This window comes from Xenopus tropicalis, chromosome 8 (genome assembly GCF_000004195.4).
Source record: "Xenopus tropicalis strain Nigerian chromosome 8, UCB_Xtro_10.0, whole genome shotgun sequence".
NCBI classification, from domain to species: Eukaryota; Metazoa; Chordata; class Amphibia; order Anura; family Pipidae; genus Xenopus; species Xenopus tropicalis.
Window position 1 is genome coordinate 87,756,994 of NC_030684.2, and position 52,378 is coordinate 87,809,371.

The 52,378-nt window shown below is 38.5% G+C and overlaps 6 protein-coding genes across 12 annotated transcripts; 3 read left to right on the top strand and 3 right to left on the bottom strand.

Moving 5' to 3' along the window:
* The first annotated feature begins 388 nt into the window (after positions 1-388).
* On the top strand, positions 389-5,971 carry tmem251 (transmembrane protein 251). 2 transcript variants are annotated; one of them, NM_001037266.1, is given in 2 exon segments: positions 389-460; positions 4,522-5,961. In NM_001037266.1, a coding segment is annotated over 1 exon segment (393 nt). In that variant the 5' UTR covers positions 389-460; positions 4,522-4,538; the 3' UTR covers positions 4,932-5,961.
* A 10,601-nt stretch (positions 5,972-16,572) lies between these two features.
* gon7 (GON7 subunit of KEOPS complex) lies at positions 16,573-18,796 on the bottom strand. The gene is made up of 2 exons (XM_012968991.3): positions 18,458-18,796; positions 16,573-17,030 (listed from the first exon to the last, which is right to left on the bottom strand). The coding sequence occupies exons 1-2, from the start codon at positions 18,651-18,653 to the stop codon at positions 16,933-16,935; spliced, it is 294 nt and encodes a 97-aa protein (XP_012824445.1). The 5' UTR covers positions 18,654-18,796; the 3' UTR covers positions 16,573-16,932.
* Positions 18,797-18,915: 119 nt separating this feature from the next.
* Positions 18,916-30,744, top strand: taf6l (TATA-box binding protein associated factor 6 like). 2 transcript variants are annotated; one of them, XM_002933209.5, is made up of 11 exons: positions 18,916-19,072; positions 20,180-20,333; positions 22,913-22,999; positions 25,650-25,800; positions 25,877-25,927; positions 26,005-26,099; positions 26,745-26,819; positions 26,943-27,160; positions 27,582-27,714; positions 28,461-28,589; positions 28,699-29,386. In XM_002933209.5, the coding sequence occupies exons 2-11, from the start codon at positions 20,187-20,189 to the stop codon at positions 29,335-29,337; spliced, it is 1,725 nt and encodes a 574-aa protein (XP_002933255.1). In that variant the 5' UTR covers positions 18,916-19,072; positions 20,180-20,186; the 3' UTR covers positions 29,338-29,386. The 2 variants fall into 2 exon arrangements, with proteins under 2 accessions (XP_002933255.1, XP_004917127.1); XM_004917070.4 differs by lacking the exon at positions 18,916-19,072 and adding an exon at positions 19,090-19,220 and having other exon boundaries at positions 28,699-30,744.
* tmem223 (transmembrane protein 223) lies at positions 29,617-32,318 on the bottom strand. The gene is made up of 2 exons (XM_002933227.5): positions 31,971-32,318; positions 29,617-29,993 (listed from the first exon to the last, which is right to left on the bottom strand). The coding sequence occupies exons 1-2, from the start codon at positions 32,290-32,292 to the stop codon at positions 29,701-29,703; spliced, it is 615 nt and encodes a 204-aa protein (XP_002933273.3). The 5' UTR covers positions 32,293-32,318; the 3' UTR covers positions 29,617-29,700.
* Positions 32,319-32,467: 149 nt separating this feature from the next.
* ubr7 (ubiquitin protein ligase E3 component n-recognin 7) lies at positions 32,468-43,428 on the top strand. Its single transcript, XM_002933207.5, has 11 exons — positions 32,468-32,676; positions 34,783-34,916; positions 34,999-35,059; positions 35,523-35,618; positions 35,893-35,946; positions 36,108-36,213; positions 36,674-36,882; positions 37,558-37,722; positions 39,390-39,552; positions 40,531-40,592; positions 41,295-43,428. Exons 1-11 carry the CDS (start codon positions 32,521-32,523, stop codon positions 41,385-41,387), a joined length of 1,299 nt encoding a protein of 432 aa, XP_002933253.3. The 5' UTR covers positions 32,468-32,520; the 3' UTR covers positions 41,388-43,428.
* Positions 43,429-44,511: 1,083 nt separating this feature from the next.
* Positions 44,512-51,212, bottom strand: spc25 (SPC25, NDC80 kinetochore complex component). 5 transcript variants are annotated; one of them, XM_012968241.3, is made up of 7 exons: positions 51,132-51,212; positions 50,449-50,616; positions 49,699-49,764; positions 47,082-47,228; positions 46,179-46,283; positions 45,543-45,641; positions 44,512-45,426 (listed from the first exon to the last, which is right to left on the bottom strand). In XM_012968241.3, the coding sequence occupies exons 1-7, from the start codon at positions 51,163-51,165 to the stop codon at positions 45,296-45,298; spliced, it is 750 nt and encodes a 249-aa protein (XP_012823695.1). In that variant the 5' UTR covers positions 51,166-51,212; the 3' UTR covers positions 44,512-45,295.
* Between the last annotated feature and the right edge of the window lie 1,166 nt (positions 51,213-52,378).

The following is a 52,378-nucleotide window of genomic DNA, read 5'->3' on the forward strand; positions in this document are numbered from 1 at the left end:
CTGGCATTGCCGGCAAATAGTATTTCTCCGTTGCTGTTCCCCGATAATAGAAAATATAAGCACACAAACATATCGCGAACACACATCCGCAGCCAGCCCCGCCCAACGCACATTGTCACGCCTTCCTAGAATTTATGAAAACCCCCCGTCCTTCCTTGTCACACCCCCATTGAGGCTACGTGACGCGTCACTGCGCATTTATACGTCTAGCGGCACTCCATAGTCTCGCGAGATGAGACTTGTGACGCCGGGATTAGCTGTCAGGGAACCAACGAGCTGCACATTAAGGGGGAAGTAATCCGGGGCTGCGGGCTCTATATTTAAAACCGGCATTGTACCGCGAAAAGCGGGACGGCTGGGCGGTATGTGACCGTATGTACATTGGACAAAGTAACTGGCAGACGATATCCCAAAATGTACACTTTACGTCTAAACCGTGAATAGTATTGTGGTGGCACAGGTAAGGCTGCCCTGCCTAACTTATAGGTTCGCTTCTTATGTATTGCATTTTTTTTGTCATAGGGGCTGTCCCACTTACAGTTTACAAACTGCACTGAAGTATTTCTGTATAACAAAGCCCGGGATACAGTTCCAAGGAGTGACATTTCTATTATATGATATTTGTGCGATAAAGTTGTGCCACTTTGAGATATTTATGACAAACAAAGATTAAAAGTTTTATCAACCATACAATAAATACAGATTTGTGGATTACAGAACATTTTTGTTTTAAAGGACTGATAAAATCCGTAAATGAATTGGCTATGTGTGTATTGAAATATTTTTTCCTATAAAATAGTTGCAAATAAAATTTTGATATGTAGGTGGATTAACAGATACTGACTGAAAATGTAAGCAGACATTATAAGTTGGTGGTCCTTTTAATTGTTGTATTCACCTGTCTAGCCTGACCATAGAGGGAAACCATCATTTCTTAGGTGAAAAATACCAGTTTATAATTATGAGTGTAAGAATCTGTTATAGGAATAAATATTTAAAAGAGAGGGAAAGTCCTTTTACTGCCAATCGCTTTACCAAATTAGTGCCACCTAGAACACTATATTTATTCTGCAGAAACCATTACCATGCCTGAGTAAACAGCCCTAGAAGCTTTCTTTGTTTTTTAAGATAGCAGCTGCCATTTTAAGTAGCTTCCTGCCTGCAGTCTAGCCGTTATAGCTGAGATCACACATTCCTAAGGGAGGGGGGAGGGGGTTCTTTGCATTCTGGTAGGAAGGGGGAGCAGGAGAGGGGAGAGAACTGCGCAGACTCTGGCCACTGGAATTAAGGATGTTTCTGAGAGAGGAAGTCATAAACTGGAACAACATGTTTATAAAACAAGAGACAAGAAATCCTGTGTTTCTTTTGATGGAGGACTCAGTGCAGCGTTTCTGTGAGTGCTTATGGCTGTATTTACATAGACCTTTATGATAAAGCTTACTTAGTTTTTACTTTTCCTTCTCTTTTAAGATTTAAATTAAACTGGCCATAGACATATTAAGATCCACTCATTTGGCATGCTTCCAGATGAGTGTACATGCATCAAAGGTATGGGATCCCTTACCCAGAAAGCTCTGAATTACGGAAAGCCCGTCTCCCATAGATTCAGATTTTAAAAATTGATTTCCTTTTTCTCTGTAATAATAATACAGTACCTTGTACTTGATCCCAGCTAAGATACAATTAATCCTTATTGGATGCAAAACAATCCTAATGGGTTTAATTAGTGTTTTATTGATTTTTTTTTAGTAGACTTAAGGTATGGAGATCCAAATTACTGAAAGACCCCTTATCTGGAATAACCTTGGCCCCAAGTATTCTGGATAATGGGTCCTATACCTGTATCTCTCCCAATTTGGCCACCTACATGCAGTGCCAAATCTGGATGATCTCCTCATAGGGCCCCTTGGTCATTAATTAAGCAAAGGATAGCTTACAAAATCCTTCTGCTAACATTCAAAGCCCTTCACTCCTCTGCTCCTCACTACATTTCTTCACTGGTCTCCCTGCATGTTCCTGGTCGTCTCCTCCCTTCCTCTCAGAGACTCCGTCTTTTTACATCATCCACTGCGCTCTCTCGTCTTTACCTCCTTACCTCTGGAACTCTATCCCTGAATCCCTCCGTAGGGAACACTCACTAACTCTCTTTAAGAAAAAGCTCAGCTGTTACCTTATGGGGCACTAAAACATTATTATCATTACCTTCCAATTTGTGCCTGTGTGTTACCCAACCACTTAGATTGTAAGCTCTACGGGGCAGGGACCTCCTTCCTACTGTGTCTCATACTACATGGCATTTATTCTCTGTGCATTTATATATATTTATTGTATTTATTTATTATAACACTTGTCCTCCCTGTGTGTAATTTTGTAAGATTGTACAACTCGGCGCACTCTTGTGGCACTTTATAAATAAAGTTAAACATACTGCAAAAATCCAAAAAGTAGGAAAAAAAAGCTTCAGCAGATTTACTGCAAACCATTTATTGTGGGTAGTGGTAACACGACATGTTTCGGGTCCATACCCTTTATCACGTGTACAGCTTTTTTGGATTTTTGCAGTTGTATTTGGTTGCAGCACAGAGCAACAACTAGGAGCTAAAGCTTTTTTCGTAAGTACTTTATACAAAGTTCACCAATAATTTTTTATTTTATAAAGTTAAACATACATACATACATTAATCGGATTATCTCTGAATAATTTTCATTAGGTGCCCCTGGTAGCCTGAGGCAAAGTTTTCACCTTAGCTCATAGTGGTGGTGATACACGAACAGTAATACCAAAAAATGAAAGTGAAGTGTATAAAAGTAATTATGATATAATGGACTGTTGCTCTGCTCTGGTGCAACTGCTGTGTTTGCCCTACTATAGTTTATATAAGCAAAACTGCTGTGTAGCCACAGGGGCAGCCATTGAAAAGAGAAAAGGTCCAGGTTACTTGGCAGATAACAGATAAAGCCCCGTTATATTCTACAGAGCATATCTGTTATCTTCTATGTAACCTGTGCCTTTTCTCCTTTTTTTTTTTTCCAGCTTGAATGGCTGCCCCCATAGCTACATGACAGCTTAATTATATAAACTACAATAGCGTTTCTGTAGCAAACAGACCAGTTTTACTGGTGCAGGACAATAGTACATTATATTTTAATTACTTTAAAACACTATTTTTTAATTGTTACTGTTTGTTTAAATAACTTCCAAAGAAGGCCATAGAGTGGATGCATATAGCTCAGACATAGTGATGGGGAGAAGCAATAAATACATAGCGAATGTAATTGCATATATTATATATGTTTTCTCTTGTTGTATTGCTTCTATTCATTTACATATTGTTGAAATGTATAGCAGGGCTGGAACTGGGGTTAGACAACGTAGGTTGCTCCCTAGGGCACAATGGGGTGAGGGGAGTCAGCGGAGAAGGAGGTGAGTGACCAGCAGTGGCTGCAACACAGGGGTGGATTTGGCGTGGAAGTGACCAGTGGGGGGAGGAAGTAAGCACACTAGTGGGAGGCAGGATGGCAGGGCCCTGTGCCTTGGTTGGCAATAAAGCGTGGCCTGGCAGTAATGTACAGTTCTGTGTATATGAGTAGCACTACAAAAATAAAAACAAATATAACATTGCATGCATGGCATTATGCAAGTAAAAATGCTTTAGGTTTGATTAGCCTTGACTTGCAGCAAATGTTAGGAATGGCAGGGAGCATTAACAATATTAGTTTATTTGTTTTGAAGGAGATGGTAATAGCAGGACATGTCCCCATAGTTCTCTTCTGCTTTTCCTTCTACATTAGCCAGTATGTCATAAGACAGAACGGATCACAAGATTTCTGTTACGATATGAACACATCCTGTTTAGCTTGCCCTGGGTTATTTGCTGTAGAAAGGAGAGGCGCTAAACCCACATCTATCTCTGTCACTCTGAATCTCGGGCAAGATTTTGTGCTCTAATGTGGAGAGTGGAATTTGTAGCTTGCCTGCGGCCGTCCTGCCAATTCTGTACTGCAATGTGCAGCATCCTTAGTGCTGGTATGTTTTAGTTCTGTGGGAAATACTGAGCATGTTGGCTGCTTTTCATCTAAAATGTTCCATGTAGTTCATTGGTATAGTATAGATTAGTGTCACTTTTTTTCCCTAATTTTACTTCAAACTACTATTCAAAACAATTGTTTTCTTTAGGGGAGTTGTAATGCTATATGCCTGGATAACAGCAGCAATTAAATGTCTGTAGTAGCCTGGGTATTCTGTCTTAAAAAAATAAATTAAAAAAAAATAAAAAAAAAAATATATATATATATATATATATATATATATATTTTTTTTTTTTTTTCTTTCTAATGGTTGAAAAAATAAAAGTACATGGATCGGGTTAAGTGAAATAATAATATAGGCTGGATAGTAGTACTGGGAGTTGTAGTGCAACACTTGCACTCTACACAAACAGGAAAATTGTGCTTTCCAGAAGTTTTATTTATCCTGTGTATAAATATATATTAAGCTTCACCCATTCACTTTATATGCAGGCAGAGCATGGAGAATGATGAATTTTCGCCAGAGGATGGGATGGATTGGCGTCAGCCTCTACCTCTTTGTGAGCGCTGCTGCCTTTTACTATGTATTTGAAATAAATGAGACTTATAACAGGCTTGCCTTGGAACATGTACAGCTGAAACCACAGGAGCCACACAGAGGGACCACATGGACACACTCCTTAAAAGCACGTCTGCTCTCCTTACCTTTTTGGCTGTGGGCTGCTCTTTTCCTGATTCCCTACTTTCAAGTATTTCTATTTCTATACTCATGTACAAGAGCTGATCCCAAAACCGTTGGGTATTGCATCATTCCTATATGCCTGGCAATTATCTGCAACCGTCACCAGTCGTTTGTCAAGGCATCAAATCAGATAAGCAGACTTCAGCTAATTGATACATAAACTGTAAAATAATTTCCTCAAAGGAAGAATAAACCAACCATGACAGGAAATCGAGACAATCTGCTTTCTTCTCTACCATTTTGCTGCAATAGAGGGCCTGTCTTGCTGCCTCTTGGGGAGACGTAATATCTAAGTAAAACCAAAGCCAATTTGTTTTTTGTAACAAATGGGATGTTAAATCTTACATTTTATTTCATTCAGACTTTGTATCAAAGGGCTACAAAGGTGTTCCCTTCATTCATATAATGTTAGTAAAGAAAATAGCTGGGTTTCGCAAATTTTAGACATGGCATTTATGCATTTGTCCTTGTCACTAAAGTTAGAGAGGATCAGCTAGCGGGAATAGAAGGATTTGGTAAGAATGAAGGGAAATACAACTGTCACAATATTATATTCTGTAAGTAGGCAAAATTAAATCTGTTCTTAAAACGTTAACAGGAGCATCAGGAGACCCATGTTCATTTTAGCAATCAATTGACTGCTATTCTGTGTGAATGGATAGGTACAGGTGCTCCACTTTGCAGTAAATGTGGTACATAATGTGAATCATAGAAATGGTCTGGGGTGGGCACTGTCATGTTTCTCTTTAAATAGTCTACTTGGAAATGTGTAAGTGCCATTTGTGGGATTACACAGCATTTCCCTTTAAGTGATTTTTATTCAGAAATTAAAGTCCATGGGTTTGATTCAGAGGTTTGGCACATGAGAAATTTTCAGTAGTACTATTGCACTTGCCTTGTGTACAGTCCTAGTTCTGCACTCATTCAGTACAAAATAAAAACACAATGCTACATCTCTTTTGTGTGTTAAAAGAAGTAGGAGCTTACAGGAAATTTTGAAATAATGTATTTTATATTGTTTTCCTGCCTTGACATTTTTTACTGAAATTGGATTAATATTTTGAGGAATAATGTTCACATGGTCACATTTTTATGTGTGCGTAGGAAACATTGGGTTTGGGCTTATTGCATACCTTGTAGATGTAATTTATGGGAAGCAATCAATAAAATAAACAGGAGGTTAACACTGATTAATGTGAATTATCTGATGTCACCATTCATTTTCTGAGCTATTCAAGTTACATTTTATTTATAAATGGCCAGCATGACTCCTAAATGAACTGAGTGAATTAGGTTATGAACACTATTATAAAATACACTGGGGAGCCCTCCTTGGCTCATTGAAATAAACTGATAATGATTGTGCATTCCCTGCACATTTTAAATGCCCATAAACATTAAAATCCACTCAATTGGCAAGGTTATGAAATGAACGGACCTTTGCCCCATTTCACCACTTACATGATGGTTTTATGCACACCCACACACGTCGGGAGAGTATTGCATCAACGACCTGATGTGGTTCTTGCCCAACAGGATTTTCAAACCTGCCAGATGTTTGGATGATTTTCAGTCAGATATTGGTCAGGGAGTGCCCATACACTGGCAAATAAGCTGCTAACTCAGTCTGAAGGGGCCAAAGCAACTACTTAAATCTGTCAGTATACAGCCAGGTTTATACCAAACAAGGGTGCCTTAATATGGGCTCGCTGACTAAACAATACATTATAAGACGCTATTGTGAATGTTTTACTATCTTTACCTTCATCCATTTTGACATAGATTTTTACATTCTGGCATGACCAATCTTAAGTTTGAATGTTAGTAATATAACTTTAGTAAAGCTGGCTATAGTTGGTCTAATAATACTAATATGACATGCATGTTGTGCCAATCATAATAATAATCATAAACTTTTCTTAGTGTATTAGACTGTGCAGTCAAAAACAAGAAAAAAATAGCCAGCAATTAGGTATGTAGGAACTTTATTTTGTTTTAATAGCTGACCAGTTAGTACAAAAAAATGATGAACACTTATAGAAGAAACTGCTGTCACTGTGCCAATATATATAAAACTTAACTGTAGTTTGTGTTACTAGTTTTGGTAACAAAGAATATCACAGATAACCTACCTGCCCAGGTTATCAAAAGGAATACCTTCTAGAAATGTTTCATTCTCACAGCATCAAAGTCATGACTTAGAGCTTGGCATATCATTTTATTGTCTGTGGTGTACTTCTTAAAAGGGTTGTTCATCTTTAAATTAACATTTAGTTTCATGTAGACAAACTAAGACAATTTGTGGGCTTAAATTTTTTCATTATTTGGTTTTCAGTTATTTAGATTTTGTTCAGCAGCTATCCTGTTGCCAGGGTCTTAGGGTATGAACAAGAGACAAAAATATGAATAGGAGAGGACCTGAAAAGAAACGTAAGTAATAGTGCATCACTTGTACTGCATATAACCCCTCCGCTTGCCAGCACGATCACATTTTCCTCTGATACATAATCAGTTACATTTAAATCTGCAAACAGCATACACACACCCTTATTCAGCATACATTTAATCAAGAATACAGGCTCACACTGTCTCTGATAAAAGTTCTGCTTTGTTTGAGCACTGTAATGGTAAAGCTGAGCAGGAGAAAAAAATTGAAGCAGACCGCTTGAGCTGAGTTTCTATGGGAACCAGCAATGCCATCTCTTCACTGGCTGCTAGACTGGAGGGCGTGTTTAGTTATCTAAGCATAGAACAACTGAGCATGCCCACAAGCCAGAAGTCAAAGCAAATTCCTGAGGGAGGGGGCCAAGTGGGTTACAAGAGGAGATGGAAATCTAAGTGATTGAGGAGATGTTGCAGCCTTACTATTAATCTCTGGACAACCAGTGTGGCAGGTATTGAAGAATTTCAAAGAGGCTGTTCACTAATTACATTTTTGTGTCCTTTAAGGAACTGACAATCTACATTTCCTGTTCGAACCATGATAGTTGGCACCAATGAAAATTTTGTTGCTACTGCCTTGTTGGATTCAAGTGTGTTGTACAAATCAAAGTGGTTACAGCAGGGGCGCTGCTACTATGAGGTAAGTTGAGAAACTCACCTCAGGTGGCAGCGCCCCCAAAGTTACCAGAGGCGGCAAAAAGCCTCTCCTTGTAACTTTAACCTTTTTACTACAGCAGAACTTGTATTGCCAGACAGTATTTTAACATTTTGCTCTGTTTCATTTTAGGGGCCTTTTAGTTTACCCAGGAAAACAATATATATTTTTTTTTTTCAGGACAACCTAAGCTTTCAAAATATGGTAGAATTTTGGTGTAATTCCAATTCTGTAACAAGATATAGGCTTCTAAATATCTAAAAATGAAAAAAAATAAATAATCACATTTACCATAATATAAACACACATACTAGAAACAAAAATTATTTTATTCACGAATATACAACTGATTTGGAAAGTCCCATGTCTCATGAACGTGCCAATAGCAAATATTATAGTTTTATGGAGATTTCTCATTTGTTACAGTCAAAAACTCCCAGCAGTACACTACTAAATTTCCAAAGCACTGCTTCAGAAAGCTGCATACTTTAGATTTCAAGGACAAAAATTCCACTAACAGAAGGTTTATCTCAGAAAATTGTACATTTTTGGAAAGAACGGCTTCTGGGGAATCCAGGCACAGTTGTCTGTCTACTCCAAACTATCAAGCTGCAATGCTTTCCTAAAGTTATTGGTTTTTATCAAAAAATGTGAAATTTTTAAAAATCACTTCAAAGTTCTAGTCTATAGTATCTTGTCTCCTACAGGTCATAAAGTAACCAAATAAAACACCCAAAATATGAACTCCAGGGGTCCACTGAACAGTTTGATGCCCCATTTGTATGGGTTTACCTAAGTATGTGGCATGTAGGGGCCCCAATGTGAACATACCCCCATATGATCAATCATTTCTGTCAGCAAAATCAACAGATTTACATCATTATATGTGGGATAAAGCTAGTATAAAGTACGCTCACCCCAGAAAGTCATATATTTTTGCAAAGTACACATTCCCCCCATTTTAAAATGGGTACCCATGTCTTTCTACTCCAAAGTACCAAGCCGCAAAGCTTTTCTAAAGTTAGCAATTTTGATGACATTTCCAAAAATCCCCTCAAAGCTTCCACTTTGCAGCATCGTATCTCCCACATAACATTAGGTACCAAGATAAAACACCCTGAATTTGAACGCCAGGGGTCCACTGAACAGTTTGATGCCAAATATGTATAGGTTTACCTAAGTATGTGGCATGTAGGGGCCCCAATGTGAACTATCATTATGATAATGTGAACTACCATATGATCTATCATTTCTGTCATTTCAGCTTCTGCAAAATCAACACATTTATATCATTATATGTGGGATAAAGCTAGTAAAAAGTACACTCACCCCAGAAAGTCATATATTTTTGAAAAGTACACATTCCCCCGAATCTAAAATTGATACCCGTGTCTTTCTACTCCAAAGTACCAAGCCGCAAAGCTTTTCTAAAATTAGCAATTTTGATGACATTTCCAAAAATCCCCTCAAAGCTTCTGCTTTGCAGCATCTTATCTCCCACATAGTGTTAGGTACCAAGATAAAAAGTTTGAACGCCAGGGGTCCACTGAACAGTTTGATGCCCAATATGTATAGGTTTACCTAAATATGTGGCATGTAGGGGCCCCAATAGGAACATACTCCCATATAATCTATCATTTCAGCTCCTGCAAAATCAACACATTTACATCCTTTATGTGGGATAATGCTTCAAAAAAAGTACACTCAACCCAGAAAGCCATATATTTTTTATATATTTTAAGTACACATTCCCCCGAATCTATAATGGGTAAACATTTCTTTTTGCTTCAAAGTACCTAGCTGTAAAGCTTCCCTAAGTTTTTTTATGACAGATTTTTATGACATTTCAGAAAATCGCATAAAAATGTATCTCTCACAATTTCTTAATAAAGATCAGATAAAGGCAAATCACCCCAAATAGGAACACCTAAGGTGTACTGAACAGTTTAATGCCCAATATGCATAGATATACCAAAGTCTGTGGTATATAGCGCATATGGATTTCTTGCCTGCCAACTGAGCTTTTGCATACAGAGCCCCTTGTCAAAGTATTATGTGCCATAACACCAGAAAACCATATAGTTTTGGAAAGTACACATTCTGACAAATCCAACAAGGGTAAAGAGTCCTTTCTACACCAAAGTACCAATATGCAAAGCTTTCCTAAAGTTATTGGTTTCTATGACATTTCAGAAAATCACCTAAAAATGTTGCAATTTGCTGCATTTATCTCACACAATTTCTTGTGTACAAAGGCAAATCACCCCAAATAGGAACATTTATGGTCTACTGAACAGTTTGATGCCCAATATGCATAGATATACCAAAGTCTGTCTTATGTACTGAACCCAAAATTAAAATAGCGCATATGGATTTTTTGCCTGCCAGCTCAGCTTTTGCACACAGAGCCCCCTGTCAGTGTATTATGTGTTGTAACCCCCCTAACTATACAGAGACCCCCAGAAAACCATATATTTTTGGAAAGTACACATTCTGATGAATTCAAAATAGGTAAAGTTATTTTTGTACACCACATGGCAAAGCTGTGCTAAAAACAGATTAGGAACACTTATACAGGGATAAAAATGCGATAAAACCACAAAAATTGTGCAAATTAGTGAAACAACAAAATTAGTGGTCAGAATATCTGATCCAATAGTCACGCTGTGGGAAAAGAAACTAAAAACAAAGGTAAAATGAAAAAAAAAAACAGTGTTTGTGTATACATGTGTGTACATGTGTAAAAGTTGTGTGACAGTGTGTAAGAGTGTATATTAGTGTATACAAGTGTGAAAAATGAAAAAAAAAAAAAAAATGCTAAATTGTGTGCTGTAAATGTGTCTAAATGTATGTAAGTGTGTGTGTGAGTGTGTAAGTGCAAAAAAAAAATCAGCCTTACCTGTCCTGTAGATCAGATCACTGCTCTGTCCTCCATGCTGTAGTCCTGGACCAGGAAGTGAGTGGGCCGGCGCTGGGGGGGGAAGGAGGAAGCAGGAACAAGCAGCAGACGCGATGCGATTGCGTCTGCTGCTTGTAGGTTTGTCCTGCAACGATCGCATCGCAGGACCAACATGACAGCCCCCCTGGCTCTTTGCCCAGGGGGCTGTCTTTGCTACATGTGCCGCCGCTGCAGAGAGAATCCTTTATCTGCCAACGACATATGAGACACATCGTTGGCAGTTAAACCCTTTTTCTGCCACAACGTATCCCATACGCCGTTGGCAGTAAAACGGTTAAGAGCCGAATTTCCAGTTTTTAAAATGGAAATTCGTCTCTGCTAGTGTAGAGAGAGCAATTGTGCTCTCTACACTAGCAATGAGGCCCCCCCTGGACTCCCTCCGGAGCTGTAAAGGTAATCAAGGGGGGGCAGCATTGGCAGAGCCGCCTTGGGTTGCTCAGTGGCCAGTAGCCACTGAGTTTTGTGTCATTTATTAATATTAAACATATATTTGCTTATTCTGGATACTCCGGTCAAACACCCGCAACTTTTTTCCCTCTTCTTTGTCCTAACTCAGCATTGGTCTCTCTCACTCTGCTCTTGAGCTAATAATGTACAACTGCCAACATCTCCCTGCTAGCAAAACAGCCACTTCCAAAGATACTGTTTACTATGTATGTATATTTTTATTTATATAGCACTTCTTGTGTATGTAGCGTTGTACAGCAGAACAGTAAATTAATAGAACAAACAGGGGGCATTTCAGTAATAATTACAAATTTATTATTTCAGCTCATGAAGTTACCAGGAGTGGCTTTTGCCACCCCTGGTAACTTGCAGGCTGCTACACCCAAGGCAAATTTCTCAACATGCCTCACGGCAGCACGGCCCTTATACAAATAAATACATTGCACAGTTGCCTTCAAGTGTTGAACAGAGAGGAGAGGAAGTTGGTCCCTGCTCTATAGATTTGGGTTTTTACCCGTAAACTTACTGAATGTAGATTTTTTGAATATATATTCGTCAACCAACAGTCATTTTTAATCATTACTGAGAGCTGGTCCTGCCACACTGCTGGATAGTTATGCTGGTGTTTGAAACAATGGGACTGCTCATGTTCCTATTGCCTATACTGCAACATGTGAATAATTTGTAAGAGAAATATAACAACATGGTCCAAGTTTGACACCCGAGTGTGCCACACAGCTGAGCCTTAGCGCTAATGTATTACTGAAAATACTGTCTTCATGCCATGTGGTCTGTTAGAGACACAAACATCAAAGAACTCTTCCTTTCTTTGAGCGAAAAGTGAAAATAAGGTCTCTACAGGCTGCAGGGGTGTGAGCAGGCTTAGCTCTAAGGGCAATGTCAAACAGAGTAATTTTCTTTGTCAAGTTTTGTAAAACAGCATAATAGCAAAAAAATAACAAAACGAAATGGTGTACAAAGCTAAAGCTGTGTAAAATAAATGGTGTATTTATGTAAAATAAATGGTGTATTTATCAAGGTATATTTTATTTTCTATCTGAACAACAAATTTGATGGCGTTATTTCTGAAGGAAGTCACTCTAAGAAAAAACTTTTAAATAATTATGCCATTTTTTTTTACACTGTGAAGCCTTGCAGATTTTGTCACCGGTTTTTACACTGCATAATAAATCTGCCCCTTAGTGTAAGACAGTGCTGTCCAACTTCTGGGGTACATGGTAGAGGGCCGATAATGAAAGCAAGTTTTGACCACTCCCCCTTATTTAAAAACTGCACCCACTTTAAACCACCACCCCAGTTTTAAGACCATACCCAAAAAACCCAAATGGTTGGTGTAGGGATATCACCCTTCTTTCATATGTGAAAGAATTATATTATGTCATATTAAGACACCCTTAAATCCACATGCCTCCTCCCCTGTGGATAACACAGCAACCCCCAGCATATAATTACACACCTTAGGGACCATATAATGACTATTTCAAAATGCTAACAAACTTCCAGAAGAGCTACAGTACGTTGCCTGTGTGAGCCATATTCTTGCCTGCCCTATGCTGCCTGTGTGTGCCATACTCTGCCTGTGTGTGCCATACTCTGCCTGCCCTACCCTGCCTGTGTGTCTCGTACTCTGCCTGCCCTACCCTGCCTGTGTGTGCGCCATACTCTCCATGCCCTATCCTGCCTGTATGTGCCTTACTCTGCCTGCCCTATGCTGCCTTTCTGTGCCATACTATGCCTGCTCTATGCTGCCTGTGTGTACCATACTTTGCCTGTGAGTGCCATACTCTGCCTGCCCTACGCTGCCTGTGTGTGCTATACTCTGCCTGCCCTATGCTGCCGCCAGTTGGACAGCCCTGGTGTAAGAGAATCTTCTGCCTCCGGATATCCACAGCCTTCACTTCACTTTGTAGTCTGTGTGGTTTCCCTTATAACAAATGATGACACCGGTTTTGTCTGCAAAAAAGTAGTCTGCTACACTATGCTTATGTGGCATAGCCCTAAGAATATATTGGCCTGCCTGCCATAGAGTATGCCAGAGCCCCCAGAGAACAGGTTAAATGGTATGCGGTGGATATGTTCAATAGTCAATAAACACAGTGTAGTTTTATAGAAGTTTAGCGATGTACCTCGGTTCTACAGTGAAGAAAAATGTTACACCAGTAACATTATATAAATACATTCTAGGGCCAGTCAAGGGATGAAAGTAAAAGGAGCTGTTTAAGCCCTGAGAATTTTTCTTCAAACACAAAATTCTGTGAGAAAGCATGTATGATCATGGGCACAGGGGGATTAGGAGCAAGACTATTTTAGTTTTGCATATACAGACTTCCCCTAGATTGGAGACAAAAGTGGTCTAAACTTGATCCAATTATCACTGGATTACAAACATAAGAAAAACATACTCTGCTGCAGTTTTCCCATGATAAAATGGACACATTTAAAAGATACAATTTATGACAATTATGGCCTAAACACAAACCAGATGTTGTGCACGGCAGGAGCATGCTAAAAGAAACATTGCTCTATGGGGAGCCCTAAATAAAAAGTATTATGGCCCTGGGAAAGCCTAAAAAGACATTAAAGGGGAACTATAGTGAAATTGAACATTTAATATGAGATTTATCTCATGCAGTCTCTCTACATACAGCTTTGTGTTGGAGTTGGTTATTTCAGTTAGCTCTAATACATCGTCTAGGCAACAGGAGCAGGTGTCAATGTATTTATCTGTCAAATCAAAATCTGACTCCTGTATTAAGAGAGACTTTTTTGAGGGTAACTTGATTATTTGACAAACACTACATTATTTCTTATTTCCTTAAGATGAAGCTCATATAAAATTGTCATTGTTGCAATAGTTCCCCTTCAAGCATATATCAATAATATTAAGAACAAATGTATTTATGTTCAAGTTCCCAAAGGAATTTTAATCACCTTAGTATATACATGGATATCTAATGTTAAACTGATCAAAATCTTAATAAAATCTTAATTGTTAATATATGGAAAATTAGGGTTCAGATTCAGTTGGTAATTTAGCCAAACTGTTTGTGAAGGATTTAGTATACTAGGGGATACATTTAGTAAATCAGTAGTAGTGTATAGACACTATATAATTCATGGACTCATGAACTGTGCCAATAAGCCATATATCAACAGTACTGTATATGACTAGACTTTTCCTTGAAGTATAAAACAATTGCAAAGTTGCTACACAGAAATTACTCAATGGTGCTAAACCCCCCAAATACTTGTTGAGGTGTAAATAAACTCGTAGTAGGAAGGAATATCTGGGTGCCACTAAGCTCCCAGACACTTAAGTGGATATTCAATTACAATCAACAGGCCAGTTTGGGTGCAAACTGCCCTGGACCATGTGCTATGGGAGACTCCATGCTTTAACAAAGATGAAGTATTCAAATACTGAAACATAGAGTTAGCCAGCAGATGAAACTTGTGGCTGGGGTACAACTGCTCAGAAATCATTGAAAAGGGATAGCAAGTGTACCTTCCCTGGCTGCTATAGGCTATATTGCTATAGCTCTCCTTTAAAACTTTAGCTACACTGAATGTTAAACAGTCTTGACAAATTAAATATATTGCCAAGTGATTAAATACATTAAAAATCTGCCCAGGGTAATCCCAGCACATGAACAGTTTATAGAAGATTTAGATCTAGTTTTATACCTGTGAAGATTCCAGAGCCCAGGTAACAGATACATATGTTTTAAAATAGCTTAAATGAAAACTATACCTCCGAACAATGTAGGTCTCTAAAAAGATATCCCATGAAACTCATGCTCATTTGTAAAACACAGCTTTGTAAAACATTTTCATAAAAGTATACTTTTTAGTAGTATGTGCCATTGGGCAATCCTAAATAGAAAACTATTAACAGGGGGTTATTTAATAGGACAATTAGGGGCTGATTTACTAACCCACGAATCCGACCCGAATTGGAAAAGTTCCGACTTGAAAACGAACATTTTGCGACTTTTTCGTATGTTTTGCGATTTTTTCGGATTCTGTACGAATTTTTCGTTACCAATACGATTTTTGCGTAAAAACGCGAGTTTTTCGTATCCATTACGAAAGTTGCGTAAAAAGTTGCGCATTTTTCGTAGCGTTAAAACTTACGCTAAAAGTTGCGCATTTTTCGTAGCGTTAAAACTTAACGCTACGAAAAATGCGCAACTTTTCGCGTAAGTTTTAACGCTACGAAAAATGCGCAACTTTTTACGCAACTTTCGTAATGGATAGGAAAACTAGCGTTTTTACGCAAAAATCGTATTGGTAACGAAAAATTCGTAAAGAATCCGAAAAAATCGCAAAACATACGAAAAAATCGCAAAATACCGATCATTACGAAAAAAACGCAATCGGACTCCATTCGACCCGTTCGTGGGTAAGTAAATCAGCCCCTTAATGTGATATAAACTTTTCCTTTAATTATTTACTCTAAGACCTTTGGCAGACATGCAGTCATCCCTGCTGCCTCGTATATACTTATAGACTCACCTAAAACAACTATTACTTGTGATTTTAAGTGTAAGAACTTGCACTAATGCTTTCAGACTGAGAGACTGTAAAGGCACTATGATATTTTTAAAGCAGTCACTCATGGTTTTAACTGCTAAATAAAGGTCTATTTTTAACTTTTCCTCCCTCTTAAAGGACTATGTAGACTGAGGTTTGTTGAGCAGTGTTAAATTATGTACATGTATGGGATCCCTTATCCAGAAACTCATTATCCAGAAAGTTCCAAATTACGGAAAGGCCATCTCCCATAGACTCCATTATAAACAAACAATTCACATTTTTTAGAAATAATTTCCTTTTTCTCTGTAATAATAAAACAGTACCTTGTACTTGATCCCAACTAAGATATAATTAATCCTTATTGGAGGCAAAACAAGCCTGTTGGGTTTATTTAATATTTAAATGATTTTTAGCAGACTTAAGTTATGGAGATTCAAATTACGAAAAGATCCCTTATCCAGAAAACCCCAGGTCCCCAGCATTCTGGATAACAGGTCCCATACCTGTGTAAAGTGGCACAACCACAAGCTATACCACCTTGAAAAGATTGTGTTTTGCAAATATATGCCCGAATTGACATATCCCAAAAACACCAACTGGCCACTCTGTTTTCTTGCTGCCCCTACTGTTATGCTCCTGTTGCTCATAGTTTTCTTGTCCCTAGGAAAGACTGCTGTGACAACTCAAAAAACCTTAGGTACCCACCAAAGCATGTTAATTATTTTTCCTGGACTCAAACCATATTATTAAACAGTTTATTTGGGTTTACTCCAGAAAAGGTAAAAAAAACAACAAAAAGCTGCTGCTGTTTTGTTTATTTAATACGCGCTACCCAAATCCAAGAGGAAACAAAATTGTGAATCTGTAAAAAAAGAAAAATCTGCAGTTGAGCTATGGTTACTATTCAACTAAAACTGCAGTTAGAAAAAGGTGTATTTATTATTTAAAATGCCTTGATTTTTGTGCATTTACAGTGATAAATTACATACTGGAAACAAAATTGTATCCTTAAGTTTTAGTCCAAGTCAGAGCATACAGTATAAAGAAGGACCTGCATTATTTACAAAGAGATGACCAAAATAATGTTCAAGTAAATTCAATTCAATCCTGATTTTTCTTTCTTTTAGTAGGAGGTCCATTACTGCTTACTCCATTTTCAGCAAAATCTTTTTCATCTGCATCTTCGTCATCTTCTTCACCTAATAAAGAGTGATAAAGAGTTCACTTATAATATTTAAAAGACACAAAAACCTTACCAAATGCGTGCTTATAAATGGTGCTCAGTTATAACATTCATATCAAATAAATCTCTGAAGTTTCCCCCATAATTTAAAAAAATAAAGGATAGAACACCACCTCAGTGTCCCATAATTTGGATACACACACTTGGCCTAAGGTCTAGTGATTTTATTTGATGGGGATACATTATTCTCTATATTTATTCCTTCATGAGACAACAGAATAAGCTTTCACTGAAATTTCCACTGATAGACATACATAACCTACATGGGCCTTTGCAATATTCATAATAGGAAGAAGAGATGTTTTGCATTCAATATGGATTGCTCTTATATTACAAACTATCACCAAACTGTACAGCATAGATTATGGTCCCTTAAAGGAGAAGGAAAGCCATTTTGGCATTTATATTTATTCTGCAGAAAGCATTACCATAACTGAGTAAAGAGCCCTAGAAGCTCCCTTCATTTGGTTGCAAAAGATTGCAGCTGCCATTTTAGCTTGGTCTTAGTAGCTTCCTGCTGCAGCTCTAGAGGCTAGTAGCATAGATCACACGTTCTGATGGGAGGGGGAGTGAATTCTGAATTCTTATGGGAGGGGTGGACCAGGAGAAGGGAGAGAGGAGAGAACTGGGCAGACTGGCCCAGGAATGAAAGATTTTTCTGAGTGAGGAAGTCAGGTACCAAAGTATATGTATACACAAAAGAAGACAACAAATCCTGTGTTTCTTTTGATAAAGGACTTGGTGCAGCTTTTCTGTGGGTGCTTATGGCTGTATAAGCTGATAAAGCTTACTTTGTTTTTACCTTTCCTTCTCCTTTAAGAATGAATGGCACCATGACTGATCTCACTATGATTCACTAAGCATAAAAACACATACAGGGATACAGTATGTTGCTTAACAAGGAAGCTAAATTATGGCATGTGCCATATATTTGTGTGTTTTGGCACATGTGACTAATGACAGCAACAGAAACAATGGAACAGGAGAGTGTGTGTGTGTGTATTTTATCCTACCCATAATTTACTAGCAGATCTTGGTTTTCTCACAATTTTGCAAAGAATCCTAGATGAATAAACCCTTAGCAATGCAGCAGCTGGATACTCAGATAGGGGTGACTACATGCTGTTCTCTGGAAGAATAGACATAAGCCACACAGGGCCAAAGCACAGACAAATCTCAAATTATTTCCTGACAGGGATAAAATAATCAGACTGGCAGTTTGCAAAGAGAAATAAGTGCTAACGATGCTAATTGATTTCCAACATAGCTTTTAAAATCATACAAAACAATTCATACATTATATATTTGTTTAAACAAAAGGACCCCTTCGCTGCCCTGAAGCGCAGGAAAGCCTTTGAGAGCAATTCATTATAATGCTCTGACCTGCAGATTCCTGATCTCCAGATGTCAGTGCCCCCTCTCCCTTTTCTTGTAACACCAGCTCGGTTAAAATGGTGGACACTTCTCCTTTTAGCTGCTCCAGGCCACTCGCCAGTCCTTTCAACGTTCGCTCACATCTAAACTGAAACGGACGACAACTACCGTCTCTGTTAGTCAGTTCTGCACTTAGCTCCATCATGAGGGTTCACCCATGGGGAACTCGGCCAATCACAAATTGTCATATACAAACGTCATTATTCTGCGACAGATAAGCGCAGTCTCCAGGCAGCGGTTTCATCATTTTCAGTGACAGATTTGCAGCGTCTTTGGCTGCTTTGTTTACGTCAGAACACTGATACACAACAGCCATGCCAGAGTTTGGCAAACAAAACAGAATTCCCTTAGCAGCAGCTATTATATATTCAAACTATGGAGTATCTAGCGGGATAATATTTGGGTCACGTGTCTCTGAAGGAAGGGGCGGGGCATAGCAGGAACCGGCAGCAGAGAGGGTATAGGAAAGCAGGATGATGGACTGGTTGCTGTTTCCACTATAGCTTGTCATGTGTTATTCGCGACAAAAACGAGTAATTACATTGACGGGGGAGATTATCAGAGGTTTGTAGGATTACATTTCTGCGCTATCATTAGAAACATAAATGGTCCTTTGGGGTCGTCTCAAAGTAGGTCCTTTGGTGGGTGACGAACTAAATAGGGATTCAGGGCGCCAGTCATATCTGCGCTTGTACGTTCCATAATCAAACATGTAAGTGCGAATCTGTATCTGCTTGTCAGGGTTCTTTTTTTGGATGTACAGATGGAGTAGGGATGCAGGAAACGGGTTCAGTGGAAGTGGATGGAGGAACCTTGTAATGTTCTTTATAGCTCATATGAACTTTCCATCTGATAAGTTAAAAACTGGATCTGTCTTTGGGTCTGCAACTTAATGACAAGAATATCAGTTTATTTTATACAGTTTCCTTTGAAGAAGTGTCAGTGGTGTGATTCGTTCAAATTCTGAATTTGGGACATCCATAATACAAATCCACTTGTTTTCAATGTTGAACACAAGTTTATATTTGTATAGAGATGATGCGTACTTTCTACAGCACATCATTTCCATGGGAATAAAGATGGTAGCTATATGTGACACTTTCCTATAAAATCTCCTTCTGTATATATAGCTAACATTACGCCCCATTGATCCACTATTTGAAATGAAATGTACTTGTGTGCTTTTATTATTAGCAGTTGTTCTAAGAGAAATAATGTAATACTTTAAAGGAACAGTAACACCAAAAAATGAAAGTGTATAAAAGTAACTAAAATATAATGTGCTGCTGCCCTGCACTGGTAAAAGTTATGTGTTTACTTCAGAAAGTCTACTATAATTTATATAAATAAGCTGCTGTGTAGCCATGGAGGTAGCCATTCAAAGGAGAAAAGGCACAGGCACATATCAGATAACAGATAAAACACTATTGTATTCTACAGAACTTATCTGTTATCTGCTATGTAACCTGTGCCTTGTCTCCTTTTTTCCAGCTTGAATGGCTGCCCCCGTGGCTACACAGCAGCTTATTATATAAATTATAGTAGTGTTATTGTAGCAAACACACCAGTTTTACCAGTGCAGGGCAACAGTGCATTATATTTTTATTACTTTAAAGCTCTTTCATTTTTTGGTGTTACTGTTCCTTTAAAGGGCTCACTGTTCTTCATTAGTCTAGGGATGTCTCACACAGAAGACCGAAGATATGTAGAGCTGTGTCAGGATTCAGTACGTTTAACAGCAGAGAGTGTGGGTCTGGATATCACAGATGAGGTTGCTGCATTACTTGCTGAAGATGTATGCTACAGACTCCGAGAGCTTACCCAGGTATCATATGTAATAATTTTATTGGCTTTTTATATCTTCTTTATATGTTTTTCTGATGTTGTCCATAAAGTGGTAGACTATACAACCCATCAGAAATACACAAGTATACCAGCCATGTATATACTGTTGTCTTCATATTTAATGAGCCTGAAGAAGGAATGCTAAATTCATCCACTGTTAAAATTTTAAGTAACAAGTAAAGGGTGTTACTGGTTTAAACACCCCAAATAAATTCCTACCTAACTCTAAAAGGGCTAATCATTTAAGTGGAAGATCTAATATGATTAAACAACTGTTTCCTCCTTGTTAAAAAAAAAAAAGGTAATGAATTTTACGTCCAAGCAATGGTCCTCTTATCAACTGCTTTGGTTTAAACCTTCACATGATTAGATTTTTCCTTTCAAAAATCAATTTAATTCACACACAATGTTTTTTTTTTAAAAATTGATACTTATACTTAGAGCAGTGACACGCAGAACTACTTGTCTCAGCTACAAAATAGACATCTTTGAGTGTTTTAGCAATGGCAATTCTTAATATTGCCTATGGCGGGGTTTGTCTGGAGTTTTCGAGTTTCAACAAGTAGCTGGTTATAAGTAGCACAATGTGTCTGCCCTTAAAGGACATGTAAAGCCTACATTTGCCTACAATGTATATCAGTTGGGCACATCACCCCCCACCCAAATGGCATCATTTGTACTGCATATATCCCCCTCCACTTGCCAGCACCATCACATTTTCCTAAAGCAAATAGCAGCTTTCACCTGGTGGCCATTTTTCCTCTGATACATAATCAGTTACATTTAAATCTGCAAACAGCCTACACACAGACCCTACACACACACAGACCCTTATTCAGCATACATTTCATCAAGAATACAGGCTCACACAGGCACAACTGTCTCTGATAAAAGTTCTAATTTGTTTGAGCACTGTCATGGTAAAGCTGAGCTCAGGAGAAAACAATTGAAGCAGACAGCTAGAGCTGAGTTTCTATGGGAACCAGCAATGCCATCTTCTCACTGGCTGCTAGACTGGGGAGCGTGTTTAGTAATCTGAGCTTAGAACAACTGAGCATGCCCACAAGCCAACAGCCAAAGCAAATTTCTGAGGGAGGGGGTTGAGAGAATGTCATATTATAGTAAAAGGATAATGTTATTCAAAGAAGTCATTGAGCAAGCTGGAGGCTATACAAATCCTCGATCGAATTCGCCTACATGCCTCCCAGATATCGCCCACCCGTAGGTGGGGATATCGGGTGAAGATCCGCTCGCTTGGCGACATCGCCAAGCGAGCGGATCTGCCCGTGTATGGCCAGCTTAATGTAAGGTTGGTGTAGCAAAAAAACACCATTTTAAAGGCTGAAATATCTCTTGAGTACCTTTTTTCTGATTGTCTTCATGTTCAATGTTAAGATTCACTGCAATTCAGGTTTCTATATCACTGGGATTTACAACTTTTGTAGTTTAACAATAGGTGTCGCAGATCACTGTATCTGCTTACATATATAGAAGCAGCCATTCATATGAAATGTATTCTTGTGTTTTCCTTTACTTCCTGGCCTTGTGCTATCTACACATTGAATTACTGTTATTTCTGTTCAGACTTAGTAGACTCTTTACTGGGCATGTGATGTCACTGAAATGGTCATTTTTGAGATCTCACTTAATATATGCTTTATGAAGTATACATCTTTTGGTTTGAAGGCAATGAGGCCCTGAAGCAGTAGTAAAATGCAACATTGCATGTTTCAAGTTAAAGGGAAAATAAACCAATCCATTTTTCCTAATGAAAGGAAATGTAATTCTAAACAACCTTAAAATATCCATTAACTATTTCAGCTGATTTAAAGGAGAAGGAAAGGTTTAATCAATGGGGAGTGCCAAAATGTTATGCCCCCCTCATGATTGTAGTCATTCACCTGATACCCTGAGGTGGTGCTCCTCTGTGACCAATAGATCCTCTTCCTTCTTCTGCCTTTGTGCCGCTTGCACATGTGCAGTTGAATGAAAAGCTGAACTAGAACAAGAAAGTCTGCTTTTTCACTATACTGCGAATGCGCCAGCCCCAGGATTTGGGAGATAGACGAGTGAAGGAAGAGGAACACTTGGTCCCATGAACCCCCCTGGCCGGCACAGTTTTCTGCTAATAGGAGCACCAGCCCAGGGTATCAGGTAAGCGATTGCAATCACTGGGGGGTGGGGGGGTGGCTAACATTTGGCGCCCCCCAGTGATTGTTACTTTCCTTCTCCTTTAAAGTAAATATGATTGCTGTTAAAAGCAGTTTCTAGCTGTCTCTCGCTATTCTTTTACATGGTGTTTTTGACTTTTGAAACAATGTATTTCTGGGTTTACATCACCTCAGACTATAATCTAGCCCCTTACTTCTTCATCTATCATAAAACACTGCATTGAAAAGCTAAGTTTGACTCCTGATGCTTGTGACTTTATTATTACATTACATCTTCTAGTATTACATCTAGTATACAAAAAGTACCCTTGTTTGTTCTAAACTCTTATGTATGTTAGAAGTTATGTCTAAATATATTTGCCATCCTAATACAATATGTGTCTTTCAGTTCAGTGCACAATGTCTTAGACACTCACGGAGGCGCAGGCTGACAGTGGAGGATTTTAACCGGGCTTTGCGATGGAGCAATGTGGAGGTAAGTGCAATTATTGGCTAGTAAATAAGGAGACTGACACCTCATTGTAAATATTTTTCACAGAGCAACCCAAATGGGAACAGTTAAGCCATGAACTAACGCAGATGGTGGGTTTCATTGGGTTGCACTGCTATGAACATTCAACTTTAAAGAGAAAATATCCCCCCCTTTTTTACACTAGGTCATTCATTTGAGAGGCATTTTATAACACAAATTACCTGATCCCTCAGATTGAAGGAAATCAAGATTAATCCAACAAGATATTTCCCAAGATGCAACTCCCCCTTACCATTGGAAGTGATTGATTCTGGAACAAGAATGCTCTCTGTTTTTCACAGTAGGTGGTAAACATTCTCTGGAGAGCAGAGGGACTTCAAGTCTCAGTATACACCACTTCACAATGGATCAAAAAAAGGGGGGGGGGTTGCATAACGTGAAAGTCTGGTAGGGAGGAGGACTGACAAACACACAGAGCCCCTTTCAGTCTGTGGAATCAGGTATGTCTTTGTAAAAATAGAATGAATTTCTTATTTCTGGAAGTTCAGTTAATGTTTATACACATTTCTACACAAGCACAGCTGAATGAGCTCAGGGATATATTTTTCCTTTAAAGGAACAGTTCAGTGTAAAAATGAAACTTGGTAAAACAGACTGTGCCAAATATAAAAATATTCCTAATATAGTTAGTTAGGCAAAAATGTAATCTATAAAGGCTATAGATGGCTATAAAGGGAGCAGATGGCTAACATAATATCAAGAACACTACTTCCTGCTTTCAGCTCTCTAACCTCTTAGTTAGTCAGTGACTTTAGGGGGGGGCACATGGGACTTAACTGTTTAGTTAATTTGCTTTTGAATCTGACCTACTCGTTCACTGAACAGTTAAGTCCCATATGGCCTTCCCTCAAGTCACTGATTGGTTACTGACTGCTAACAGCTTAGAGAGCTGTAAAGGAGGAAGTAGTGTTCAGGCTACTATGTTAGACATTTAAACAACCGCAAAAAATCCTCTGCACTCACCCATTATCAATATGTAGAAATTGGACACTAGGGCATTTCACTACTAAGAAATGCCTTCCCTCCCCACCTCAAAAAGAGGGATTGTTTGTCCGTACATTGCAATATACTTCAAGCTGGCCAACTACGTCAAAGTCATCCCTTCTGGCCAGTCCTACTGGTAAAACTTAGTCCCTTTGCTCAGTACTAATCTTAAATTACTTATATAGGTCAGTTAGGGTAGGACTGGCCAGAAGGGATGACTTTGACGTAGTTGGCCAGCTTGAAGTATATTGCAATGTACGGACAAACAATCCCTCTTTTTGAGGTGGGGAGGGAAGGCATTTCTTAGTAGTGAAATGCCCTAGTGTCCAATTTCTACATATTGATAATGGGTGAGTGCAGAGGATTTTTTGCGGTTGTTTATATGTATTTTATGGTCACAGCCTCATTGCACCCCCGCTTAATGGTTTACAATTTAGTGGTTGAGCACAACTTTCCCTTTTTGTGTTATTGTTTATACAGGAGCAGTGGCCAGCTCCATGTTGTAGCCCCCACTATTCCCAGCTACAGTCAGGTGATCCCAATGGAGCTAATAAAAGGGCAACCATATGGGAGTTTTAACCTTATACGCAAGCATGTTGCAGGTAAAACTTAGTCCCTTTGCTCAGTACTAATCTTAAATTACTTATATAGGTCAGTTAGGGTAGGACTGGCCAGAAGGGATGACTTTGACGTAGTTGGCCAGCTTGAAGTATATTGCAATGTACGGACAAACAATCCCTCTTTTTGAGGTGGGGAGGGAAGGCATTTCTTAGTAGTGAAATGCCCTAGTGTCCAATTTCTACATATTGATAATGGGTGAGTGCAGAGGATTTTTTGCGGTTGTTTATATGTATATTATGGTCACAGCCTCATTGCACCCCCGCTTAATGGTTTACAATTTAGTGGTTGAGCACAACTTTCCCTTTTTGTGTTATATGTTAGACATTGCCAACTCCAGCCTTTATAGATTACATTTTTGCCTAACTATATTGAAAATATGTTATATTTTGTGCAGTCTATCATTTTTACACAAGACAGCATGTGTGTGCTGTGAAGAGACCAGCCGTGGCAGACTCCTGGTGTAGAAAACTAGAAATGCAACTTTACTTTAGTACTCAAGGGTAGTGAGTATATATAATAATACAAGTAATTTGTTCAGGGAATAAAATCCTGTATTAGTGAGTATAGTGAGTATATTATGAGTATACCACTCACTGATGGGAGTTAAGGCATAAAAACATTTAATATAAAAATAGATTAACTGAGACCTACAACCTAGGCCTAGCAACTTCCACAGGACAGCCCCACCCCATTTCATATTGCTGCTATTTTTTTTAATTCCTACTAAGACAAATGAAGCATTTTCTGCGGTCCTTATTGTTTTCTTAGTATTAGTTGACCTTAAAAAGTATTCTTGTTCATGTGTTTAGTGAATTCCTGTTTTTATGTACTTTTAGAGGAGCTTGCATGATGTGATTTGTGAAATACAGAGGAGCACACTGTATTTAAAGAAAAGTGTTTTTTTTAATGTCAAATAGTCTCTCAGAATATCTTACAACATCATTTTAGTGTTTATGCTTCTGTGTGTTACAAACTGTGTCTCTCTCAGGCAGTATGTGGCCACGGATCACCAGATTCAGTAACTTACCGCAGTATTAAAGATGGAGATTGCCACTACACTGAGGACCGAGAAATCAACTTGGTGGAATTGGCACTGGCAACAAACATTCCTAAAGGCACACCAGAGACTGCCGTTCGAGGTAGGAAAATATTGTGAAATACATGAAAGGCATCTGTTTACAAAGTACATTCTTAGCAGTGTTATTTCTCTTGCAGTTCATGTCTCATATTTGGATGGCAAGGGGAACTTGGAGCATCAGGGAACAGGTAACTTTTATTTTTTCAGTTTTACTCTGCTTACTCACTTACTGTCACATCAACTCAGAAGTTTTGTCACTTTACAGTTCCTGCAGCAGTCTCACTTCTGACAGATGACCTACTAAAGTATTACCAGCGTGTCACACGAGCTGTGCTAGGGGATGACCCACACCTCATGAAGGTAAATACTTAAACTATATAGTTTTTCTCAAAATGCTGCTATTTCTTAAGCATCTTGCTCGATCTTGTTCAATCATTTGCCAGAATCTACAGATTGACAGTCAAGGTCTGATGTTTACCAAAACTTGGTAGGTGCTTTAATAATACCAGGAAATAAATAGTCCTTATACATGTAGACCTGGCCAAGCTGGGTTGGCACCTAAGGCAATCTGGCAAGCCACCTTGCCCTTGTGAGCATGTGCTGGGGCAAAGACTGATGAGTGGACAGTGATCATGCACAGGGAGGTCTGGAGTGCTAGTAGGTGGACTGAAGGGGTACATGCCAAGGGACCTCGCACCATGGTGCCCTAGGCACCAAACTTTTCTGCCTACCCCAAGTTCCAGTTCTGCTTATACATGTTTATGCTCATTCTTCACACTAATGGGCTATGGTATAATTGTAATAATGTATTATATTTTTTTGTTTTTTGTTTTTTTTTTTAGTTCTGCTCCTATTTATATCCAGCTATGAAGATGGTTTTATTAGAAACAACTTTGTAGCTAAACGCACTATTAGACTAGCCACATTTACAGGAACAGCAGAAACTTAAAATGCTTTAAATGCATCTCACAGGGAAATAATGTATATTTATCCATCCATTTTTAGGTTGCTCTTCAAGATTTGCAGACAAATTCAAAGATTGCTGCCCTTTTACCATACTTTGTTTATGTTGTAAGTGGGGTAAGTTTTGGATCAATATGTCCCTTAAGTCTAGCAGATCTGTATTCTCCCTTTTGACTTTTTTTTTTTATTTATTTTTTGTTTTGATGATGCCCCACTCACCATTCTATCTTCTCTCCTCAGGTGAAATCTGTTAGTCATGATCTGGAACAGCTGAGTCGCCTCTTACAGTTGGTGCGGTCTCTACTTTGGAACCCCTTTCTGTACCTGGGCTACTATGGTTGCAGTCTTATGCAGAGTGTCCTTTACTGTGTCACAGAGCCTCTTGCTGCTTCTATTAATCCACTCAATGACCACTGGACCCTGCGAGACTATGGGGCTGGTCTTCTCAGCCTTATTTGGTGAGGGCACCAAGATGTATATTTTTACTCCTACTGCAAGAGTAATGGTTTTGTGGAGGATCAGTAAGCTAGAATGGACTACTATGGTAGTTTTACAAACAGGGCCTATTTTTGGCTGTAGCGAACTTGTCATTTAAAATAACTGCTTTAAAGCAGAATCACCCTTTAGTCACAACATCTGAACTCTGGGCACCATTAATAAGAGATGGTGATCTGGCTTGACTGATTATAATTAAATATAAATGCAGTCAATGTAACATGCATTTATTAGATCAACTGATCGGGTCACCCAACTCTAGCTGTCCTTTTATAGGCAATATAGACAAAACAGAGGACAGATAAAGTCTTACCTAAAAAATGACATTTTATATGAAAGTGAGTGACAAAAAAACGTATTTTGTTTTTTTTTTTTTTATCCCAGGACTCATCAAGATTTAGCCGGTTCACTGTATCCACAAATATTGCAGTCTCTACAGAAAGTGCTAGGGGACCCTGTTCGTCCTCTCTGCTCTCATTATGGAGCTGTAGTGGGACTGCATGCCTTAGGATGGAAGGTAACCTTCATTGAAAGATGTGCCGTTAAGCAATCTATATGGAACTGTAATAAGTTGTATCTATACATAGAATTTGAAAAATTCCATTATACATGAAGGCACAGCACCTGAACTTTTTCAGCTGGCTTCTTCCTGGGAGGTTATTATATTGACAAACCAAAACTTCCCCACTCCTACCCAAAAACAAAATAAAATAATTTGACTAAAAGCTTTCTTGTTAAAGGAGAAGGAAAGGCTAGGTCACTTGGGGGTGCAAAAATGTTAGGCACCCCCAAGTGACTTAAATCGCTTACCTTCAACCTCGGGCTGGTGCCCCTGTTAGGAGAGAACAGCACCAGCCCGGGGTACCTGCATCGCTTCCTCCTTCCGTGTTCTGTCGCGCGCGCATGCGCAGTAGAGTTATAAGCCGAACTTTAACAGAGAAGTCGGCTTTTCACTCTACTGCGCATGCGCCTGTCGTTAGTCCTTCCAAAAGCGAAGGAGGAAGCGCTGCGCTCCAGGTACCCCGGGCTGGTGCTGTTTTCTCCTAACAGGGGCACCAGGTAAGCGATTAAAGTCACTTGGGGGTGCCTAACATTTTGGCACCCCCAAGTGACTTAGCCTTTCCTTGTCCTTTAATTGTTTCCCTAGTATCCTATTATATTTTCTTACACATACAAAAATTAAAATATTGATCTAACAATACAGCATTGGTATTTTCCTGTACTAAACATAATTTAGCAGAAATTTATTGTGCTTTCTTACAGGCAGTGGAGCAAATATTGTATCCTCTCCTCCCTACCTATTGGGCTGGGTTGCAAACTGTGTTAGATGATCATTCCATGTCTAATGCACAAGTCAAAGCAGATGGACACAAGGTGTATGGAGCCATTCTAGTAAGTAAAGTGGATATTAACTGGCAGAATTTGAAGATAAGATGTAAAGAAATAAAGGTAAAATGGAATAAAATGTTATCTTTCTAAAGAGATGTGTTTACCTCCAAAGGTGGCAGTAGAACGTCTCCTCAAGATGAAAGCTCGTTCATCTGATTTAACTTCATCTGTTGCACCTTCGTTAGACAACCCCTCAATCTGCTCACCCCCCTCTGTACCCTTACTAGAGATGTACCGTGAACTGTACTGCTTCTTTGGAGACAGCCTAGCTGTGCGTTTTGGAACAGGAGGAAACCAATCACATCATGGTGGGGCACCACAGAACACACAGGAACCCAAAAAAGAATGTACTGGGGATGGGACAAGAAAGATGCCTCAACTCACTGCCCATGGAGAAGAAGAAGCAGTTACTGTGGGAAAACAATGTCAGCGCCCCACTCAGACGCAGATGTCTGCTGCATCTAGGCCTAGAGGGACATCCAGACAGGGGCAGAGAACACAAGGTGTAAGAGAAGCATTCCAAAGAAGTAGACTGACACCCCGTGGAACACCACGTTTTACTTTCTTAATAGGGGGAAGACAGGCTGGAAGAGGTGGAGGAGGACGCAGGTTTCAAAGTGTCTTCCAGTTGCATACAGGTCCTGGAGCTACAGCTTCTCGCTATGCCCAAAAATTGCCTATGATAGGAAGAGTGACCAGAGCTGGACGAAGGGTAGCACAAGCAGAACTTTCACTCTATCTGCCATTGTAGTTTGGATTACTAATTAAAAGGCACTGCAGAGTGCTAAATTTAATACCAATGGGGTCAAAGATTTTTTTTTTTTAGCCTATGTTGTGCAAATCTATATATCATTGTGTACACAGTCATTTCTGGATTTTCTTATGTCTTAAGTATATTAGTATACAATGTTACATACTTTGCTTTTGTTATATTGTGGAGAGAATTTTTTTATAGACTGGGCAGTTGGCCACATTATTAGTTTAGATGGTTTATATGGATAACATTGCAGGATGTCAGCTTTAAGAATGATGATTTTCAATTGGCTTTACTGTAGTTGTATACTTTACATTTATTTACATGAAATTTCGGTTTTAAAAAAAAAAAAGAGAAAAATCAGACTTTTCGATAGGCCCCCACAGTAATATCAAAGAGCCTGGCATTGGATACGTGTCCTTGCTTGTCCAACAAGTAGTACAGGGGTCGACCTTGGACCTTGAGGGGTATCATTGCAGGGACCTCTGAGCGGTGAGCCATACAGGAAATCTGACGTAAGGGTACACTGAAAGATGACTCAGAGCCGAAGAAGCCTGCTGTGACGATTGTTACCCTCTCTCCGCCACCATGAAGTGTAATAGCACTGACTGATCTGCGAGAGAACAGCAAGCCAGCTGCCAATATAAGGGAACCTGTAGAGACAAAAAGAATTGATGTTTAATGTTGGGTGTGAAATGAAAGAATGATTAAGTAACTCTATGGTTATTATGAAAGCACAGAAACATGAGAAATGATTTCTTGTCACTTATCCTAGATTATCATTTATACCTGTAAAATGAGTTTTCTTAATGTCTTTCTTTCATACTATTTTCCAGTTTCCCAGTAAGAATTAATGTTCTAGATTTAGGAAAGGTTGAAATGTCTATTTATATCTTGGATTTGTTGGTTGTCAGAGGCTGGTTATATGTGCCAGATACGCAGGCTACTTACTTGTTAGAGTTTACCCCCCACCTCCCAAATATTATGCTTTTTATGCTGTTGCCTAAAAAGGCTGGTTAACACACTTTATCATGTTAAAGTTTAGTATTGTAATACAAAGTATCCCTATGTGGTGATGTTGCCAAGCATTTAGAAATATGTATCACATTAGAACAGCACAACGCACTACCAGCAAAGCAATTCACTTTTATCCTTCCTTAAGGTGCCCAATCAAACTCTTTTAACCAGCTCAATCAATGAGATGGCTGTAGCCTTTGTGATATTGGTCACCTCGTCGATACGCCATACAGGCATTAGTGTAGAGTATCGTACAAAACAAGGTATCATACGATAATAATTGTTGTGTGTATGGCCAGCTTTAGGCCAGACCCAAGAGATATGTTGCCTTTTTTTAGAGTAACACCAAAAAATGTTTTTAAAGTAATTAAAATATAATGAACTGTTGCACTGGTAAAACGTGCGTTTTCTTCAGAAAGACTACTATAGTTTATATAAATGAGCTGTTGTGTAGCCACAGGGGCAGCTGTACAAGCTGGAAAAAAGGAGGAAACATGCTGCTCACTGCACTATAGAAAAGGAAACAATCAGGAGCTAGGTGGACCTGAAAGGGAACTGAAGCATGTCTTTGATTGTGTAGCTGCAGGGCTATGATTGGCTATTGCTCTCCTACGTTTATTTTGGCAGGGACAGTTAAAACACACCTACCCCTCATTTAAAACATGAACAAGGAACAAAGCAGATCTATGGGAAGCTCCAATAATTTTTAAGCCAGAGTGAAACCATCACCCTATAGCCTTTATTATTGCCTACAAGACTGTGGGGAGGGGTACACTTTTGCAATATGTCTTCTTAAAAATAGCTTGCTCCAGCATAGTTTGTAGATACTATGGCTATGAATACAGGAATTACTGTATATGAACCTGCATCTTTGTTTTCATATGTTGACTGCACCAAACTACATTTTACTTACAGAAGCATTACGCGTGTATTAGTTGTTTTAAAAATTTATTTTTATGCTGAACCTGTAATGACAAACAACCTTATACGAATGTGTGTATTCTCAATTATTGTCCTATCCTGTTACAATCAAAGTTGAATCCCCATTCTTGAGAACACTATTGTTCTCTCCTTCAAGGTGTGCTGCATATCTCTGTCAATAAAAACACAGCACACAAGGCCATGGTGACAGTATGCTATGTTAGAAGGCAAATTTTTCATGTCGTTTACAAACATGATTTTAAAGGGAAACTATACGCTCCTTTTTGACATGGGCTTATTCGGTGTGGCTTATTACAAAGGGTGTATAAACTAAACTTCCAGGGACCGTTCTGCAAAGCAGAGGGACTTCAAGACCCAAAGCTAATCACTTCACAATGGAACAATAGTGAGGGAGGGTGACAGTGTGAGCCTGTTGTTGGCAAATGGTTCATCAGAGAAAAATGGTAGTATACTTTCCCTTTAACATTAGTTATAGGGTAACATATTTGTGATATATTTGATTTCTAGCATGAGGTCAATGTGAAAAGAGGCAGGAAACCCTCCAGGAAAAGATATACTGTTCTCTGACCGCAGCTAACCCGTTAGGGCCAGTTACTTAGCGGTATTTAGGGGAAATGGTACAGGCTGAGAAAGAGCGTTGTTCCCCGGCCCAGCACGTACGCCTCACGCACCCACGGCTAGGCAGCTCAGCGTGAATCCTGTCCTCCATAGAGGGGAGCCGAGGTTTCTCAAGGATTCCTTCCCTTCTCCCTGCTGCTGCTGCTGCGCTGTGTCCCTTAGAGAGGTAAATCCGAAATGGGCCAAGTAGCCCCAAAACCCGGCTTGTGTTCCACAGAAAAGTCCGAGCAGGCGAAAAAAACGCGGCCGTCGGTGCTCAAAGAGAACAACATCCCGGGGCACTGAATCCAACCTGGCTGCCCGTGAGAAAACGAGCGAACTAAGTCTAAAGCGACAGCAGATTCTGCCCTCGCCTAGTAACCGCGTTACCCACATGGTACCAATGACATTCTGTGCTTAGGAACAGGAAGCACAGGCAAGCATTTCTTATTCGTGCTGGAAGTAAAAACAAAAATAGCAGCCGGGTGACTATCCGCCAATCGTACTTCGCAAAGCTCGCTTTACTTCCGCCCGCCAGCCCCGGAAGTTGGTCTGCAACATAGTATTCGCTCCACCTACTTCCGCCATCCAGGCTCAGAACTGTGTTTACTCCTCCTTATACAGATGGCGGCAAACGGACAACCAGAGAAGCAGGATGCAGGCGAAGGAGAGGAACCGGTGCTGTCTTTGTTGGATGTGTTGGAAGAGGACGATGCGCTGGAAGACGAGGCATGCGCGGTGCTGGGCGCCTGCGATGCAGAAAAATGCTCCTACCCTGAGGTGCCAAGAGCCTTTGTGTTGCTCATCTTGCTTGTTGTCCCAGACATAAGGGGCCCCTTCTCTGCCATTGCTTCTGGTCACTTCACTGCTGCATCCCTTACTAATTTTTTCTGCTTAGTATCTCCTGTAACAGTTCCCTTTCCTGCTCAGCTTCAGGCTCCTTTATTAAATGGGCATTGCACATTTACATAAACTTTTAGTATGTTTTACACAGGGCTATTCTAAAGCAGGCCATACACGTTAAAATTCTTCTCTCCCTAATGACAAATTTCAGTTTGATCTGACAAATCCATCAAATTATTGTAAGGTTAGTGGGCGCCGAACAATTGCACATATTTTTTCACCCGCCATTGGTCAGGAAATTGATCAGGCAGGTCTGAAATTTTTAATTGTTAGTAACTAAATTTGCCCATTCTCCAACCGTTTGCAGGACCAAGCAGTACTTTCCCTAGCTTTAACTACATGATATCACTTGAAATGGTTGTTTCAGTTGATGGGCAAATTTTACTTTTAAATGATTGTTTCAAGATAAGTTTGGTCCTACGATAAAGTAAAAATCTTTTAAAAATTTTATTGTGTATGGTCAGCTTAAGGCAATTTTGAAATTGGTCTTCATTTGTATCTTTTCTATCTTTTGAAAAGTAATAACGATAAAATTGTAACATTGCAAAGTAATTAATTATTTTTGTGGCCTCACAACAAGCAGATAGCATTTTACGTTTCAAAAAAAAAAAATCCAGAGGCACTCTGATAGTTGTTACTCAGTGGAAAAAAGTTTTATTAATCCCATCCCAGAAAAGGTAATGCCTGGGCCTCACAGACAAATGTGAGGTTTAAAGTGTCCAGTCATGTCCATAAAAGTCCAACTTTGTATCAGTCAGTCCCAAAATCCTGTATGTGAGGGTGTAATATACACAATTGCTACTTCAAACAATGATCAACCATACCCGAGATGTGATAAGGACCAACCTTGCTACTGTACTCAGCACACTTTTCTGAGACAGATCTCTCTGGATGCAGAAATAGTGGTCCACACTCAGGATGCCAGTGCTGAACATTAGATACAAAGGAAAACCTTAATGAGCACTACATCTTCATATAAGTATGTATAAGAAACAACATAAATATAAACATTTCGTGTCTGCTTGCTGTAGTATATGTACTGTTAAACACCATTCTACTGTTAGGGGCTAATAATTGCTTCCTCTGTTTTTGTTAAACTCCTTGTATGCCTTCACCCTGTAATTCTTTTGGGATAATCTTTTTTAAAAAATCATTTAGACATTTCCTACAAATGTTTTTCAAATGGAGCCTCATCTCATCACTCACAAGACGTTTGACCCTAGAGAACTGTATTAGGGCTAAAGACTTTTTAAGCAATGAAGGATGGAAACTGGTGAATCAGTCCCATTCAAATTAAGTTTTGCCCCTTTCAGGCCCATTTTATGAAGTGTATCGGCATTGTTTTATCCTGTTTACAAATGTCTTTACTACAAAAGGGTGTATCTTATTGTCCTGCATATCGCTGTGACACTTGACAAGTTACAGAGGTTTTTTTGTAGTTTGAGATTTTTTAAAAATGCCTGCTGAATTGTCTGGTACCTTTGTTAATGCTGGTCTAGGACATTCACATAATTAGATTTTTCCTTTCAAAAATCAGTTTAATTCACACACACTGTTATTTTTTTTTAAAAATTGATACTTATACTTAGAGCAGTGACACACAGAGCTACTTGTCGCAGTTACAAAATAGACATCTTCGAGTGTTTTAGCAATGGCAATTCTTAGTATTGTCTATGGCAGGGTATTGTCTGGAGTTTTGGAGTTTGACAAGTAGCTGGCTATAAGTAGCACAAAGTACAGCTAAGCATACAGCACTGTGTACAGATAATAGCAAAGATGCTTTTAACGGAAATTCCATTTATTATTGTAGCTTAGAGTTACATTTGCTTTTATTAGGCTACAGCCTGCCAACAGAATTAAAATCCAAATTCACACACCACCACCAGTAATTAAAAATAAAGTCTAATACCATTTCACTGTCTGATCATTTTTGGCTAATGCTAGCAACAGTTGAAGTAGGACCATTTTGTTTTTCCCTTCCAGGGCTATGTAAGGCGGCAAGCTTTGTATGCATGTAATACCTGCACTCCCAATAAAGAAGACCCTGCTGGAATCTGCCTGGCGTGTTCATACAAATGTCACGAGGGACACGACTTGTTTGAGCTCTATACAAAGAGGTAAAAGGTGCCCATGTTTATAACTACATGCTTTGTTCAACGTGGCATTAAGATATAAAGTGGTTTGTTTTTCTCTTTCCAGGAATTTTCGGTGTGACTGTGGGAATGCAAAATTTAAACAGCTGGAGTGCAAGTTGTTCTCTGTAGGTACAGTCCTGTAAATGTGAGATATAAATCGGAAATTCCTTTTTTGCACAGCGTTATGGGTCTGATGGGAAACATTACCATATGTGAACATATTGTGCACCACTGTTGAGAGTTTTTGGCTTAGGTTAGATTCAGTGAGCAGGAGAAAAGTACCAAGTAGGAAACCAAAGTTTGGCTTTTTCTGTCATACCTTATTCCTTTGAAATACTCACCCAAACCCCAGCTATGCTAGTGTTGTGCCAAGAGTGGGCAAGTCTAGTGGGACATTCTGCAAGTCTAGATTATATTTCCTTTATTCAAACAACTTTTATTTATTTATGTTTTTGACATGATGCATAAAAACATAATTGAATTGTGTTGAAAAATAACCTATAATACCCGACATAATCAATGGATATGAAGTTTCAGTGACCGTGTGAGTGTTAAAGGGACATTCTTACTGTTTTTTTCATATTATAGGAAAAAGAGAATAGTAATTCACTTAATAAATACAACCAGAACTTCTTTGGTGTATACTGCACGTGCAAGAGGCCTTATCCTGATCCAGAGGATGAGGTGAGTCAAGCTTTTGAACGCTTTTATCTGTCTGGGTGCTATAACCTGAGTTTCAATAAAGTTAAATACACATTAGTAAATGTGTGTGTTTGGTGAGGTTGGCAAACAAGCCGATGTAAAAAAGGCACCAGGACTCCTTACCTCTGGGCACAACCTGCAATGTGAGAGGACTCCTATGCCTTATTTTGTTCTGGAAATATATCTAATGGAAATTAGAGTTGAATATATATTATAGAAAGTACCCATTTGAATTAATCCTTTGTATTTTTTAAAGGTCCCAGATGAAATGATCCAGTGTATAGTCTGTGAGGACTGGTTCCATGGAAGGGTAAGCTTGCTTATATTATTGTGAATTTGGTTATGTGCTTGGGGCCTAAAAGTATCAAGTATATTTACATGATAGAGAATTAAAAATCACCAATGATTCAAGCATATTTATAGCCAATTTGTGTGTATATTGCCTGCAAGTATATTCTGTTCTTATTACAGCACCTTGGTGCAGTTCCACCTGAGCATATGGATTTTGAAGAGATGGTATGCCAGACCTGCATGGACCGTTGTTCGTTTCTTTGGACCTATGCTGCACATATAGCAAGTAAGGCCTACATTATATTTCTTGTAGAAGCATTTTACTTTTCTTGCACCTTGCTTTTTTTCCCTCAATATTACATTTATGTGTTTGTTCTATTTATGCATTATTTTCTTTTATTGCTTTTCGTTAATTTTGATTTAGTCTTACCTTGAGGTGGCCATAGATATAGTCAGCAGTTTGGACAGTTTTGTCCATACAATTCAACCGTTTGTGCTTGTAAGTGCACCTCAGGAGAGAGTTTAGCTCTGCAGTCACATGTGAGCACAGTTGGCCTTTTCAAACTGATTATTCTGTTCTATTCTATCTGGATTGACAGACCCCAGAGTTGAGGTGGTGCAGTTATTTTTCAGTTGCGAGTTGTGTTCAAACCTCCTGAACAGGTGATGAGTCAACACAATTGCGCTGACCATGTAGAAATATACGCATTCTGTTCTCTTATTATGGTATCATCCTATCTTTTTAGTTCCTCCTGTTACAAAAATAACATCTGCTGAGATGGATCCTGAAAGCAAGGATATCAAGGTTGATGATAGTCTGGCTGAAGGTATCTTAGACGGGGATGGGTCAAACATTAAAACTGAGAAACTGAAAGAAGAGATCACTGCCTGTGTAATAAAAGAAGAGGAAATAAACAAGACAAATGGAGCATCCACTAGTACAGAGACAGAACAGGTGATCACACTGTGAAAGGACTGTTTTTAAAACCTAATGATGTTCATTGTACTCTTGTTGCGTTAACCTATTAAAGGCTGCTTACAATGCATATTTCTGCTTTAATCTGTTTTTGAGGTGCTGTACTTTCTGTACCTCATATTTAGGATATTGTCTTTCTATAATATATATATATATTATTTATAAGTAAACTAAAAAAAAAAAAAAAATCACAAATACTGAATAGCAACCGCATGCACTGAATAGCTAAAAGACACTGTAGTCTATTGTTTGCTATAGGTTTGACGCAGTGAAAAAACAATCAAGATTTGTAGAGGAGGGGAGGCAGAAGACCCAACTTATTGTGTTAGATACCAATACACTGCTGGGTTGTATGTTAATAGGGACCCAGTGTAGATGTATAGGTAGGTGATGAAGGATGACTGCACTTTTGTAAAGAGATTTTTCTCACTGCCGCTATTATAGAATGCTTTGGTTTCTATAGCAGTAGAAAAACAGAGCTGTAAATAAATCATCTCCCTTAATTTTCGGTAGTGTTTCAGATATAAGCTGACTAACTTTTGCCTTTATATTAATATACCTAAATAAATAATTTCTATATTTTGCCATGAATTTGGGAGGGAAAAAAGAATTGGGCCAAACGTTTACAATTTCATTTGCCTTTGTTGTATCTAGAAATGTGCAGATGGAAAGGATTCTCACCTGCTGAAAACAGAAGCCAATGCTCAGAGTGTGTGCAAACTACAAGAAATGAAAATGCATCCAGTATCTAAAGCTAACACAGCAACATACTGGCCGAGCAACTGGCGCAGCAAATTGTGCACATGTGATGACTGCAAGGTACGTGGAGAGAGTCCTATACAAGTGTAAACCGGCTGCAAAGACACCATCTAGTAGAGGCAGAGGCATAGAATGTTATGCAAGAACACAAGACAAGGGAAAATAAAATGGCGCTATATGAAGGAATTGACATTTTTTGAAAGCACAAGATTAAACTTAGTCCCTTTCCTCAGTGCTAGATTAAAGCCTTTCAAAAGAGAGATTCTTAATTTTGGGCCATTTTTCTTTCCATCGGTTACTAAATTAGTCATAAGTCAGTTTTTATATTATTTGCAGATATTTTATCTCTTGGCCTCATAATTTCGGATAGCAGTTTTAAGGAAAGTCACTGCATAGGGCTGTTGGGCATTGTGGCCAAAAGTCATCACATGGTAGATTTGTAACGGTGCAGCTTTCAAACTCTGAGATCAAAACCAGCCATTTGTTAGGCATCCCTCCCATGAAACTCAAAGTAATGCTGGTAAGCTAGAAATAGACATTCATTTACATTCTAGATGCTGCTTTCTTCCATATTTAGGACTGAGAATGAGGACACAAAGCTATTCAGTTGTACAATGCCTGATTGCCCTGTTAAGAGACTTCTGAAAGGCTAAATATAGGTAAATCAGTGGGGAAACGTTAAGGGGGTGTAAAATGTATCTATTATCAAATCAGTTTACAGCTGGATTATGTTCTAAAAAAATGTATTGTTACTATTTCTCTGAATTTAATTTAACTGAATTGTGACGAGATCTGAATGAGCAATTGTGGGACTCTTTGGGGCAGATTTATCAAGATGTGAGTTCAGAGCTTAATACATAAAAGAAGTGTATTTATCAATGGGTGAAAGTTATAACTCACTTTTTGATAAATACACTTCTAAAAACCCCATATGAATGAATAGAACGTGGGTGAGTTTTTATGTATTAAGCTCTGAACTCACATCTTGATAAATCTGCCCCTTAATGTTCACAGCTCACTCCAGTGTTACTTTGCCTTGAGTTTGGAATTATTGCCCTGCTGAAAAGTGATTATTAGCAGACAAATGGGTTCTTTTGCAGTATTTTCCTCGTCATTCTTAATTTTAAGAATATGCCCTGTCCCTTTTGTAAACCACCAGGATGCTGCAACCATACAAAATCTAGTATAGTGGTTAAATAATTATGCAAATATATATAAATATATATTTATTATAATAGAGTGTCGCACACACAGGGGCTTAATACAAAAGTAAAAGTGTTTTTATTGAAAAAAATCCAACATTTAAATATTTATATAGAATCTAAATATTCTTTCTGTCTTTACATACAAGATAATGCAGAACAGTAGAATGCTAATTATACAAATGAAGGTGCCAGACAGGGGCAGAATCATAGCCTGTATATGCATAAAGCTTGTGTGTACATATACCTTGCTCTGTGCTAAGCTCAATTTAAAAACAGTATTAAGTTTGGTGTCTTCTAAGGGCATATATCCTGCTAAAATACATCACAGATAAAGCTGTTAGTTCCAGCTAACGGTGCATGTCCAGTCATTCTTCCTAAGTAGATATTCATTTCCATATATCTTCTGTTGCTCTGATTTTCTGTTTTATTTTCAATGATAGTATCTACATTATCTATTCTGTGTCCTTGCTAATGCTTTCTCCATTTATTTGCTGGAATGATTTTTGCTTCTGTTTCCTGCAGAACATGTACACAAAGTTTGAGGTTCTGTTCCTGTTAGATGAAAATGACACAGTTCAAGCATATGAAAATAAAGGCAAAACGCAACAGGCAACAGAGAGGAGAGACCCGTTAATGACCGCTCTCAGCAGCATGAATCGGGTGCAGCAGGTGGAGTTAATATGTGGTAAGGTCATTCATTCATTTTTCTTCAAATCTCACTTGCATGGAGGAATTTTTACTCTTTAGCTAAATCTGGATAAGTATAGATGTGTAGAGATGAGTAGATCAAAAATATGGCTACTACTTACCCAGATCTATTTTTTCTAGTTGCACTCATATCCTGATAAAGTCGGTTGCATTTACTGACATATCCATCTGATCTAAATCTACTTAATTCTGATTTTTGACCGAAAGTAGGACCAAGTGGGCAGGTATTGTCAAAAATTGATTGCCTTTATCCAGGTTTTGTCCTTACCAGAGAAAATAACAATTTATATTTTTTATATCCGGTGACAAATATGTCCCATGTGAAAAACTGCAGGTTTTTTTTCCCAGCAGCCCTGATAGTCCTGGAGACAAGTGCTTGGGCTGGCTAAATGAAGTGCCAAGTTATTAGATTCGATATGATATGTGTGGGTTGTAGCAATACACTATTATATGACATGGCTTTAGCCTAGTACATAAAGCTGAACAACCTAAAGGCAGTAGACAGTCTGGTCAAAGATTTGCTTGAATTGGTTGGACCCTCTCTCTGATGTTTCTAACATTAGTTTAGACCAGTGTTTCCCAACCAGTGTTGCTCACCAACCCCTTGGATGTTGCTCCCAGTGGCCTCAAAGCAGGTGTTCATGTTTGAATTTCTGGTTAGGAAGCACGTTTTGGTTGCATAAAAACCAAGTGTAATGCCAAACAAAGCCTTCTGTAGGTTTCCATTCCACATAGGGGCTATTAAGTAGCCAATTATAGCTTCCCCCAGGAACCTTTTTCATGTTTGTGTTGCTCCCCAACACTTTTTCCATTTAAATGTGGCTCACGGGGGTATAAAAGGTTGGGGATCCTTGGTTTAGACTTTAGGACAAACTACTGATCTGCAAGTTTGAGGCTATTCTAAAAATATAGTTAGGTATAAAATAATATATTGTTGAACTTCCATTTTTTTCAGAATACAATGATTTAAAGACTGAGCTGACTGATTACCTAAAAAGATTCGCAGAAGAAGGGAAGGTAAGAAAATGCTGGCATTATGTAATAAAAGGTACAAAGTTTCCTTTAGGTCTGGTCACCTATAGCAACCAATCAAGGTATAGCCGTCTGTGTAAGACTTATCTGTGTGATATCTGGTCATAATAGTCTAGATATTTATCAGCAAGTTAGTAAAAACTTCCCTCCCTTGATGGGTCTGCATAAGCTCAAAGGAACAGTAACATCAAAAAATTAAAGTGTTTTAAAGTAATTAAAATATAATGTGCTGTTGCTCTGCAAAAAAAAAATGGTGTTTTTGCTACAGAAAAGCTACTATATAAATAAGCTGCTGTGTAGCCATGGGGGCAGCCATTCAAGCTGGAAAAAAGGAGAAAAGGCACAGGTTACATAGCAGATAACTAGTAGATAAGCCCCATATAATGGGGGTTTATCTGTTATCTGCTAAGTAACGTGTGCCTTTTCTCCTTTGAATGCTTACTTACTTATATAAACTATAGTAGTCTTTCTGATGCAAACACACCAGTTGTAGCAATGCAGGGCAACAGTACATTATATTGTAATTACTTTGATACGCTTTAATTTTTTGGTGTTACTGTTCCTTAACAGGTCTGATCCTCCTTGGTAGCTTAAAAAAAAAAAAAAAAAAGTTCTACCTTATTTATTTGGCTTTAGAATTGTGGTTTGTTTTCTTTTATTAAAAATATTTTCACATTGCTGTTATAGGTTGTGAAAACAGAGGATATTCAGCAATTTTTTGAAGAACTGCGCTCTAGAAAAAGGAGGCGCCTGGATGGAATGCAGTACTATTGCAGCTAAACATACAGCTACTGTTCAGAAATTGGGAATTTAAATGCTGTTTCATATCAATATGCACGAGTCCAAACTTCTCTTCCGTGTTGTGTGTTTTACGATCATTCAGCTAAGCTGGTTTGGTTAGTGAGTGTGTATTGTACACCTCCATGTTTGTGTTGCTTCATTACACCAGGGCCTTTCAAGTCATAGATAAAATGATAATCCTTCTGTTTTTCAATATACAAGCCTGATTTTTAGAAAAGCCATTTGAAAGTTTACAGATACGAGTGAAAATTAGACCAGTTTTGTCTTGTCATATGGTTACCATAGTGCTTCTGAATTTTCCCTAGAGGAAATTGTTTTTCCTAAAGGAATTATTGCAGCTTGGAACAGGCCTGGCTGTATCTTCTTGCCCAAATGCTGCTTAAGCTATTTTTAAACTGATCTGGACCACATCATTCGAAACTCTAAAACAAACATGAAGACATGGGGGAGTTGGCCCAGTCATCGCTGTAGGAAGTCAAATGCAATCTTTGTGTAATTCACATCAATAACAACTATTACTTAAACTTCTAAATTACATACAGGTAACTATTACATTTTAAAGGGGATGTACACCCCCTGTTTAGTCTAGGTTTGACAGAATTTTAGAGGCTAAAATTTGAGAGTATATGTCCCTTTTAAGGTGGTTTAAATGAAGTTAAATGTACTCTATTTACAAGTTTTAATCCACATTTCATTTAATTATCCATTGAATATAGTTTTGGGGGTTGCAAAGCCTATTGGTGAAACATAATGTTCATATATATGCTGATGGGTATGAATAAGTTGTGGGTAACATAGTGATGAACTCTTAACAACAAAGGCACTGTTCTCTTAATGTACTCTTGTGTGCAAATGCGTTGTTTAGGTGCCTGTGGGAAATATTCTATGCCAAACTGATGAACATGGTTGCTCCCACTGCCATGTCTGAATATAAGTATGCAGAGAAGGGGATGTTCTAAATGCACAAACTATCATTCTTCACCCATTGTTTGTTTTTATTGCAGTTACAAACTAGCTGCATTTTAACATAGTGGCACAGATTTAATTTATAATGCCAGAATTAACAATCCCAAAATGACATGGCAAAATATAGGTGTTATCACTTTGTGTAATTTATAAATCTGTGTCTAATCCTTTTATATAATAATTGGCTTGTTTTCTTCTTATGGAATATTACTATGCACTGGAGAATGTTTTTCTAAGATGGTCTTCCAAGTTTTTTTTTTTTTTTTTTTTTTACAGCCCCAGTAATCCCGAGATCTCCATAGATCTTGCTGTATGACATCACTGTTTTTATAATAATACAGCCCCCAACTATGTGAAGTAGTGGATGATTGGCCTGTAGCATAGAAAAACTTTGACAGTAAATCACTTTTTGCAGCCCTACTTACTTGCCTTGTTCCTTCTATTATTGGTTTAAGTGTTTTGTTAATCTAAATTATGCGCAAAGTGGGACGTATAGCACCTTTGTAATAATTTCATTGCACAGCAAAGCTTCCATAGCTTTCCACCTCTGAGCTAATTTGATACTTTGTGTGTTACTATAAAGTACATCAGGGGTATGTTGGCTGACACTAGAAACCTTTACCAGTTGAGCTGTAATGGGGCCACAACATTTGAAACACCAGTGGTTCTTTGGCCCCTTTGTATGCATTTTTTGCCCCCTAGCTCAGGCATATTGACTCAGACAGCAGTGCCTTTGTGTTATGAAGGAGTTATGCATTTTATACTGAGGATTGCACTATTTCTTCCTGTTGACCATTGTTCTTTATACATATCCCTTAGTTTAATTAAAATTAGCTTTTTTTTTTAATGTACAAATTTAATATTTACTTTTGAGATCTATTTCTTCATTGTGACCTTATTAACATTTGTTGAATAATGAGAACATAAATAGGAACTTCATTTATTAAACGTTGCATGCAGGTTAATCTCCACAACTAATTCAGGATTAATAACAGATCTGAAACCCTGTATTGCTAGCAATGTCTTATCTCAAGGATTAAAGTGATTTCTGGTTTGTGCTTGTATTATCCTTCATTGTGGGGTTTCTAAAACAGTAAAGAAAATTAACAATTAGTAGCACCAACCAACCATCCACTTAAAGGGTTAGGTCACCTTTAACTTTTAGTATGACAGACTGAAATTCTGAGAAAACTTACAGGTGCTAGTTTATCCTAGCAACAAGTGGTTTGAAGGTTAGAGAAAACTGTAGTCTCACATAGCAAAAGTTTTATATATTTATATATATATATATATATATATATATATATATATATATATAGTACATTCACAGAAACCCTAGTCTTGGAAACTTTTCAGCTGCTCTTCATTTTTAATAATGTGCCTGCCTCTTTCCAGCTTTCACCGACACCCAGAGGAAAGAAAAACTTTTGCTATGTGAGACTATAGTTTTCTCTAACCTTCAAACCACTTGTTGCTAGGATATATATATATATATATATATATATATATATATAGGGGGGGGTTACACATGACAAAGGCATGTCACATTGTGTAGTAAATGAACAGCTTTTTGGGGGAGCTTTGATTTAATTTTCAGGAGATGTGTTTAACCAGGACACATGGTTACAGTGAACTTTCGAAAACAGTTGTGCTTTCCAAAGAACTTATTACCAGTGCTTGAAGTTTAAACAGATTTGATTTAGACTGTATAATCAAGTACTCAATAAAACAACTGTGCCAAAAAACTCAGCAGCCCTTTAGGGTGAAGACATTCGGGGCTACTAGTAGCTGTTACGTTTTCAAAGACACACTTTTAAGAAGTCAGTTGTGGTGACTAATTAGCAACTTTCCTGCCATGGGTTAGACGCTGCGCTGCGACTGGCTACTAAACTCTACAAAATACCCTGCCTTAGGCAATACTGAGAATTGCCACTGCACTGATCAGACTTGTCAATTTCAATAGTCATGACAAGTAGCTGCTACCATTAGCTCCTTGTGTAATCAACCTTAGGCTTCAGCCATATGGGGCTACAGATAAACAGTAGCTAGCACTGCTAGCTCCTGTGTCTGCACCAAACCCACTGCACGTTGTCTGTGGTGCAGCCACACAAAGCGGCTTTTAGAACAGAAACATCAATTTGTATTTTTACACCCTAATAAGCTGTCTGCACCCAGGCTGACAGCGCCTTTGGTGCAGAAACAGAAGCCAACTGATTCCCAGTCTGTGTTTATGTGCAGGCTGAGAATCAGCCCCATCTGGCATTAGCCTAAATGTATTCTTTATTAAGGTGGAAAACAATGCAATACACCTAATGAAATTAGTTCTTCGCAGTGCATTGTTACTGAATCATGTTGTTAATATCACATGCAAAGATTCTATATCTTCAACAAGGGATCACATGCTACATTATAACTGGGGCATAGGATCTGATTCTCCAAGGTTCAGATATAAAAACATTCATTGCATGCATAGTGTGTCATTTTAGGCGTTTCCTTTTTTAACATTAGGACATTTGATTTGTCTAATTGTTGGAGTGCATTATGGCTAAATGTGTTCACCTTGTGGCAAATTGTAGAGTATAAAACCAAAATTATCACTGCAGAAACAAAAAACAAGCAAATTTCCTTATTGCCTCCAAAATGCATTTTAAAAACATGTTCACAGCTCTGTTTTTAAAAAAAAAAAAAAAAAAGTACACATTTTATTTTAGAAAAGAATTTCATTACTGGTTTAAATAATGGGATTAAAAATAAACAAAGACTATAATATACATATAGGTTTAAAACACTGAATGAAGCAGGTGCTTATGCAGGTTTCAGTCAGTCTATGGAAAACAGATTTGTTTTGCTTTTATATTACTGCTAGTCACTCAGAACATATGTGGAAATACACATTAAGAGCTAAACCATAAAAGCTGAACTTATTTCACTTGAGAGCCCAACGCAGTGAAGCTCTTCCTCAGGTTGGCAAGTAAAGCGGAGAAGTTTCTGGTTTCTCTGACTTTCTCTTGAAATTCAGCAATGCATTCCAAAGGGGGATCACACCCTGTGACTGAGAAAACAGAGTACCGTATTAACTTGGCTACAAAAAATTTGTAGTTTGAAATAATGTTTTCAGTGGAGCCATTAATACATGCAGAAATGTAAACAGCATCAAGGCAAAAGTACCTTCATACTCTCCTTCTGCATTTAAAGAAATAATGCAAGAATATGGCTGATCAAGGTCTTTCGGGTTAATACATCTGAAGACAAACTGTAGTTTATCACCTGCAAGGAGACATTTTAATTCATCAATAATCCATCAAAAATAATTTTGACAATATATAGATTTCATTTACTAATACATGATTCCTTCCCACACTATTGAAACTGGATGTGAGCGTTAGTGGAGTTGTACGAGTATGTGTACTTTATAGAGTTCCATGTAGACTAATTCATTTGTCAGTACTGTCAGTCAATATGAAAGGTCCCAAATTCATTCTTCTGTGGAAGCAGGCCTAACAGTCTGCCATAAAGCCAGTTTTCCCTCGTTTCCAATTGGTTCTATGCACAAAATAGTTTGAGCACACTTTTAAAGGGAACATGCAAAAATTATTGTTCTTTGTTCATAGACAGGTTTGTTGCACAAAGTAAGCAGTAAGTTATGCCGTTCCACACAGCAGTCATGTACATACCATGGTTTAGATGAGGGAACGTTGATATTAGGTTCCATAAAACAGGCATGTTATTGAATCAATAATTTTCATTCCTTTCAGTAGCCAAATAAGCTACTGCGTAATTACATGAGCACAAACATATATTTACCCCTCAGTTTGCGGATCTCTAGGCCGAGACGCTCCCTGAACAAAGTTGCAGATTTTTGCAATTCCTTTATTCTTTCCTTATTGGCTTTTCTGTTAGCTAAGGCCACTAAAATACATAGAAATGCAAATGTATATTTAATACAATAAAATACAACAATACAGAGCATATTACCAAATATAAACTAATATTTGTCACTGATGTAACTTTTGATAACTATAAGTTTCTTCCCAAACGCTGTTTTCCCCTAATGACTTGTGTCAAAACCCAACATTCTTCCACAACTCTAATTATCAGATTTCCCTGCCTAAAGGTGTCCTTACACGCACTAATATCATATGAAACATATTTTTTCATAAATATTCCTTACCAAAAGCCTTGGATGGAAAATTTTGATTGCGCCCGAACATCGGCAGCAGGTTAATGCTGAATCTACAGATATGCAGGTAGAGACAATAGAATTCTACCCCTATCTGTAGATTCAGCTCTTAATGTTAGTGGAGTGGACAAACAATTTTTCCTGCAACAGATGGTTGCTGTTATTGTAATGTGTATGGCCACCTTAACTGCAGTCTAATAAAATTAAACACACTGCTGGTCAATAAAGTGCTAAAAGAAAATAAAAATCATTAAATGTAATATAAATTAAAAAAATATCTTATAGAATCAAAATAGCCTCACTAAATAGGCCATTACCTTAATAATTCCTATCATATTAAGTGCTTATGTGTAATAAGAAATAATACATGACTGCTATAATATATAAGCAGATTTGTAACCTATAGCCCTGAGCTTTTCTATGGTCTTTGATGACTACTAATATCCTTACATCTCACAGTAGGTAAAGTCCTCAACATTGATTCATTCTAAATTGCTATAGGTAAGCTGCATTTGTAGTGCGCTGACCTTCTCTTTTTTTATTGAGCTCTTCCCTTAATCTCTGGATGCGTTCAGTCAGTTCTTCCTTTATCTGCTCATGTTCACCCTGTTTGGCAGCTTCTTGTAAAATATTCTTTTGTTTTTCTTCAATGCGCTTGTTCTGCAAAGTGATTTCTACAGTTTGGAGGGTGTACAGAAGGAAAAGAAATTTGTCATTTAACAGGTTAACTGATTAGTCACAAATCTTTTTAAGATATTTAAGGCTTGTAATATTCAATAGGAGATGGAATGATGTTAACTGAAGTGAAAGGATGTAATGCATGCACAAACAGTGCAACGGAAGGCTGAAAGGCCAATTTATAAAGCTATGTAATAGTCGATAAAAAATACATGGCACATTTATAAAGCTCAGTTATCCATATGTGTGAATTAACACTAAGCTTTGAAGTCACAGAATGTATCCACTACAAAAAGCCAATTGCCCTTTTCATAATGACATGTAGTTCTTTTTACGCCAGTGTAACAAACAGTTATGCAAATATTTAACCCCTGATGTAACCCACTGAAGGCAATTAGCGCAGTAAAATTTCCAGGATAAAAAGGAGTAAAATGCTGTGTCATTTTTTATGTTAACACCACTTTATATGCAGGAACGTAACTCATAGCTATCGGCTACACATTCTCATTAAATAGCTACACATTGATGGCCTATCATGGCATCAAATTGATGATGTCTGGTGCATTTTAAGGGCTCTGGCACACGGGGAGATTTGTCGCCCGCGACAAATCTCCCTGTTCGCGGGCAACTAATCTCCCTGAGTTGCCATCAGTTGCCATCCCACCGGCGAACATGTAAGTACATGTCAGCCTCCCCCTAGTTCTAGCCCTGTTCAGCATGCAGTTTCTTTTCACCATTTAACCAAATTTACACTTTAAGTACATCCCCAGTATTCTAAATTCATATACAAATTTAGGGCTGGGCGATATACCGTTTAATACTGAATACCGGTGTTTTTTTTTTAAAAACTATATTCATTTTTCAGATACCGCAATACCGGGGTGTCAGGGTACTCACCCATGCAGCCCGGTCTCGCGCGCCTCCTTGCGTGCGCGTCCCGTTGTCTGCGGGACGTTGTGCACGTGCGTCCAGGTGCGCGTGCATCAAAGGGCACGTACATGTCAAAGCGTGCACGTCCGCGACACGCTGACGGCGCCGGTTCTACGCATGCGTGGGGGGTATTTAAAGCTATCAAACGCCTCCTCCTGTGCTATGTTGTCTGCGGCCTTGCCTGGGAAACTAAGCCTGCCTGATTTACCTTACGACTTTCTGTTGCCGATCCTTCGCTTGCCTGACTCTGATTTTCAATACTGCAGTAATTATTCTCTAATTTATTAGGAAATGGGGTTGACACCTAATCATGCATGGAAAAAAAAAAAAAAATACCGTCAAATACCGTGACACCGATATAAATTTTTGGTCATACCGCCCAGCTCTATACAAAATTCTAGACAATTTTAGACAATTGCCAATTGAATACACAAATAACATGTGGCTTCAAAAATTGGGAGTGGTTGAGATTGTGTTGTACCAGCTATATTATATGCATAAAAAAAGTTATATTAAAGGAACAGTAACACAAAAAAATAACATTTAACATCCCTTCTAAATAATTTATTAAGATATGCAGCATTTAAAAAAATGCAATATTCTACATGGCTTATAAATAAATTACATTACCAATGCTTTACTGTGCAGATCTTGAAAAGGCGATACGCGACTGCTAGACTTCCGGTTTAATCCGGAAGTTAAATGCTGCATTCTTCAGAGTCCGTTTTGAGTGATTTATGGGCTATTAGCAGTTGGGGCATGGAAAGGGAGAGGAGAGGGATCAAAGACGTACCGTTTCTTCTTTCCAGCCAAGTCTGCATCACTGTTTGAAGGAGCACTGTGTGTGCCTGCATGAGGAGAGGGAGGGAGTGGAGGGGGGAGCGGAACGGAAGTGTGGTACGAGACTTGGGAGTGAACTGCAGCCTGTTCTCTATAAATCAACGCTAAAGTAAGATTTCTAAAAACAAAAAACACTACTGCTATTAAAATTTCTAAATGATATATTTGATAATCAAAGTGTATAGAAGGGATATTTTGAATGTAAAAAAAATGTGTTACAGTTCCTTGAAAGTAGATATTCCCTTATAGGGAATAACACATTTCTAATTTAGCCTTAAGCCTTTTGGGGTCATATAACTGCAAGGTAAAGGCCAATGGTCCATGGAGAGATTTAGTCGTTCCTGATAGATGTCTGCTACTGTGGGCGACATCTCTCTAAAATGCCTTTTCATCAGTGGATGTGATTCAGGCAAAACATGCATTTCCTTCTTTTTAATTTGGTGATGCAAGTTTATTCCTGAGTGTGTGATAACCTTGGCAATATATCAGAAACAGACACTGAATAAAAAAAAACATTATTTAGCATTTTCTACCTTGAAAAGCTGATTATACAGTTGGTAAAGGAACTGTGTCGAAGTACGAACTGTGCGAATTATACAAAACATGTTACTTTGTACAGAATGAGGTAGGTGGCTTTCAGTTGACATTAAAAGTTGTTTGCCAAACAGTGTGTATACACACACAACAAGCACGTACCATTTCTGAACTCCAGTACTTTTTCTATCATTAATTCTCCATCTCTATATTTCTTGAACCAGGCATCTGCAAACCAAAGCATTGTTTTAGTAACGAGAATCAGCACAAAGCTGGCATCCACCATGGATTCAGAGCACACAACAGTGAAAATTATTCCAGCCAAAATACACAGGAAAGCAATATTTAAAGAATGACAATGGCATCTTTGCAATAATGTGTTTAAGAACATTAACAAACACACAGCCAAGTCCTCCAGCTGTTATTTCTGAGAAATGTAAAACCTACAGCAGGAATAATACCCAGTGAATGCTGCTGGTATGTATTTTTGTTATTCCCCAAAAGCTGCAACTGCCAATAAATACAGGTGCTAGTTGGCAAACATATTAATAGTGCCAACAGAATTTCACTTAAAACAAGGACTTGTCATTTGGAAACAATGAGGTAGCAGTAAGCCCAGACTGGCAATCTGTGGGACTGCTATAAGATGCCATTGACAGTTACTATTTATTGGTCCAATGTGGGGATGTTTGGTCCTCTGTGTACCTGAAATACCAGGGCCTATTTCAAATTATAGTACTGACCCAGATATCAGACAAATTAGCTAGCTACTGACTGCAGAAATGGGACATCTGCCGTCTTCTAAGGCTGTATAGCATGTGTGGCCCTCATGTTATTATACAGCAGGGTCCTGTAGCCTGAAGATGTGCATAATCTATAACACTAGGAATGATCCAACAAATGATATGCAACCTGTTTGTGCTGAGTCTTTGTAGGACTCCTTCAACGCCTGGCTTGTCACCTCCTCGCTACTCCTGTTTATAAACCTTGTACGGAACTCCTGCATGTACACATTCAGGCTTTGCTCTTCATCCATCTTCAAGGCAGACATGGTTGAATCATAACATTCAGTTGTATGCGCTGAAATGATAAACTCTGTGATTATTTAATAACAAATCCAGCTGACAGAAGCTGCAGAGAAAACACTAGCTGCTACATGGTCTGTACTAATATGCTTGAGTTACAGGGTGTCCCTCTGGCTGAATGTGCCTGGATGTGACACAGCTCAGTGCAGCAGTGTGTGCCAGGCATTACTGTACTATTGCAACCAAGAAACAAATAGAGCCGTGCATGTGAGACTTTACATTCATCATCCTTCAGTCCTATGGCCTTGGAATATGTGCTACAGTGTCTCTCTTCAGGCCCAGCTCCCTTACTGCTCCTTCTCTTATACCTACTTTCCCCCCTATGGAATCCCGAGTCACCTGAGCACTTGCCTTCCCCTCACCGAGTGAATACAACGCCGTTACTTGAACCTACTGGTCCCACCCCGGAGCGCAGCTGCTGGGAGCCCGACTTTTGTTTTCCTAATTTTGAACCTTGCCGTTCGCGCTTAGTGACGTATCCAGGAATTCCAATCGAAACAGTAACCTTACCTAGTCGAGCACCGAAAATGTTCTGGGCGGCCATCTTTCTTAAGGGCAAATCTGGGGGCGGCTCAAACTTCCACAGAATAGAAAGATGTAATGTTTTACATCGCTGTGTTGCGTATCGAACAGATAACTAACAAGGGCATCTTACACAGATAGGTATTGCCAGATAAGGGTCTTCTAATCGGTCCGGGACAGTACAATACTCTGTTAGGCAACACAGGAAGTCTCTTTTAGCCCGGCGTCATACATACGGGTAGTTTGCTGCTGTTATTGAACTAAACTAAAAACCATAAGGAGAAGGCGCTTATGGACTCACACAGGCCACAGACATGAAAGTTCGCTGCCTACCCTCTTTGGTTGTTGGATTATCTAATTCCTATCTAAAGCTTTGGGGTTTGTGCTTCTGGGCCCCTGCTTTCCTCTAGAAAACTACAACTCTCAAAAACAGGCAGCAATCCTTTCCCAAAGTATACTTTTTTTTACTTCTATGCCATTACCAGAAAGCATTACCATTAGCACTAGAGCAAAGGGCAGTCTTTTCTACCCTAAAACCAGCTTTTTTTTTTTAGGGTGGTAAAAAAAAGATCTTCCTTCTACAATAGACAACAATAAGTTTAAGATGAAGCAGAATTTACAAATGTACATCTTCTTCCAGATTCTTAGCTGGTTGGATGTGCAGTTTAGGACCAAGCGAAGTTAGAACAAAACATTTAGTGCTACATTTTCTCAAATTTTACACATAAATTCTGTTATGTTTTCCTAAAAATTATTATTACTTTATGTTAAATTAAGCTGTTAAAAATACTAGATACATATATATCTTGCCTTTGGGTTTTCCTTTGGCCATTCTCAAGTCACATTTTCAAAGAGGTCTATTAAAAGCAGTCTCACATTGTACATACTAATACTGTGCAGCTTTAACCTGTCATTAAATGGGAACTCCATCCAAACACAACTTAAGCTTTCTTAAATCAAGCAACTTTGTAATATACATCAATAAAAAAATATGCAGCCTTTTCATGATGTTTAATGTAATAATATGGTTTGGCACAGTTACCTACACCTACCCCCTGTTCTCCTGATCTGGCTGAGTACTTTGAGACTCAATAAAAAAAAGAAAATATATATATGTAACAGTAGTCAACTGACCTCAGCCTGCATCCTCGAAATCCCACAATTCTCTGTCATCAATAATAATGCAATGCATTCACAGAGCAATGCATTATGGGTTATGTAGTTCCTGCATGCTG

Coding starts and splice junctions, on each gene's coding strand:
- tmem251 (XM_012968326.3), top strand. CDS start 3,949: ATGTGGAGAGTGGAATTTGTAGCTTGCCTGCGGCCGTCCTGCCAATTC. Junction 4,028..4,521: donor GTGCAGCATCCTTAGTGCTG/GTATGTTTTAGT, acceptor CTTTATATGCAG/GCAGAGCATGGAGAATGATG.
- gon7 (XM_012968991.3), bottom strand. CDS start 18,653: ATGATGGAGCTAAGTGCAGAACTGACTAACAGAGACGGTAGTTGTCGT. Junction 17,031..18,457: donor TGGAGATCAGGAATCTGCAG/GTCAGAGCATTA, acceptor ACTCTTTATTAG/GTGAAGAAGATGACGAAGAT.
- taf6l (XM_002933209.5), top strand. CDS start 20,187: ATGTCTCACACAGAAGACCGAAGATATGTAGAGCTGTGTCAGGATTCA. Junction 20,334..22,912: donor GACTCCGAGAGCTTACCCAG/GTATCATATGTA, acceptor TGTGTCTTTCAG/TTCAGTGCACAATGTCTTAG. Junction 25,928..26,004: donor CTTGGAGCATCAGGGAACAG/GTAACTTTTATT, acceptor GTCACTTTACAG/TTCCTGCAGCAGTCTCACTT.
- tmem223 (XM_002933227.5), bottom strand. CDS start 32,292: ATGTGGGTAACGCGGTTACTAGGCGAGGGCAGAATCTGCTGTCGCTTT. Junction 29,994..31,970: donor GCTGAGCTGCCTAGCCGTGG/GTGCGTGAGGCG, acceptor TTGTCTCTACAG/GTTCCCTTATATTGGCAGCT.
- ubr7 (XM_002933207.5), top strand. CDS start 32,521: ATGGCGGCAAACGGACAACCAGAGAAGCAGGATGCAGGCGAAGGAGAG. Junction 35,619..35,892: donor ATCCTGATCCAGAGGATGAG/GTGAGTCAAGCT, acceptor TATTTTTTAAAG/GTCCCAGATGAAATGATCCA. Junction 40,593..41,294: donor GATTCGCAGAAGAAGGGAAG/GTAAGAAAATGC, acceptor TTGCTGTTATAG/GTTGTGAAAACAGAGGATAT.
- spc25 (XM_012968241.3), bottom strand. CDS start 51,165: ATGGCCGCCCAGAACATTTTCGGTGCTCGACTAG. Junction 47,229..49,698: donor AGTACTGGAGTTCAGAAATG/GTACGTGCTTGT, acceptor TCCAAACTGTAG/AAATCACTTTGCAGAACAAG. Junction 45,427..45,542: donor TGCAGAAGGAGAGTATGAAG/GTACTTTTGCCT, acceptor CTGTTTTCTCAG/TCACAGGGTGTGATCCCCCT.